This window comes from Zingiber officinale, chromosome 7A (genome assembly GCF_018446385.1).
Source record: "Zingiber officinale cultivar Zhangliang chromosome 7A, Zo_v1.1, whole genome shotgun sequence".
NCBI classification, from domain to species: domain Eukaryota; kingdom Viridiplantae; phylum Streptophyta; class Magnoliopsida; order Zingiberales; family Zingiberaceae; genus Zingiber; species Zingiber officinale.
Window position 1 is genome coordinate 127,344,717 of NC_055998.1, and position 72,089 is coordinate 127,416,805.

A 72,089-nucleotide genomic window follows, 5' to 3' on the forward strand; every position below is an offset into this window, starting at 1 on the left:
AGCATTCATTAGCCATACTGTTATAGTTCCAGAGGAAGAAAAGTCTTACATCTAATGACTACAGCAATGAAAGGTGGTTAACCCTAAGAGATCCTATATGCATGAATTTTAAAATGTCATGATAGAAATCACACTATGTAGCATTAACAAAGTTACAATTGAATTGACTATGTGATTTAATAGATTAACATCATTTGCCTATAACTAAGTGATATAATTATAAACTGATTTGAATCCTGGAACAAAAGCTTTCTTAGAATACAACTCTTTTCTGTATTTTCAATATTTAGTTCTGAGCTATTTAACAGGTTTACAGGTGCTGAGATGCATCAACAGTTCATCAAAGAAACCTACCACTTATGTGCTTACATTGGTCATTGCCTACTCTACAAAAAGAGACTACTGCTGAACACAATTCATTCAATTGTCACTATAGAATATAACTAGAAGTGTAAGACAAACAAACCTGACTCGGATTGGACATGAACTTTGAAAGCCCAAGAAGCTCATCAAAATCAATGTTTCGATTAATCTTCCCACCATGTATGCCTTCAAATCTCTACAGGAAATGCATCTTACCATTAAGATTTCCACAGAAATGCAATTAGTATATTTAAGGTAGAGAACAACAAGAAAATTTTCACCTTGAGTTGGATGACTAGAACATTTGGTGCTCGATGTATGAACATCTGCTTCTTTGCTACTGAGAGTTTCTTACAACTGAAATGAAGAAACAAAAATAAATAAATAAATATCTTTTACATAGTTTACAGTATTATGTTGGGAAATAAAACGTCAGAATGACTCTTTTACTTGCTGCAGCTGTATTTATTGTTGCCATCCAATTCTTCTGGCTGAAAAAATCGAGCAAGAGCATCCTTCAAGGAGCTGTTGTGGAAAACATCGAGACAGATATCCAAAATCTCGTCCACCTTGTTTGAATCACCATTGCAAGTGAGGCACTTCACCTGACTTAGCAACGCCCCTCCAAAGATCTCGTTCATCACGGTGGTGGGCCTCGAGCGCCCCTCCACTTTAGAATCTCCATTAGTCACCCCTCCACTGGCTCCACCACAACCATTTAGCTTGTGCAGCTTGAGGCAGGCATTATGGCATGCGTCAATCACATATCTAAGGAATTCGTGAGCGTCCTCCTGGCGCCCCCAACGGAAATGCTCCGCAAATAGAGACAAGCACTTTAGAATCTTGGACGGCGATTCAGTGATATTCGCTCCGTCAAGGGTGAGTGATCGAACGATTTGCCGCTCGAGGATGCAGAATGGGCACTCCTTCTCCCGATTCGCGAACACCGACTTGCCTGCAAAGCAAACAAAACTACAATTAATTCTCCAAGCACAAAAAAAAAAAGGATTTTGATGAAATTTTCGAAAGGAAAATAGGGATGGGGGCAGGGCTAGGGTTTACAGAGTGAGGAATGGCGGGAGGAGAGGCAGAACTGGGCGAGGGGAGGGGTGTAGGTGAGGCACTGGAGGACGCTATTAAGATAGCAAGAGTTGCCGAGGTTTTTAAGGCCGAGAGGAGAGGCGCCCCCCCTGCGGCAGCGCGCGTGCCATGTCATCTGCAGACCCATCAACGACCACTGCCGAGGGCCGCAATAGTGGTTCCGTCGGCGATTCCCCTTCTCCTCTTCGACGCGTCGGAAACCTCCTCCTCTCGCTCCTCATTCGCCCGCATCAAATCCGATGGCTCCGCCGCGCCACGTCTGCCGCACCGGTGCCGGCACTGCCGGTTCCTCGTGGTGGTCGACGACGCCACTCGTCCCCGGATGGGTAGAGGAGGAGGAGGAGGAGGAGGCTGGGTAGGGGGCGAAGGAGGAGGAGAGCGAGGCGGCGAAGCGAGGGAAAGAGACGCGAGAGCCGCGTTAAGCAATCGTTTGCGGTACGAAGTGTCGACGATCTTTCTTCAAGCAGGTGGACACTAATTCGTTACCGCTTGGTCGTTTGCATTACGGAACTCGAGTTAACTCACGATCTTACATACGTGTCACATATCGAAGAGGACATACATTTCCGTAGTCAGTTAGATTCAAGCCACGCAGAGTCGTACCTGTATTCGTGAGTCGTACCTGTATTCGACGAGACCTGAAGACCTGAAGCGCATAACTAAAATTTAATCCTTTTACTCCGCTAAATAATGATAAAATTTAATTTACAAATAATATATATATATATATATATATATATATATATATATATATATATATATATATATATATATATATATATATATATCAAAAATAATATATTATTATAAATATTACTTGTCTAGCTATTTTAGAAAAAAAAAATTTATAAAATAATAATCTAATTGTCAGACTATTTCTTTCTCAATCTATAATATTGTTAGCTCATTTAGTGTATCATGTAACATTGAGACCAATGCGGTGGCTGCAGATAGTAGTAAGACGATAAGCAGTAACCACCATGTAATTATATTGTCGTTCGCACAAACGACCGGGGTAGCGTGCAACGGTCACCGCGCCGTACAATTAGGTCACACAAGCAAAGGCCAACCACCTACCCATATTGCATGAGATCGATACTGTGAGAATCGACGTGATTATGTCGCACAAACAATCGTTGTTGCACGATTAGGATACAATTGGTGCCGCCTGTTGCAAGACGAAAAAGATGGTCAAAGAAGAAAATTAGGATTACCTCTTATTTAGTGAATCCATGCATTGATAGAAAAGAACGCTGGAGAAGAAATCACGTGCAAAGAAGAGCAACATTAGAGAAGAAATTGCATTCAAAGAAGGTCGCGCATCGGTGTGTGCCTCGAAGCCATTAGAATAGGTTTAGCGGCCATTTAGGCAGAGTCGTAACTTCCATGAGGCGAGAGAGGCAATCGCCTCAGGGCCCAACCCAATGAAGGACCCTTTTTTTTTATTATACAAAAAAAAAAGACATAGACCCTAAATGACCGACCTATTCTCACGGCTCTGAGGCACACACTAACACATGACTCTTCTTTGCATGTAATTTCTTATCTAGTGTTGCACTTCATTGCACATGATATCTTCTTGACGTTCTTTCTACCAAGGCACGAATTCATTGAACAAGAGGTAATCATAATCTTTTTCTTCGACCATCTTCTTCGTCTTGCAACACGCGACACCAATTGTATCCTAATCGTGCAACAACGGTTGTTTGTGTGACCTAATCGAGTCGATTCTCGCAGTGGCTATCTCATGCGACGTGGGCTGCCAGTTGGCTTTTGCTCGTGTGACCTAATTCCGTACGGGGTGGCTGTCGCACGCTACCCCGGTCACTTGTGCGAACTACGATCTAATTGCATGGTGGTTACTGCTTGTAGCCTTGCTACTGACTACAGTCACCGAATTTGTCTCAGTGTTACGAGATACACTAAATGGGCTATCAATGTTATCGATTGAAAAGGAAATAGTCTGGCAATTGGATTATACAAATTTGATTAAATATCTCTAAAACAGCTTGACGAGTAGTGTTTATATAATTATTTTAAATATTTATTAGCTTTTTATTGATATAATATATTTATTTTTAGTTTATTTATGTATTTATTATATATATTATTTGTAAATTAAATTTTATCATTATTTACCGCATCAAAAGGGTCACTTTTTAGTATATTTTTTAGTATGCGCTTCAGGCCCCGTTGAACAAAGGTACGGCTCTGCATTTTAGGGTCCATGCCTCTCATTTTGTTTTAGGTATAATTAAAAAAATGGGCCCTTCATTCGGCTGGGCCCTAAGGCGGTTGCCTCTCTGCCTTATGGAAGTTACGACTCTGAAGCCACGTTGATGTGAAACATATACGCAATATTTGTCTCTCCTTGGGATGGGTCTAGTGGTTAACACATGAGGTGTTATCATAATGAGGTCTGGGGTCCGAATCTCAGTAAAGCTGAGGTAAATACCTTCTTTATGTGTTAGTCACTATTCCAAAGACTAATAACTGCCCATGATTTACCTCTTCCGTATTAGCTTTGGGATGGACTGACGAGGATGCTGGGGACGAAAGTATTCATTTTTTTTACCACAATATACGCAATATTTACTTTAATCGGAATATCTGCTGCTCCCTAGAAAGTTATAATCATGTGATAAAAAATAAAAGATGATTAATTCACCCCACGCCTCCGTTAAATTTATTCTTAAGTAATATGAAAAAAAGAAATAAATCATGAGTGACATGTAATTTTAATTTTGTTAGTAAAATAAAAATGAAAAGGTAAAAATCAAGAAGGGAAGAGTCCGGGGCGGCTTTAGCATTGATATTTGTTCTAAATTCTCATCTAATTTCTGAATCAGTGAAATATATTATAGTAATTGATGGGATTGTTTGTAGAAAGTGCCACATGGTGTCGAGGGTTAACATAGCAGATGGGACGTCAATTAAAATTAGAGTTGGAGAAGGAAGATACATTGCTCGGGTGATGATCAAGTGGATCGAGAGCAGATAATTCATTTATCAAGATAAGCTCTTGTGATGTCCAAGTCTTCTCTAGCAGGTTTTAAAGTGGAGTTCCCGTTCCCGCTCAGACAAATATCTAAGCGACCGCTCGAGTACCATTACAAGTCTTGAGAGATCATGCCTTAACTTGGGCATCGCTCAGGTAAGCAAGTTACTGAGTTATCGATCAGGAAAATCATCTCGTTAATCTGATGCATTAAATACCAGTGCATAAAAGCAGGGGAAAAAAGGGAGCAGGTGGAAGAAACAAATTAATATTCGTATTCATTTATTATGGGTTATTAAGGTGGCATTTAGTTTAAGGGTTTAGGAATAAGGAAATGAAGGGGTGTTTGGTTTAGGGGAATAGGAGTGGGGAATGGGAATGAGAATCATTGATTGCCATTGTTAATGTTTGGATTATAGGAATATGAATACAAATAAGGGAATGAATCCTTGAAAATGGGTAATAACTCATTCCCATGTACCTCCCCTTCAATGAGTCATTACCTTATTTTCATCAATCAAAATATTCTCTTATTCCAAAAATACCCTTGACCTAAAACTAAAATTTTCTCCCTTAATATCAAATATCAAAATTTATTTATTTATTTTTTTCTTTCATATCACTTCTCTCTCCTTGTTCTCTCTCATCATATTTTCTCTCTCATCATTTTATCATACACTTTCTCTCTCCTTATCTCTTTTATCACACTCTCTTTCCTCTTTTTCTCATTATACTTTCTCTCTCATCATACTTTCTTTTCCTCAATCTCTTCCATCGCACTCTCTTCTTTTTTCATCATACTTTCTCTCTCATCATACTTTCTCTCTCTTCAATCTCTTCCATCATACTCTCTTTTCTCTTTTTTTTTTCTCATTACACTTTTGCTCTCATCACACTTTCTCTCTCCTCAATCTCTCTTGTCACACTCTCTCCTTTTTTTTCCTTAACACACTTTCTCTCTCATCATACTTTCTCCCTCATCATACTTTCTCTCTCCTCAATCTCTCTCATCACACTCACTGTTCTCTGTTTTTCTCATCACACTTTCTCTCTCACCATATTTTTTTCTCTCACAATACTTTCTCTCTCATCACTCTCTCTCTTCATTTTTTTCTCATTACATTTTCTCTCTCTTCATCCTCTCCCATCATACTTTCTCTCACATCATATTTTCTCTCTCATCATGATCTCTCCTATCACACTCTCTTTTCTCATTTTCTTTCGTCACACTTTCTCTCTCTTCATTCTCTCTCATCATACTTTTTCTCTCTTTATTCTCTCTCATCACACTTTCTCTCTCATCATTCTCTTTCATCATATTTTTCTCTCACATTCATTTTTCTCTCACATCTATTTTTTTCTCTTATTTTCCTTTAAGGGTAAAAAAGGAAATTTTAATTTATTCCAATAGAAAATATGCAACTAACCAAACATTACTTTTAAGAGTGATATCCATGCTCATACACATTCCCATTTCACAATACAATGATTCTCATTCTGATTCCTATTCCTAGAAAAAACCAAACACCCCCTGAATTCATTCCCAAATCTTATGTTTGGTTGATAGAAATGGAATTAAAATTTTAAAATAAAACCTAAAAACTTAGGTATTGATGAAACTCATCTTCCTCCTTGGGGTTTGATGGGAATGAGAATAAGATTAAGTTTTGGACGAAAATGCTCTTAATATATTTGTTCAAATTTTTTTTACATCACTTACTCTCTCCTTATTCTCTCTCATTATACTTTCTCTCTCTTTAATTTTTCCCATCGTACACTCTCTCTCCTTAATTTTCTCTCATCACACTTTCTCTATCTTCATTCTTTCTTTCTCATCACACTTTCTCTCTCCTATCCTCTCTCATTATGGTTTTTCTCCCATCACATTATCTTTTGTTATTTTTCCTCATCACACTTTCTCTCTCAGCACACTTTGTCTCTCCTAAATCTCTCTCATTACACACACTCTCCTTATTTTCTCTCATTACACTTTCTCTCTCTTCATTCTCTCTCGTCACACTTTCTCTCTCATCATATTTTCTCTCTTCTCATCCTCTCTCACCAATGTTCTCTCCCATCATACTCTCTTTCCTCATTTTCGCTTATCACATTTTCCCTCTTTTCATTTTTTTCTATGATATTTTTATTGGTACCCCAAGGTGGTTTTGAAGTGATCAACTAAGTTCAGTTAGGTTATGTTGGTATTTAACCCTGTGTCTAAGTGTGCAGGAGCTTAGGAGCACAGGAAGTTGAGCAAAAGACGTAGCTAGCGAGAAGGACGACATGGGAGAGAGTCGATGGGCTCAGTGCGTTCGAGGGGCGAGGTGATGCAGAAGAGTGCACGAGCAGACAAGAAGGAGACGCACGACATTTCCATGGGACGAGAAGCTAGAGCGAAAAGCTTGCTTAAATGCCGGAAGTTGGGTTCAGGTGAACCCTATTTCGGAAGGTCGAGATCACCCAAGTGGAGTCGGAGCTGGAGCGGAAGACACAGACCTAAGCGAACGGAGCCGGAGCAAGAACCCAAACTAAACAAGTTAACAAGTTGTTAACTTGGGTCCGAGCGTCCGAACCTTAAATCTTATCCGGATCGCGTCAAACGCGATCCGTTGTGGCGAGGATAAAGTTTTATCTCCCTCCAGGCGCCTGGAACCCTTCCAGACGTCCCGAGCAAGACTATAAATACAACCATCGTCCCAGAAGCTTAAATACAATTGAAAAGGAGAGAAACAACACTTGTAACGTTTACTTGTCTATTTAGTTTCGTGTGTTAGAGTGTATACTAAAAGCCTAGCTTTTGGTATAAACATTTATCTAGAAATAAGAATCACATTGGTCAAATGTCTATATTTATGATAAATGTAGTTGTTCAATTAATTTATATTGTAGATAACATGGTGTGTGGTGTCATACACAGAAGATCATGTTATCAGTACCTTATAAATTATAAACAGTAGCTCACGACCATAATGGAAAGGAACAAACCATTGGAAGGTCGTAGTGTAATTAGGTATTAGTTTATCTTAACTATATAATTACACTAGTACACTTAGAGTGTATTGAGTAGGACCATTAGAGGTCGTTTCTTTTATACTGACTTTATAAAGAAACAAAGACCTCAGTTATTATGGAAGTGTGTGCTCTTAATCCTAATATAATAACAAGCACATATATTTGATATTTATTTCTTTAATTTATCAATGGGTGAGATTTAGTTCGATGAATCAATAAGCCCGATAAGTTGGGAAATGATATCACTTATAGTGTGTGTTGTTGATTATAGAAGGAAATTGTGTCCTAGTGATCTAGGTTGAGAATGTCCCCAAGAGGAGCTCATAAGGATTGTCATGTTAAACCCTGCAGTGGACTTAGCGACATGGCGATGAAGTTGAGTGGTACTACTCTTGGAGCTAGATATTAATTAAGTGAGTTGTCAGTAACTTACTTAATTAGTGGACATTGTTATCTTAAACACAGGAGACTAACACACTCATAATAAGAAGGAGCCCAAAATGTAATTTGGGATTGGTGCGGTAGTTCAATAATAGTTCTTTAGTGGAATGAATTATTATTGATGAAATTAAGTTGTGTGTTGGGGCGAGATGCTTAATTTCATCGGAGACCAAAACCAATTCCTCCTCTCGGTCCCTATCGTAGCCTCTAGTATATAGAGATTTATACCCACCGCATACCACCTTCTTACCCATCCAATGGGGCGGCCAAGCTAGCTTGGAACCCAAGCTAGGGCCGGCCAAGTCCAAGTGGATGAGCCATGTAGGTGGGCCAAAGCTTGGGTCCCAAGCTTGGGTGGCTGACCACTAGAATATTAAAAGGATTTTTATTAAAAATATTTCTTATGTGGATATCATGATTTTAAAAGAGAGTTTAAAAAATTAAAAATTTTCTTTTATAACTTTCTACAAAAGATTAAGAGAAGAGATTAATCTCTTTCCTTATTTGTAGATTAAAAGGATGGTTTTAATTTTTGGTAAAAACTTTCCTTATTTGTAAATCATCTACATGTTTAAAAAAGAGTTTAAAATTTGAAATCTTTCCTTATTTGTTGATTAAAGGAGGATTTTAAATTTTAAGAAAACTTTTAATTTTAATCATGTTCATGATTTAAAAGAGAGTTTAAAATTAAATATTCTCTTTTATAAGTTTCTACAAAAGATTAAGAAAAGATTTGATATCTTTCCTTATTTGTAGATTAAAAGAGATTTTAATTTTTAGAGATAACTTTCTTTTTATCCACATGTTTAAAAGAAATATTTTAATTTATAAAATTTCCTTTTTATTAACCACCATGAAGGGAAAAATTATTTGAGAAATTTTTATAAATTTCCGAAAGCAAATTAGGAAGTTTTAATTCTTGTGAGAATTAAAATTTCCTTGATTTGTGGAATGGTGTGGCCGGCCATTGTATTTGTAAAAAGAAAATTATTTTTAATTAAATAAAATTTTCCTTTTTAATGGAAAAAGAATTAAGGAAGTTTTTATTAAATTTTCCTTATTTGCTAAGACCAAGGATTATAAAAGAGGGGGTAGAAGTGCCTTTATGGTTGAACAACTCTATTCTATTCTTCCTCTCTTTTCCTCCTTGGTGGCCGGCCCTAGCTTCTTCCTCTTCTCTTCTTCTTGTGGCCGGCGGCAATCCCTCTTGGAGCTCTTGATGGTGGCCGGTTCTAGCTAGGAGAAGAAAAAGAGAAAAGAGGTTTTATTTCTTACATCCCTTGGAGCTTGGTGGTGGTGGTCGGACATCTACTTCTCTTGGAGAATTTTGGTGGCCGAAACCTAGAAGGAAGAAGAAGGTGCTTGGTGGTTCTCATCTCGGAAGATCGTTGCCCACACAACGTCCGAGGTTAGAAGAGGAATACAATAGAAGATCAAGAGGTCTTTCTAAAAGGTATAATTAGTATTTTTCCTTTCCGCATCATACTAGTTATTTTTGGAAATAATACCAAATACAAGAGGCTTACGATTCTAGTATTTCGAATTTATTTTCGATGTAGTGTTCTTATGTTTTCTTCTTTTCCTTGTGATTTGATTGTTCCTTTTGGTTAACCTAAAGTTATTTTAGGAAATTAAATATTTCTTTCTATAAAAGGTTTTGTCTAGTCGGTGGAGGTTGCTCCCATATCCAAGAAGGTCATGTGCCTCGCCACGTCAGTACTGGGAACCAATTATGGAAATTAATATTTAATGAAATTAATAACTTAGGTGATTTGGATCGAACGTGTTAAGTTCCGCAGGAGATCTAAGTCAAAACCTAAAAGAACAAATAGATTAAGTTTTGGATCAAACGTGTTAAGTTCCGCAGGCGATCCAAAATTTAATTTAAAAGAACACATGGTAGCTAGGAAAAGGTTCAGACCTTTGTACAAAATTTTTGTACAGTGGAACCTCTAGGCTTTCCGAGTAGCAACCAACATCGTGGTGTGAGCTTTGATTGTTGTTAGATGCTTTGATTGTTGTAAGATGCTTCTTCGCCTGAAAGAGACAATATTGAGCTTTTCAACATCCTTAGATTAACAACCTCTCCGGTTGTAACCAAGTAAATAGTTATATCTCTTCTTTTCTCTATTTAGTTTTTATTTGTTTTATACAAGTGTTAATATTGGTAAAGTTATAAGTCGAGAAAGGATTTTTGTTTTTTTATTGTGAAAGTTATTCACCCCCATCTAGTCGGTCACCCAAGATCTAATAATTTTCTCTCTCATTATACTTTCTCTCTCATCATTCTTTCTCATCATATTTTTCTCTCACATTCTACTTTCTCTCACATCTATTTTTTTCTCTTATTTTCCTCTAAGGATAAAAAAAAATTGGTTTATTTCGATAGAAAATATTCAACTAACCAAACATTATTTTTAAGAATGATATCTATATTTATACTCATTCCTATTCCATAATACTATGATTCTCATTCTCATTCCGATTCCTAGGAAAGAACCAAACGTCATCGAATAATAGCTGCATTAAAAGCTAGAGGAAGACAAAACGAAGATTCCTTATGATTCATGAATCAATAATTGATTCATTACTCCCTCTTCTTATAATAAATGCAAGCTCAATCATGAGGAAGGCGAAAGATGTAGGGAAAGTGTATAAAAAGACTAGAGATGACAATGAGTCTGGATTAGGGCGGGTTTGGCCAAACCCTGGACCCGTCCCGCCCCCCGAATCCAATGGGGTGGATCCGAGTTAGACCCACCATATTTTATTTTTTTTTAAATACAAAACAAAAAATTTTAAAAATTAATTAAATATTAAATTTATTTTCAACATTTATATTAATAATATTTTGTAATAAAAAATATTATCACAAATTAAAATCTATCAATTTTGATTCAATTAAAAAAATTAATAATTAATAAAAATAAAAAATATTATACGAGATGGGTTCGGGATGGGTCCGGTTAAACCCGTGACCTGCCCTGGATCCGGCTTGAGACCCGTTTAGGCAGATCTAAACCCGCCCCGGCAAGGCGAGTTTGTTACGGGGTTGGGTTTCAACCCGTCCCATTACCATCCCTAAAAAAGACCGTAATAAGAAAAGAGAAGACAAGGTTTTTTTCCTTTTTCTCCAAGTTTCTTCTACCACTTCTACTTCTTCAAAAACAGTGCTCTTTGCACCATCTCCTGAGGGTATTCCCTTGCCTACATATCGGGGAGTCAACCTTGAAGCTTTCAGGATAGGATCAAATTGACACCGTCTGTGATAATCCATTTACCTGAACTGAGACTCATGGGAGACACCGATAATATTACTTTGACGCAAGCGGAGTTAGCAAATATTGTATCAGATGTTGTGAAAGATGCCTTGGAGCAATATCAAGTAAACCAAGTACAATAGCAGCAAGCGAGTCAAGAGCAACCATCACCAACGACAATATAGCAAGAGCATGTTCATCACCCTCCCCATGGAGCCTTGCCTGCTGCGCAAATGGAGCAACCCTATCTATCTCAACCCACAGTGAAGCACACTAGAGGCATGGGGCACCCTTCGATTGGGAATCTTGAACAGACCGAATCAGCTCAATATTCTTCTGGAAATGTTCCTCCTCGTGACCCCGTTCGGTAACAAGTGCTACCAAAAAACAACGGGAACTTTGGTAGTTTCTTCGTTTAGCACAGAGATTCTCAAAGATTCATTGCCTCATCATTATTGGCCACTGACTACGGGGGGATATAATGGCTCAACTGATTTCGAGGATCACATCTGCAAGTTCGATAATATAACATTGCTTCATCAATACTCGAAAGGGATAAAGTGTAGAGTATTCGTAGCTACACTATTAGGACCTGTGCAAAGATGGTTCTCCCGGCTCCCCTCAAACTCGATTCGTTCATTCGGGGAATTCATAACTATATTCCTACACCATTTCATCAACAGCAGGAGGTATCATAAAATCTCCATGAACTTATTTTCCTTGAAATAGAAACCAAAGAAAATGCTAAAGAATTATATTCAAAGATTTAAAAGAACAACACAAGATGTTTCCTCAGCCATATCTGAAATACTAGTGAGTGTCTTCTCACAAGGCCTTCTGGAGGGAGATTTTTTCACATCTCTCGTAAGAAAGTCTCTAGCCAATTTTGATAAGTTGCTTGGCCACTTGGTCAAGTATGTGAATGTGAAAGAAGTTCAATTAGCTCGAAGAAAAGATCCTCGGATGCCGAGCCAACAAGATATTCAGCCTGAACAGAAAGCACCTCCTCTCCCGTTGAAGGCAAAAGAGGCTTACTCGTACAAGCCAAGGGATATCAAGCAAAAGGAGCAATTAAAACGTAAAGACAGCTCCTCCAGCTCCACATTGGGGATCGTAATACCCCCAAGCAAGAATATTTCTGCACTTATCATTAGTCTCGGAGACATGCCACCAAAGACTGCTACACTCACAAGAATTAGCAAAAACGAAAGGATCAACCAGAGTGGGAGCCCCCGAACCGATCAAGAGAGCCTTCACCATCTTCGAGAAGACGAATGGAGGAGACAAGAAAAGGGAAAAGCAGTAGCTCAAGAGCTTGTAGAAGGTCTTATTGGAATCATCTCAGGTGGATCAATCGATGGTGATTCGAACCGAGCTAGGAAAACTCACGTTCTACGATTAGAAGTCTATGTGGTGGGAACTAGTCCCGAGCAAAGGGGCGACCCTTCTATTAGCTTTGGGCCAGAAGACCTAGAGGGAGTCGAGATGTTGCATGAAGACGCTCTGGTAATAGAAGCTTCAATTGCAAATTCTACTATCAAAAGGATATTTGTGGATACAAGAAGTTCCATGAATGTCATCTTCAAGAAAGCTATGGATCAGATGCATATCGATGAAGAGTTACTACCATTGACCACACCGCTGATCGAGTTCACAAGACATCAGGTACAACCGCTCAAGATGATTTATCTTTCTATATCACTAGGCAACGTCGCTCGAGATCTAGAAAGGACTAGAAAAACACCAATTATGTGGTGGACACGACTTCCTTGTACAATGTCATCCTACGGAGACCAACATTGAACATTTTCTAGACAGTTGTTTCTACTTATCATCAGAAAAGCAAGTTCCTGATTGACGACTTGGTAGGGAAAGTAAGAGGTGACCAACTAGCATCTTGGAAATGCTATGTGAATGTGGTTCGACTCAAGTTGCGGAAAGCTCAGGAAATCATGGAAACTCTACAAATTGCTCAGGATTTTCCTTTACCCCTACCGGATAGAGAGGAGAAGCTTCACTGACTAGAAGAAGATGAGCAAGAAGAGATTTGCATTCATCCTTAGCGGGAAGATGGTGTCACAAGAATCTCTGTCAATCTGGAGCTAAAATTGAAACAACAACTACAAGGTAGGTTGCTTGAGGGAGAATGTCTTCACCTGATCATCAAAAGAGGGCAAAGTTATTTCTCTCCTGATCTGATGGTGTACAAGTTGAATATCTTGTCAGATTCCCAACCAGTAAAACAAAAGAGAAGACACTTCAACACCAAGCAGAATCAAATTATCCGGCCATAAGTGGACCAGCTATTGAGGCGAGATACATAAAGGAGGTATAGTTCCCTGCATTGCTTGCCAGCGTAGTGTTAGTACCAAAACTGAGCGGAAAGTAGAGAGTGTGTATTGACTTTCGTGACCTCAATCAAGAGTGCCCGAAAGACTGTTATCCTCTTCCTTGTATAGATCAAATGGTGGATTTCACCTCGTGATGTGAATATATATGTATGTTGGATGTCTTTAAGGGATACCATCAAGTTCCATTAGCTCTTAATGATCAAGAGAATGTGAGTTTCGTCACTGCTGACAGAACATTCTGTCATACTGTGATGTTGTTTGGTCTTAAGAATGCAAGAGCTACTTACTAAAGAATGATGGATCAGATTCAGACACCATATTGGAAGAAATCTAGAAGTTTATGTGGATGACATACTGATAAAGATAGCCTAAGGTAAAAACTTAATTACAGACATCCAGGAAACCTACAATACATTGAGAAGGCACAGGCTCAAGTTAAATCCTAAGAAATGTATCTTCAAAGTAAAGAATGGGCACTTTTTGAGGTACATGGTGACCAAACGAGGGATCGAAGCTAATCTTGACAATGTGGAAGCTCTACAACATATGACTCCTTATTGGAACCTTCAGGAGACTCAAAGATTATTGGGCCAAATAATCGCTCTATCGAGGTTTATTTCCAGAATGATTGATCGAAGTCTGCCCTTTTTAATATCCTTCGTAGAGCTTCAAAGTTTGAGTGGGATACCAAATGTGATCAAACCTTCAATGAGCTCAAGGAATACCTTGCTGGATTACCTGTACTAAACCAGTGGCGGGCAAGACATTATTTCTATATTTATCTGCGATCGAACAGACAGTCAGCTCAGTCTTATTATGAGAAGAAGGTACCCTACTATACCTCATATATTTTCATAGTCATTTATTGAAAATATAGAAACAAGATATTCCCTATTGGAGAAGTTGGCGTTAGAGATGGTCTTAACCACTCAACGGTTAAGGCCATATTTCTGGCTCATCCTATTATTGTTCTCACAAATGGTCAGCTTGGTCAGATTCTTATTAACCTTGAAGCTTCTGGATGACTTGTAAAATAGACAACTGAGCTGAGAGAATATAACATTCAATATCAACCTCACATGGTAATTAAAGCTCAAGCTCTGGCAGACTTTATGGCAGAAGTATATAGTCCAGATTGTGAAAAGACATGGAAGGTATATGTGGATGATTCTTCCAACCAGGTAACTAACAAAGTAGGAGTCTTGTTAATTTCACCTTGAGTAGATGTTATACAGTTGGCTATTCATCTTAACTTTCGAGCATCTAATAATGAGGTTGAGTATAAAGCTTTGTTGTTTGGTCTATAAATAGAAAGAAGAGTAGGAGTCGCTCGGGTAATTATATATTCTGACTCACAGCTCGTGGCACAACAGTTGGATGGTACTTTGAAGTCTAGAAAGAGTGGTTGAGAAGATATGTGGAGGCATTTGAACAACTTAAGACTAACTTCCGAGAAGTGAGCCTTTAAAAGATATCCCGAGCGGAAAATATGAAAGTAGATGAGCTACCAACGATGGCAAGTGTCTTAGCCTCGTGGACGTTAGATAGCCCGAGACTTTATACATAGCTCAAATAGGCAATATCGAAGGGGAGGAAGATTGGCAAATTTCTATGATTTCTTTCCTCCATAGTGGAACATTACCACCCGACTTAGCAAAAGCCTGGCTATTTAAAAAAATAGTTGTCCAGTTTACCCTGATCGAGAAAAAATTATATTGCTGAGCTTTTCCTTGTCCTTTACTTAAATCCCTTGGACTTGATGATACTGATTATGTCATGAGGAAAATTTATTGGCCTACATTACTAGTGGGCACCGCTAAATTTGTAGCCTCTTGTGAGCACTACCAGAAGCCTTAGCTCCTGTCATACCGCCCTATCGAGTAGCTTAAAACCTCCACTATGTTATATCCATTTGACCAATAGAGAATGGATATAGTGGGTCTCTTCTTGACGGGTCCAAAGTAGAAGAAATTCCTATTGGTTATCATTGACTATTTTTCTAAGTGGGCAGAAATTGAAGCTTTTGCTCGAATCACAGAAGACGCAATTATAAAAGTTTTATGAAAAAACATTGTTTGCCAATATGGGATTCCTCACAAAACAGTATCTGATAACGGTTAGCAATTTCGAGGACGTAAGCTGCGAGAATGATGTGAAGGACTTAGTATTTAATAAGCTTTCACTTCTGTAACTTATCCTCAGAGTAATGGGCATGCAGAAGTTATCAACCAGGAAATTATTCGAGGCCTCAAGATCAAGCTAGAGCATGTGAAAATCAAGTATCTTGTGGGTTTATTGAACAACTTCAAGAGAAAGTGTTGGTGCGGGAAGCATCCGAAGATCGAACCTAGATTTTGATTATGTCAAAGGGTTCTAAGTTAAGGTTATTTGTGGTCTAACAAGATTGAATGAGCTTGCAGGAAAGTCCGTCTTAGGCAAAAGTTCTAGCTGCAATTAGGCAGTTGGAAACCCTAGGGGGTGGTAACCCTAGGTCCTAGGGAGCGGTAACCCTAGGTGATGGAAAGTCCTAAATGTGGTAAGGCAGGTGGAAATCCTAGAGGGTGGTAACCCTAGGTCCTAAGGGCTGGTAACCCTTGGTGGTGGAAAATCCTAAGGGGCGGTAACCTTAGGTCCTAGGTGGTGGTAACCCTAGGTGACGGAAAATCCTTAGGGGCGGTAACCTAAGGTCCTAGGGTGTGGTACCCTAGGCTGAAGAAAATCCTAGGGATGGTAACCCTAGGTCTTAGGGGATGGTAACCCTACGTTGAGGAAAACCCTAGGGAGTGATAACCCTAGCTCCTAGGCGGTGATAACCTTAGGCAGAAAGTCCAGTTGGTCTGGAAGACCGATCTAGCAATAGGTAAACTCTCCTGAGTGGAGTAGGTGATTGGGACACGTTTTCTGGTGAGGGAATAAGGGTGACAATTCGGTTCGGGTTCGGGTTGACGGGTTCGGGTTGGCAGGTTGGCGGGTTGGAAAATGACAACCTGAACCCGACTTGATTATGAATTCGGGTCAAACTATTCAACCTGAACCTGATCTGTTTATTTGCACTTGACCCGAACCCGACCCGTTTGACCCGTTTAACCTGTTTGACTCGTTTAACCCGTTGACCCGTTTAACCTGTTTGACCCGTTTAACCTGTTTGACCCATTTGACCCGTTTGACCCGAACATAACCTGAATTCAATAAAGAAATTTTGTATATTAAATTAAAAATTAAAAATAACATTTATATACATAAATTGAAAATCCATATCATAAATGATAAACCATAGCAACATTGCAATCAATAGCACATCTCTATGTTTAGGGTTTTTAACTTTTTTAAATTTGTAATTATAAACGGGTTCACGGGTTATAATTGGGTCATTTCAGGTTGACCTGAACCCGACCTGTTTATTAATTGGGTCAATTGGGTCGACCCGATTTTGACCCGAACCCGAAACTACCCAACCCTAATCTGATTTTTTCGTGTTCGGTTCGGGTCGTGTTTTCGTGTCGGGTCAAAAATTGTCACCCCTATGAGGGAACAGTAGGCGTTGGTTCGACCTAGGGTTTCCGGAGGTGAAATCCGAAGTCAGAACCGGACAGTTCGGAGACTGTCAAAATAACTTTCTATTTATCTTATGTTATTGTACTAATCTTGTTTTGTAGGATATACTTTGTTTGTAGACTAACAAGCCTTGCAGGATGAAAATTACACAAGAAAAGCTTCAGATGAATAATCATGAGGCGCCCTCCATGGAGCTTGGAGACACCTCGGGTGAGGACACCCTCTATGGAGATTGGAGGCGCCCTGGACACTGGACGGAGGGCGCCCTCCATGGAGCTTAGAGACCCCCTCAGATAAGCAGCGAGAGAGCTGAATCGATCGGGCGATCGATTCATGCCATTTTCCAGAGAGCACAGAAGAAGGCTGAATCGATCAGCCGATCGATTCAGCCTCCCCAATCGATCGATCGATCGATTAGGAGACGACCGTTGCGTAGGATAAAGTCGTTGTCGAGCGTCTTTTGCCGCATCTCTTCCTCTCCACTTCTTGCGACGATTTCTCACAGGTTCACGCCAAATCTTGAAGCTTCTTGGAGTAAAGTGTTTCTGCACTTCCAAGATCAAGAGGTGTTCCACACAAGGAGAAGCAAGCTAGGGTTTTATAAATCTTGTAAGATTTGTATTGTATAAGCTTGTTTTTCTTTCTTCTTGCATTGAAAGGTTGTAGCTTCTCCGCCTTCGGTAGTTACCGAGAATGAGTGTTTTATTAGTGGATGAGTGAGTGAGGGTCGAGTCCTTGAATTAGTCACCTCTTCTTGAGGTTGATACCAAGTAAATCCTAGCATTAGCGTTGTGAGTGTGCTTTGTGTGTATTTCCGTTGGATATCATCATCATCAAAGCAAGACAGCGAAGCGCGACGAGCTATTCATCTCCCCTAGCTACAAATCGACCCTAACACCTCTACAGGTCTCGAGGGATCATGCCTTAACCCTGGCATCGCTCAAGTAAGCAAGTTACCGAGTTACCGATTAGAAAAATCATCACATTAATATGATGCATTAAATACCCAACGCTGCCTATATTATATATGAGTTTATAAAAGCGTGGGAAAATGGAGCAAGTGGAAGAAACAAATTAATATTCTTATTCATTTATTATGGATTTATTAATAATAGATACATTAAAAGCTAGAGGAAGATAAAATGAAGATTTCTTACGATTCATGAATCAATAATTGGTTCATTACTTCCTCTTGTAATAAATGCAACCTCAATAATGAGGAAGGCAAAAGGTACGAAGAAAGTATATAAAAAGACCATAATAAGAAAAGAGAATGTAAGGGGGCGTTTGGTACGCGCGTTTTCCATTTTCATTTTCTGGAAAACGCGCGTTTTCTGAAAAACGGTGTTTGGTTTGCGTTTTCCGTGCGCGTTTTCTAAAAAATTGGTTATCGTTTTCTAGAAAAACAGAGAATGACAAAAAGTCATTTTTTGTTTTCTAGAAAACGCGCGTTTTCTAGAAAATGAAAATGAAAACGGTGCAAACCAAACGCACCCTAAAATTTTTTTTCCCTTTTTCTCTGAGTTTTTTCTACCACTTCTACTGCTTCTTCTAAAATCCTACTACTTGTGTCATCTCTTAAGGGTATTCTCTTTTCTACATATCGAGGAGTCAACCTTAAAGCTTACAGGATAGGATCAGTAATTATGAAACCATTAATGTTATATATATTATAACAATTATAAAATCATAATTACTATACATGTTATAATAGTTACAAAATCATAACTGCTACAATATAAATGTTAGATAAGCAGTGTTGGGACACTCCGAGAGCTAGGGGGGAGGGGTGATTAGCTCCTTTTCGTTTCGTTGATGATGATTTACAGCGGAAACTTAAAACAAAAACTTCACCAATGGTAACACAAGAATTACTTTGTATCCATCTCAAGATGAGATGACTAATCTAAGGATCCACGCTGAGCACACTTTCCACTATCAAAAACACTTTTTCTTAAAAACAATCCGGAGGTGAAAAAATCTCGTACAATCTCATATAAGAGTACAATACAAATAAGAAGTAGATACACAAAATAAATGAAAAATTTTTCTTGTATGATTTCTTGTAACTTGAAGATACCTTTGGACTAATTGTAAAGTGCAACAACAATTATCTTCCAAGCTCAAGATTCTGCGAACAACAATGAAGAAAGTTGGAGAAGAATTATGTGAGTGTTGTCGTGAGAACTGTGAAAATGCCCTTTATCCATGTGCTTTAAGGTTCTCAATCAATTGGGCTTGATCCCAGTGACAATGTTTGATCCCAGTCGATTGTCACGTCGAATTTCCATTCAAAACCTGCGTAATACATCTAAAGAGACCATTCTATGACCGGAAAAAGTTGTCCAGGATCCTGCCTCCTGCCTCCTGCCTCCTGCCTCCATCCTTCTGCAGCGGCAGCGTCCGCCGCGTCGGACGCGATGTTAGAGGTTTCTGCGCCAACTATGACTCCTCCTACTCCAAGTTTTAGCTCCTTCTCGCCACCTAGACCTCGCTATCTTCCACCTTGGTTCCTCCTCACCGCTTTGACGCTGGCGCGCGCGTCGCCTTCTTGCGGCCCGTACGTTGGGCCGCCGCCTCCGTTTCCCTCTCGGCCAACGCCGGCGACAGAGTGGTCCTCCTCAACTCGTCGAATCTCCAGGTGCAAAAGCTGGCAACGGCGGAGAAGTCCGACATGATTCTTTGGCAAAGCTTCGATTTTCCCTCCGACACGCTGGTCCAAAGTCAAAACTTTTACCTCTGCAAGCGATCTATTTTCTAGGGATGGAAGGTTCTCCGTGAAATTGGGGGAGAGAAACTTCACCCTTTACATGGCGTTGCCCGGGACCCGGAGGCGCTCCGCCGGTGATGTACTGGAAGCACAGCGTCTTGGAAGCCGAGGCCCAGATCATCCCCGGCAGAGGAGCTATCTACGCGAGAGTGGGAGAGGGGTTTTTAGGGATATACCAAACCGAGGCGGCCCCCGTTAACGTGCTTCCTTTCAACACCTTCAATCGGAGAATCCACGGGCTCCGGCTCCTGACTCTGGAATCCGACGGCAACCTCCGTGCTTACTACTGGAACGGATCCATCTGGATCGAGGATCTCCGGGCGATCGCCGACCGTTGCGAGATCCCCACATCCTGCGGCGCCTACGGTCTCTGCAACTTGGCCGACGGCGGATGCGGCTGTGTCAGGGAGAAGGGAGTATGCCAGCCGGCGATCGCCGGCAACTTCTGCGATGCTGGATCAAACGAGTTCCGCATCCTGATGAGGAAGGGCGTCGACCTGGCTAACGACGAACTGACTGACAGCGCACAGAAAGGTGGCGTCTCTGGAGGAATGCGAGGGCTCGTGCGAGCGGAACTGCAGTTGCTGGGGAGCGATCTACCACAACTCCTCGGCGTACTGCTATCGATTGGACTACCCGATTACTCCGGTGGTTGCCAACGGCGGCGACAGCGACAGCGGCGGCGGCGGAAGGAGGAGAGTGAAGAAGGTGATGATGGCAGTGAGCGCCGTTTTGTTCGCCGGAGCGGCGGCAGCGGCTGGTGGGTTCAGTGTGTGGAAGCGGCGGCGAGGGCTGACGCTGGTGCCGTATAAGGATCTCAAAACAGCGTCGTCTCCATTGATCGAGGTCTCCAGCTCGCTCGACAATGGAAGTTAGGAAACGGCTTAAATTGATTTCTTCTTTTCCTTTAGATTACTTTTATTTGTATTTAAAATTAAACAAAATGATAAATCTTCAATTATTAGGGTCAGCTTCCAAAGAAAAATAGGAAGAACATTTGCATGAACAATGAAGGAAAACAAAATTATTGTATCGCAATGGCTCCATAAACTACCTGTTTTTAACTGCAAAAAACTGAATATGAAGGGTCTTTTAATCAATAAAAAAATGGATTTACACTAGCACTAATTCCGTGAGCTGGGCTGTGCAACAAGTTAACTCCCCAGAAGGAAATAAGCTATCGAAGGAAGCAACCAAATTTCACAACTCAGATCAAAATGCCCTAGGTCAGCTATCTATCGATCGCCCGGTGACCCGTCATCTGAAGTTGCAACATTGAGCAAAGCCATGAGAGAGTTTCTCCCACAAGCACAGCATCTGCCGCGGCGACTGGTAGTGGGCTGTGTAATAGTTCTCGACGCATCCATATTGGCAGAAATTCCAGCTGTGCGAGTACTGAACGGATGTTGTGGCGTTGAATTCTTCGACCCACATGCCCATGCTCACGTCTTCCATCTTGAATAGCTGCAATCAGTAAGTGGTAGGAGAGCATGATCAAATGCATTCGATGTATCAGACGATATCAAATTTTAGAGCCTCAAGCCGTCAAGCTTACTCTTAAGCTTTGGTTAGCATGTTGGGATACAACAAATTTGGCAATGTCGCTTGAGATGATGTACCCGGGTCCATTGGCATATGGAGGGTATACCTCCTCTGGCCATTCCTGTAATGTATCGTCAGAATCACAGAAGTTGATTAGAAATCGATCTAAATGACATAAATTGACAACAACAAAGAAATCAAGAGATATGCAGATCACTTGCCTCGAATGTGACTGCCCACTTTCCACTTCGGAGTGGTCGATGCAAGATGTTTAGGTTGCCCAAGTAAAGAGAAGCATGAGAAGCAACCCCTTGAATTCTTCTCATGATAACATCCACCCTAATGAATGTATCGTCGTCGCCTTTCATGATATATTGCGCAGTCAAATTCTGAACCTATAGGAAAAGGATGATAGAAGAGTTATACATCATTATAGATAATGTCTTCTAGGCAAACTCGACACATGATGTTTTATAGAGTGAAAGGTTTTGACTCACTCCAAATTCACAAATTGCTATTGTTTTAAGTACCACTAAATCATAGTGGTCCATAAATGGCAAAATCACAATATCTCCAAAATACTCGGCCTCTTTCTTCAGTGCTGCATTTAACTCCTTCCTTGGACTCTGATGATGAAAATTTTCATAAACAATAGAAAAGAAAATAGATGCAAAACAATGTATAAAAGAGTTTAATAGTCGTAGTCAAAACAATGAATCATGTAAATGTGCTTTTGATTGGATGTGTCGACACTGAAGAAGAACACAATCATTTGACAGAATGACTTTACTTGGATAATTCATCAATTTCCCTACAGCAGCTTAAATGTATATAAAGCATCCAACATCTAGTTGTCGTATATCCTATGAAATGGTTTTAGACTCTTTAGCATTGCACATGATGAAGAAAGATTGTGAAAAACTTATTTCTAAAATGTAAGAATGAAGAGCAACGAACCATGTAATGACCGTTTAGAGATCAATGAGCAGCCAATATTACAATGAAAGATCTCATTCTTCTAAGAAAATGAAGGGGCATAAAGAATTTTGCTTGGAAGTACTAAGCAAAGAATGCATAAGGACCACCTAACAACGATAAATATAGGAAGATTCTCAATCAATAGGTTAACTTGAATTTAGTACAAGAAGAATCATTACCCAGAACAACAATTTTCATTTATTCAAGCGCACAGAGTAGGTAGAGGCTTCGAAAGAATCTTAAGAAATACAATCGAAGTAAAGGCATAAACAATGTTTCATATCTATTGTACACATTTTTGTTTGGATAGAATGTGTAGAGAGCACATTATAACAATTTTATCTGCATCTTATTGTAGGTGATACCTAAATTGCCAATATGAAGGTTAGTTCTAGGCTAGTTTGAGAGTTCATTTCGTGTCAGTTTTTAGTAACCAAAACATAATCAAGCACAGATTTTGAAAGATACAATAATATAATTTACCAGTGCAACAAAGAAGCGGGCTACAACAGTTGATGATCGGATTTCAGGATATTGCATCCATGTTTTCCTTATAGCCATACGTTCAGCAAAATGATTTGATGCTGATAGTATACCGATGAAAAGCTCTACTGAGCTTTGTAGCAGCAGAGGGGCCTTCCATCTCTCTGACATGTCTAATATTTGCTGAACAGAGAAGCTAGGATGAGTAGTAGGAAGAGAAGTAGCATAAACTGAGTGTATGTCAACATCTCCCTTCGTTGCTAAACCAGTTGCATCTTCGAGGGGAAATCCCTGTCCCAGTGCACACACAGTGAAGATCCCAAGTTAGTACTATGCAAGAAAGGATTTGCAAATCAAGTTCCTCTAAATCTTTCATGTTACTGCAAATGGAAAAATAACTTTAAAAAATAAAGAAGAAAGACAAAAACTACTTACCGTCCTATATGGGAAAGAAGAAATATGGCGGCCACCAACATAAATATGGTATCCTTCAACTCCAGCCTGAATTGTTAAAACGAAAAGCTTACCCTCTGTGAATGGAAAAGGCCATTTCATTTCTGGCTTCTTCGCACGACCAATGAATCTCTTCAACCATGAAATTGTTTTTGGCTCTTTCAGGTTAGTAGTATCCTCATGCTCCCAACTTTCACATTTGACAAATTCATCAACTATAAAACAAGTGAATGCCCCATATTTTAGCCGAAACATAATATCTATGCCCAACCATCACAATATTCAAAAAGTGCAATGGAAACATGAATCCTTGAATGAAAGTTACAGAAGCAATGACAAACAAAAGTTTTTTTCCCCAGAACCTAAAGCATCATAAGTAGTGAAAGTAACACCAAAGGAAATATGAGCCTTAATGGCTATTACAATTTTCAGCTTGGCAACGTGCAGGATGCTACATCCACATTGTTTAGACATTATGCTTGATTGCTATAAGAAATCATGAACATCAACCTCAACAGATAGGTCACACTTGTCGTATTAACCAAATGAACATCAGGCACCAAAAGAAGAAAATAACAATATATTTCGCATTCACTGCAAAATTAGCTAGTCATTGTCCTCTATAATGGAAATTTTAACCAGTTAATTGAGGAAAAATAAAAATTATAAGCACAGAACAAACAAAATGTTGTGAACAACAAGTTATACATGAGCATGCACCGAACAAACATAGTTTTGGGACAGCTATAACTATGTAAAGTGGGAAGGTATACCTAAGTAAGTCATTGAAAGAAAGAATGCTAGCAACAGAAAATTTCTTGTGTGCAGGCAAAAATGCATCTCACAAGATGAACCAATACCACTAAAATAAGAATATCATAGTAAAATTAGTGAGCAAGCTACAAGCTATAGGGCATTACCAGTTGCATCATCACCCTTATAAGCCTCCCCATTGCAGCGCAGTGCTTTTCCCCACTGCATACGGTAGCATGTATTGTGCTCAATGATCGGCTTTTCACTCCAGTCACCCTTAAGCCTTGGATTGAAATGAAGAATCTTGGGCGGGTCTTCATTTTGCACTGATTTGAGCCCCTGCAACTCTACCATGAACTGGGAAACCAGGACAGTTGCATCCTCTTGTCCTAGGCGATCAAGCTGAGGCACATACTCCTGATGAGCAATGTGCGGCGTGCCCACAAACGTGATCGACGACCCTACCACCAATCCGCAGGGTAGAAACATCACCTGCTCACTATTCGCCGCGTCCTCATTGCTGCTCATCGACATCGACGACGGGCAAGAAGACTGCGTGTTCCCTCCAATTATGGTAGAACTGTTCAAATCAGCCCGGGCATCAGATTTCTCCACCTCCTCCCAAGCCTTGAGGCCAACCGCCCACGCCTCCTGCGCCATTCTCTCCAACTCCGAGAAATTGCCTCTCCGCTGCCGGCCCTGGACGCGTAGGTACTGCCGCATCACTTCACCGGTGATGCGGCCGTAGCCTTCGCGAAACGTCTCGCTGCGGGCGACGGCGCCGTATCCTCGTGGCTTCCGTACGGCATCAAAGTTCCGTCCGTCCTCCAACTCCCGTTGTTCAGCGCCGACGATGTCGGACGATCCGGGCAGTCCACTCCCGACTTCATCCAGCGGCCGTTCCAGGCCGACGTCGAGGAAAAGGCGGAACTTAAGGGCGATGAGGAGGAGGTAGAGCAAGGCGGCACCGAGGACGAAGAATGATGACTTCCGGCGGCGAGAGAGGACGGAATCGCCGCTCTTGCTCCGCTTCATCGAAGGCGGCGGAAGAGCTAGGAACTGGGTAAGTGGTCGGATCTAGAGCACGGCCGCCATGGATTCCGGCGGAGGAAGGGTTTGGGAATTGGATTCGAACGGCAGAACAAGAAGTAAAAAAAAAAGCAAAATCGCAAAAGGACGGAGCAAGATTAATCAAAGGTAGGAAGACGGATTAAGCGGTTATCAGTCTTTAATAATGTAATTAAGATGGGGGTTTTACCCTTTGTTTTTTTTTTTCAAGGAACGATAACGTCTACTGGTTAGAGCAGCTACAAATAGGGTTGCAATGGGTATACAAAGTCAAAATATTAAATCAGTATTAAACGTTGGAGCTTATTTTCAGAGATCAACACCATCCACGGGGCATAACGTAGATAGTAGACCTATAATATTTTTGATGTAATGAACAGAGATTGATTTTTAAAAACTATATAATATTTTTGATGTAATGAACAGAGATTGATTTTTAAAAACTAATGACTTGAGACTTATTTCATCATGTGTCTAACGTCTGTATACCTGTATTTACCTCTTTCCATATCCATAGAGTCGGTATTAGGAGTCGTTAATGTAACGAATCTATATTTTTTTTAAAGATCAACACCGGTACGTTGGTGTTGATTTGTACGTTGATCTATACAAATCAGTACCAAAGTAGCACCACGTTGGTGTTGTTTTACGTAAATCAACACCAACGTGTGTAAATCAACACCACATTGGTGTTGCTTTGTACAAACCAAAGTAAAACCACGTTGATGTTGGTTTGCGTAAATCAACACCACCTTGGTGTTGCTTTGTACAAACCATGGTGCTGCTTTGGTGCTGGTTTGTGCTGGTGATAGTTTATGCTTTGTGTAGGAAATCAAAAATGATTTGTGCACATTGGTGTTGCTTTTGCGCAAACTAACACCACGTTGTTGCTACTTTGCGTAAACCAGTACCAACATGGGCAAATCAGTACCATGTTGATGCTGCTTTGCGCAACTAGTGTAGGTTTACAAACCAACACCAATTTGGTGTTGGTTTGTGTACGTTGATGCTAGTTTGCACAAATCAATAACAACGTAGTGTTGATTTGCGCAAAGTAACACCATGTTGGTGCTGATTTGCACACTGGTGTTGGTTTGTGTTGATGTTGGTTTGCCCAAACCAACACCAACATGGGTGCTACTTTGGTGTTGTTTTATATATACCAACACCAACACATTAATGTTGATATTTAAAGACCAGCACATTGGATCTAGCCTTTAGATATTAATTCCAATGTTGGTGCTGGTTTGTAAAAACCAGTACCACTTTGCATATAGGAGAGAGAAGAGAATTAGAAATCAGCATCACTTTGCATGCAAGAAAGAGAAGAGAATTACTACATGCAGATGAGGGAGATTAAAAAATTTAGATCAAAACCGCGTCAGGTGGTCACCTAGGTTGTCGCTCATCTAAGGGTGTATATGTATAAGAATGATACCCTACACAACTTATCTTGAACGACGGTGAACAACATCCAACATAGATGCATGATCTAATGCCGCCTTTACTTTTTTTTTTCTTTTTTCTTTCTCACATTTGCATGCAACTTTTTTCTTTCTTCTACATGCATGCAAGGTGGTGCTGGTTTGTAAATAAAAGAGGGAGATAAAAAAAAAATCAGTAACGGTCGCATCAGATCATCCATTTTTGATATCGTTCACTATCGCTCAAGGTAAGTTGTGCAGTTGTGCAGGGTATTATTCTTTTATATATATATATATATATATATATATATATATATATATATATATATATATATATATATATATATATATATATACATATATATATACAATTTTGATACCCTACACATCCTTATATGAGCAATTGTAGTCTACGTGGGCATCTAACGCGACCTAAACTTGAATTTTTTTTTTAATCTCTCTCTTCCTTTACGCGAGCTTATTTTTGCTTTTTCTCTTCCTTCTTTCGTCTCTCTTCCCTAAAATGAAAGTCCTAAACTCTATTAGTCGCTCATCCACTCCTCTCTTTCCTTGGTTCCAACCCTATACATAGATCGTTTTGTTCAACTCTCAGCCCGCGACAATTAAGTTAAGGTTTTCGTCAAAACTATACTAGTCATCCCCTTTTTCCCTTTTTTTTTACTCATGTTTCAGAATTCACATTCCATATCGACCTTATGTGCTTCAATTGCTAATTTTAGGCTTCCAACAAAAGTATTATCTGATTTTCTTTCAAAAGTAGCACTAACAAAATCAGCACCATATTGATGTTTTTTTTTCAAAATCAGCACCAACGTGGTACTGGTCTTTCAAAACCACCACCATGTTGGGAAGAGAGATGACCAATATAGTTTCGACAAAAATCCTAGCTCACTTTCTGCGAGCTGAGAGTTGAACAAGATGATCTGTGTTTATGGTTGAAACTCAGGAATGAGAGGAGCCGATGAGTGACGAAAAGAGTTTAGGGCTTTTGTTTTAGGGAAGAAAAGCGAGAGAAAGAAGAGAAAGAGCAAAAATAAACAAGTGAGGGATTAAAAAAACAAATTTAGACTGCGGTGCTCATGTAGGTTGTCGGTCACGTTTATCCATATAAAAATGTTAGTGTGTGCACTTATGTGCCAAGACACTCCTTATTATTTTGTGGATAATTATTTAATAAAGGCAAGAGTTTATCATTAATTATTTACTTTTCTGTACGTATATGATTAATGATAAAGTCCCACAGATTAATGGGTATATTAATCTGAAAACAGTCCTTGATCGGATAGATATCTAGAGGGGACATGGATATCTAGATCAACGCTGAGTATGACTAGATCGAGATAGACCGGAGGGATGGATATCCAAGTTGTAGTTAGGGGTGCCTTGAGTTTAGAGGTACATTGGACACGACCCGCTCAAGAGGAGACCACATATTAAGCATCATTGGTCATTCCTTTTATGAACGAGTGTAACTGATCTTTTGACTTGAGACTTTCATTTATTCTATGCGTGGAGTTATGTGCTTTGACGCCGTTAAAAGGAATCTTTAATCGGATTGTGATTAATACGGTAGTTGGGTGTATAACAAAGCGTAGAGAGAATAGTGTTGAGTCAATAGAGGATTCATCGCTCTCTTGGATTAGGAGTTAACATCCTGGCCGCTTGATAGAGATATTAGTGACTCAAAATCCATGGCCATGGGAGGAATGATTTATCATTCAAGAGGAGTCTATTATATCTTGGAAATCAAGTAAAACAATTAATTTGGTAATGATGCATAATGTATCAAATTAATTGGGATGTAGGCTTTAGATGAAGAGATTGAATTACACAGTAATCGGTTCATAGTGGTTTACAGTTTATGACTGATATTAATTTTATCGCGTTGGGTGGCTAAAAACTGTTGCTAGACGGTTACCTTAGTCTGTGTATGGATTTATACTGCATTATTAATGAAGATCATAAATGATGAATTAATTGAAAGTTTAACTCGTCCTATTCCTTGGAAGCTATAAATAGTCATCCTCGGAAAGAATCAAAGTAAGGATTTCATTCTCTCCGTTTCTCCTTCGTCAACTTCGTCTTCCACCGGAAGAGATCAGTAGTGCTTCCAAGACTTTGTCGATCCAAGTGGCTAGCACCTAACGGATTGTGTCAAGTTCGTGATCTAGTGCGCGTGGATACCGCTAGAGGAGTCACACGTGGGGCTCTTATCTGTCTTATTTGTCCGTGATATTATTCACACCTATCGAGGTCTCGAGGTATGTTTTATATAATTTTGTGCAAAACTATATGTACCACGAAAGATCCATGATTCATTATATGTCTTCCGCTACGCTCCGATCCCAACAGTAGTATCAGAGCCATTCATGGTTGGATCATATAGTACGAAATAGATTCTTCAAAATTTATTTGAGGAATCAGTGTTTCGAGAGATTTCAAAGAAATCTTAATTTCTTTATTTCAAGTTATATGTCGTAGCATTTCATGATAGAAATTAATTTTATCTAAAAACATGTGAAGTAATTCATGTTGTAATTTAGATATAAATTCCTTGTGGCATAAGTAGATTAACATGCTAAAAATCTCCAAGACCTATTTGCCTTAAAAGACTATAAGGATTAATGAAGATAAATCCCGTAATGAGATTGTGCAAATGCACAAGTAGTTAATTATGGTGAGACATTTTAATAATTACAAAAATCCCTTAAATATATTAAAGTCAATATTTGTTAAATGCCCTCCACTAATAACTATGATGATAGTTAGAGTTTTTACATAAGTCGGTACAGCTCAGCTGTGGGCTTGTGTTAAAACATCTATAATTTATCATAATTATTAGTGGGTCGACTTAACTCAAATTCGTTGACTTGTTTAGCTCAGCTAAGGTTAACTGATTTAAGGGGCGAGAGTTGAGAATATAAGGCTCTACAAGAATATACCGAAAGTCACATAGATTTGTGATTGGCAAGTTAAGGCCTACTTGATGAATGTAGCATGTAGGTACAACTCAGCTGTGTGCATTCTATATGATTTAGGGTTTCGGTCCTATTAGGAATTATTACCAACTAATTCCCGATTCTGACAGTGAGGGTTGTTGGACTTGAATAAAATAATAGGAGTTATAAAAGACCTTTATTAAATAATTCCACAAATACTAAAACTCTGCTTTAAATTTTAGATGGCAAACACAAGTACCTTATCGCTGCGAAGCATTTTCGAGAAAGAGAATATCCTCCTCGGTTCCAACTACCTAGATTGGTATAGGAAACTAAAAATCGTCTTAAGACATGAGAGAAAAATTTATGTGCTTGAAGACGAACCACTGAAAGAGCCTACACCCGATGCTTTAGAGGAAGATCAGTCATATTATTCACAGTATATGGAAGATGCATTGGATGTGCAATGCATTATGCTGTCTTCTATGTCTCCCGAGTTGCAGAGACAGCATGAGAACATGAGTGCAAGGGAGATTAATCAGCACTTGCATAAGCTCTTCCAAGAGAGTGCGAGAGTAGAGAGGTATGAAACCTCTCGAGCACTATTTCGTACCATGCTGGAGGAAGGAAACCAAGTTGGGTCTCATGTACTCAAGATGATCGGGTACATAGAGAGGCTCGAGAGCTTAGGTTCCAAGTTGGACCAAGACTTGGCTGTTGACCTAATCTTGTCGTCACTACCTCCATCATTTTCTCAGTTTGTGTTGAATTTCAACATGAACAGCATGGACAAGAGTTTGACTGATCTGATGGTAATGTTAAAAACCGCTGAGAAGGATATGAAAGTAAATCCTTCACTGCATGCAATGATGGTCAGAAAGACCAACAAGCGCTCTGGCACCGAGAAGTTTAATCCTACGGCTAATGCAATGAAGAATCCTAAATATCAAGCTCAAAAGAAGCTTAAGAAAGGGATGCAGGTACCCCAATCCGATGAGAAGGAGGTCATGTGCTTCCATTGTGGCAAGAAAGGTCACTGGAAGAAAAACTGCTATATTTTCATGAAGAAGAATGCCAGTGGAGCGGATGCTTCAGGTATCTTTATGATAGAGTGCAATCTTTCTGTTTCTTCATCATGGATCATAGATTCTGGAAGTAGTTCTCACATTTGTGCGAACATGCAGGGTCTAAGTGACTGCAGACGGTTGTCTAAGGGCGAAATGGACCTACAAGTAGCTAATGGAGCGAGAGTTGCTGCGTTAGCTGTAGGAACATATTCAATAAATTTGCCTAGCGGACTTGTTTTGAACTTAGAAAATTGTTATTTTGTTCATAGTTTCTCAAAGAATATCATTTCGGTGTCAAGTTTAGACACCAAGGGATTTGTATTTCAATTCAAGGACAAGTTATGTTCCTTTTATTTGAATAATATATTCTATGGGAATGATTTATTGAATAATGGTCTTTATGTTCTTAACTTAGATGAACTAATCTATTGTATTGAAAGTAAGAAACAGAAATTACATGACTCAAACTTAACATACCTCTGGCACTGTAGACTTGGTCATATAACCCAGAAACGCATCGCTAGACTACTCAATAATGGGTATTTGGACTCTTTTGAATTAGAGCCCATAGATACATGCGAAGCGTGTTTACAAGGAAAAATGACCAAGAAGTCATTTACCAAGATAGGTGAACGGGCAAAGGAACCACTAGAACTCATACATAGTGATGTTTGTGGACCATTGCAAGTTCAGGCTAGAGGAGCGTATACCTACTTCGTGACTTTTACTGACGATTTAAGTAGATATGGATATGTCTACTTAATGAGACATAAGTCTGAAACTCTAGACAAGTTTAAGGAGTTCAAGAATGAGGTAGAAAATCAACTTGGTAAGAAGATTAAGGCCCTTCGGAGTGATCGAGGTGGCGAGTATCTAAGCCAAGAGTTCATTGATTACCTAAAAGAGTGTGGGATAATTTCCCAACTTACACCTCCTAGGACGCCAGAGTGGAATGGTGTTTCGGAAAGGAGAAATCGCACACTCATGGATATGGTTAGATCAATGATGAGTCATGCAAGTATTCCAATGTCATTTTGTGGCTATGCCTTAGAAACAGCAGCATACACACTTAACCGAGTTCCTACCAAGACAGTAGATAAGACTCCTTATGAGTTATGGTTTGGAAAGAAACCAAATTTGTTTTATCTAAAGATATGAGGTTGTGATGTTTATGTGAAGAATGAAAATTCTAATAAGCTTGTAGCAAGATCCATAAAATGTATGTTTGTAGTTTATCCCAAAGCTACAATGAGATATTATTTTTATCTACCAAGTGAGCACAAAGTTATTGTTGCTCAGTATGCTACTTTCTTGGAAAAAGAATTTATTTCTAAAGAAAATAGTGGGAGTAAAGTAAGTCTTGAAGAAATTATAGACTCTACAAACAGGTTGGAAGATGAACAGTTGGACAATGAGACAGTGCCACAAGCACAAGTGTCTCCTTCATTCGGGACTGCTCAAGAAACGCGAGATCAACGTAAGTCTACAAGAATACATCGAGAGCCAAACAGATATGGTTGGCTGGTAACCCAAGATGAGGAAGTGCTACTCATCGAAGATGATGAACTGTCGACTTACGAGGAAGCAGTTGCTTCAAATGATTCTGAGAAATGGCTGGAAGCCATGAAATCTGAAATGGACTCCATGTACACCAACCAAGTTTGGGAGTTGGTTGATGTGCCAGTTGGGGTAAAACCCATAGGGTGCAAATGGATCTTCAAGAAAAAGATTGACATGGATGAGAACATAAGTACCTATAAAGCTAAGCTTGTGGCAAAGGGTTTCAATCAACGTCTTGGAATTGACTATGATGAAACATTTTCGCCTGTTGCAATGCTTAAGTCCATTAGAATTTTGCTAGCTATAGCAGCTTACAAGGACTACGAGATTTGGCAAATGGATGTTAAAACTGCTTTCCTAAATGGAAAGTTATAGGAGGAAGTATATATGGTACAACCTCCCGGTTTTATAAAATCCGAGAACGCCAATAAAGCATGTAAGCTCAAGAAGTCCATTTATGGACTAAAGCAAGCATCTCGGAGTTGGAATCTGTGATTTGACGAAGCCATTAAAATTTTTTTTTCGTCAAGAATCCATAAGAATCTTGCGTTTACAAGAAGGTTAGTGGGAGTAAGATTACATTCCTAGTGTTGTACGTTGATGATATACTTCTTATAGGAAATGACATCCCTAGCCTAGAATCAACCAAGGCTTAGTTGGGAGAGTGTTTCTCAATGAAAGATCTTGGAGATGCAACCTATGTCTTAGGTATTAGAATTGTTGGTTGCTACTCGGAAAACCTAGAGGTTCCACTGTACAAAAATTTTGTACAAAGGTCTGAACCTTTTCCTAGCTACCATGTGTTCTTTTAAATTAAATTTTGGATCGCCTGCGGAACTTAACACGTTTGATCCAAACCTTAATCTATTTGTTCTTTTAGGTTTTGACTTGGGTCTCCTGCGGAACTTAACACGTTCGACCCAAATCACCTTAAGTTATTAATTTCATTAAATATTAATTTCCATAATTCGTTCCCAGTACTGACGTGGCGAGGCACATGACCTTCTTGGATATGGGAGAAACCACCACCGACTAGACAAAACCTTTTATAGAAAGCTAATATTTAATTTCCTAAAATAACTTTAGGTTAACCGAAAAGAACAATCAAATCACAAGGAAAAATAAAACAAAAGAACACAACATCGAAAAACATATTCGAAATACTAGAATCGTAAGCCTCTTGTATTTGGTATTATTTCCATAAATAACTAGTATGATGCGGAAAAAAAAATTACTAGTTATACCTTGTAGAAAAACCTCTTGATCTTCTACCGTATTCCTCTTCTAACCTCGGACATTGTGTGGGCAACGATCTTCCGAGATGAGAAACCACCAACCACCTTCTTCTCCTCCTAGCTAGGTTCGGCCATAAAAAAGCTTAACCAAGAATGAAGAACAAAACACCAACCAAGCTCCAAGAGATGCTAGCTTTCTCTCCTCCTTCTTCTTCTTCTTCTCCAAGTAGTATCCGGCCGCCACAAGAGCTCCAAGCCTTTGAGAGATTCGGCCACCACAAAGAGGGAGAGAGGAAGAGGATGGTCGGCCACTCCAAGGAATAAAAGAGGGAGAGAAATAATAGAGGTGATCACCCATGAAGGCACCCTCACCCCTTCTTTTATATTCCTTGGCCTAGGCAAATTAGGAAATTTAATTATAATAAAATTTTCTTAATTCCCTTGACATGATTTAATTGGGAAAAATAAAATAAAATTTCCCCAATTAATCTCTAATGGCCGGCCACATTAAAAGAGATAAATTAGACAAGTTTTAATCAACAATTAAAACTTCCTAATTTGTTTCCGGAAATTTTTAAAATTAAAATTTCTCTTTAAAAATCTCTTCATGGTTGATAAAAAGAAATTTCTATAATTTTAATTTTATCAACATGTGGATAATTTTAAAGAGAAAATAAAATATCTCACCAATCTACAAATAAGGAAAGAGATCAAATCTCTTTCTTTAATCTTTTGTAAATCTTTTACAAGAGAGATATTTTAATTTCAATTCTCTTTAATAAATTATTTCTTCCACATAATAAAAATTAAAATTATATTTTTTTTTAATTTAATTTGGCCGGCCCCCACTAGCTTGGGTTCAAGCTAGGGTCGGCCACCCAAATTTATACCTAGGCCGACCCTAGCTTGGTTCCCAAGCTAGCTTGGTCGGCCCCTATTGGGTGGGTATAGAAAGTGGGTATAGGTGGGTATAGTACTCTATAAATAAGAGGCTACGATAGGGACCGAGAGGAGGAATTGGTTTTGGTCTCCCGATAAAATTAAGCATCCCGTGTTCGCCCCGAACACACAACTTAATTTTATCAATAATAATTCATTCCACTAGAGAACTATTATTGAACTACCGCACCAATCCCAAATTATATTTTTGGGCTCCTTCTTATTATGAGTGTGTTAGTCTCCCTGTGTTTAAGATATCGAATGTCCACTAATTAAGTGAGCTACTGACAACTCATTTAATTAATATCTAAGTCCAAGAGTAGTACCACTCAACCTTATCGTCATGTCGGACTAAGTCCACCTGCAGGGTTTAACATGACAATCCTTATGAGCTCCTCTTGGGGACATTATCAACCTAGTATCTCTAGGACACAGTTTCCTTCTATAATCAACAACACACACTATAAGTGATACCATTTCCCAACTTATCGGGCTTATTGATTCATCGAACTAAATCTCACCCATTGATAAATTAAAGAAATAAATATCAAATATATGTGCTTGTTATTATATTAGGATTAAGAGCACACACTTCCATAATAACCGAGGTCTTTGTTTCTTTATAAAATCAGTATAAAAGAAACGACCTCAAATGGTCCTACTCAATACACTCTGAGTGTACTAGTATAATTATATAGTCAAGATAAACTAATACCTAATTACACTACGACCTTCTAATGGTTTGTTCCTTTCCATTTTGATCGTGAGCTACTGTTTATAATTTATAAGGTACTGATAACATCATCTTCTGCATGTGACACCACATACTATGTTATCTACAATATAAATTAAATGAACAACTACAAACAAATGTAGATAATTTGACCAAATGTGATTCTTTATTCATAATGAATGTTTACAAAGCTTAGGCTTTCAGTATACACTCCAACAAGAATATACCGAGATAGACAAAGCAGGTTACTAGGGTTGAGTCAAGGTGTATACATTGATAAAATGCTGAATAGATTCGGTATGCAGGACTCCAAAAGAGGATATTTACCAGTGTCACATGGTGTGCATCTTTCCAAAGCTATGTGTCCAGGAACACAAGAGGAAAGAAGTAGAATATACAAGATACCTTATGCTTCGGCTATAGGGTCCATAATGTATGCTATGATATGCACTCGACCAGATGTCTCGTATGCATTAAACATGACGAGTAGATATCAGTCAGATCCTGGAGAGGGTCATTGGACTGCGGTAAAGACTATCATCAAATATCTTAGAAGAACAAAGAACATGTTCTTAGTTTTCGGAGGAGACGAGGAATTAGTCGTCAGAGGATATACTGACGCAAGTTTTCAGACAGATCAAGATGATATGAAATCGCAGCAAGGATATGTGTTTTGTCTGAATGGTGCAGCTGTTTTCTGGAGGAGTTCCAAGCAGGAGACAGCTGCAGATTCAACAGCTGAGTCCGAGTACATAGCAGCTTCAGATGCAGCAAAGGAAGCTGTGTGGATCAGGAACTTCATAGCGGAGCTTGAAGTGGTTCCTAGCATTGTTGATCCAGTTGTGTTATACTGTGACAATAATGTGGTTATAGCACAGGCAAAGGAGCCAAGGTCTCACCAACGATCCAAGCATGTACTAAGGAAGTATCACCTCCTTAGGGAGATTGTTCAGAGGGGTGATGTGTTGGTGAGCAGAGTAGATACCAGCGAGAATATCGCAGACCCACTCACAAAGGCCTTACCTCTACAGAAACATGAGACCCATGTGAGGAGCCTAGGACTAAGAGTCCGTAGTGTTTGGCAATAGTGCAAGTGGGAGATTGTTAGTGTGTGCACTTATGTGCCAAGACACTCCTTATGTATTTTATGGATAATTATTTAATAAAGGCAAGAATTTATCATTAATTATTTACTTTTCTGTATGTATATGATTAATGATAAGTCCCACAGATTAATGGGTATATTAATCTGAAAACAGTCCTTGATCGGATAGATATCTAGAGGGGACATGGATATCTAGATCAACGCTGAGTATGACTAGGTCGAGATAGACCGGAGGGATGGATATCCAAGTTGTAGTTAGGGGTGCCTTGAGTTTAGAGGTACAATGGACACGACCCACTCAAGAGGAGACCACATATTAAGCATCATTGGTTATTCCTTTTATGAACGAGTGTAACTGATCTTTTGACTTGAGACCTTCATTTATTCTATGCGTGGAGTTATGTGCTTTGACGCCGTTAAAAGGAGTCTTTAATCGGATTGTGATTAATACGGTAGTTGGGTGTATAACAAAGCGTAGAGAGAATAGTGTTGAGTCAATAGAGGATTCATCGCTCTCTTGGATTAGGAGTTAACATCCTGGCCGCTTGATAGAGATATTAGTGACTCAAAATCCATGGTCATGGGAGGAATGATTTATCATTCAAGAGGAGTCTATTATATCTTGGAAATCAAGTAAAACAATTAATTTGATAATGATGCATAATGTATCAAATTAATTGGGATGTAGGCTTTAGATGAAGAGATTGAATTACATAGTAATCGGTTCATAGTGGTTTACAGTTTATGACTGATATTAATTTTATCGCGTTGGGTGGCTAAAAACTGTTGCTAGACGGTTACCTTAGTCTGTGTATGGATTTACACTACCTTCGTGTATAAAACCTAGAGGGTTGCACACATAGCACGTAGACATGAACAATGATATCGGAAGCTAGTCGAAATCAAGATCAAATATGGATTTATTTGATACAAAGAAGAGAGAATTCGAATAGCCATAATCATGATGATTAATGGAGAATTCGAAAAGTCATCATAATGATAATTAATGAAGAATTTGAAGAGCTATCATAATGAAAGTTATAAATGAAGAATTTATGGAGCCTATAACTCTTCATCTTTCTTATTAATGAAGATCATAAATGATGAATTAATTGAAAGCTTAACTCTTCGTATTCCTTGGAAGCTATAAATAGCCATCCTCGGAAAGAATCAAAGTAAGGATTTCATTCTCTCCGTTTCTCCTTCGTCAACTTCGTCTTCCACCGGAAGAGATCGGTAGTGCTTCCAAGACTTTGTCGATCCAAGTGGCTAGCACCTAACGGATCGTGTCAAGTTCGTGATCTAGTGCGCGTGGATACCGCTAGAGGAGTCACACGTGGGGCTCTTATTTGTCTTATTTGTCCGTGATATTATTCACACCTATCGAGGTCTCGAGGTATGCTTTATATAATTTTGTGCAAAACTATATGTACCACGAAAGATCCATGATTCATTATATGTCTTCCGCTGCGCTCCGATCCCAACAAAAAATACATGGTATCAAAATAAAAAAAACCATCTTATCTCAGTCCATTTTTACTCTCAAAATTGTCCCCTCGGATAGGTCTAGTGACTAGCACATGCGGTGTTGCCACAAATTAAATCTGGGGTTCGAATCTCGGCAAAGTCGAGGTAAATGTCTCCCTTATGTGCTAATCACTATTCCAAAGACTAGTAGTCACTCATGATTTACCTCCTCCGTATTGGCCCTGAGACGAATTGACGGGGGTGCTGAGGATGAACGTATTCACTTTTTGTTACTAATTTTTACTCTCAAAATTATCTTTATTTTTAACATTATTTTAACCAGAATCATAATTGATATAACAGCTATAAGTTCTGATAATAGTTATAGAATTATAATGGTTAGAATATAATATTCATTATAATAATCACGGTAGCTATTGTAATCTACTGTTACTAGTATTAATTAGAATAAAATATCCATATTTATAGCCACCATGAATTATAATCGAGTCGTCTCTGAGATAGTATGGTGGTTGAGACATAAAGTATTATCACATAAGATTTTGAGGTTAAAATTTAACGTATCTGAGCATCCCTTCCCTCATATTTTGATCATTTGTATTAATGGTTAGCAGTCATATGTGATTTATCTCTTTTGTATTAATCTAGTAACGAATTAATAGAGTTGTTGAGACGAAGAAATCATCTTTTACCATATAAATTATAATCGAGTTAAATAAAGGTGTTTTAGAGAATACAAATAGTTTGAGGTGGATGAGATGATGACAAATAAAAAAAAATTATTTTACAATTTCAATAACAACTTAATTTTAATTTAAATTATTTTATAAATTATAATAATTATCATCATTATAATAAAAAATAATTATATTTATGTCAGACATTTGTTACCATTTGTCTCACATTTTTTTACTATTCATCTTTGAGTTATACGAAAGGAGATAAATCTTTGGTTTGTGCATTTTTATTTTCATTTTCTGAAAAAACACAGGCTTCTGAAAAATAGTGTTTGGTTTGTATTTTTTTTATCTGTTTTCTAAAAATATAGATAGTATTTTCTAGAAAAATAGAGAATAACAAAAAGTCATTTTCTATTTTTTAGAAAACGCTCATTTCCCATAAAATAAAAATGAAAAACGTGTAAACCAAACACAACCTAAGTTTTTCCGAAAACATACCCTCATTAAAAACGGATCATTATCTTATTATAATAAATTTATTACCCTTTAATTAATAGAGTTATGTTCCTAATTGAGATAACTATCATGGTAACAACTATAAATTATGTCATTTTAATAAGTTAGAGTATTTTAATATAATTGGATTAATTTTGATTAATTTGGAAAAAATATAACAATACTCTCTCTATTATAATTTTAATAAAATTATTTATAATTATTACAACTTATTTCACTGTGATAAACAAATCGATAAAGATTATTTTAATATATAAATATATTATTTTAATCAAATTAAATTTTAAAATTAATAACAATACTCTCTCTATTATAATTTTAATAAAATTATTTATAATTATTACAATTTATTTCACCGTGATAAACAAATCGATAAAGATTACTTTAATATATAAACATATTATTTTCATCAAATTAAATTTTAAAAAATAATAATTATTATAAATTATAATTATCATTATTATAATAGTAATTTTCTATGTGAAAAATTTAATAGAGTAGCGTGTTAATATTTTTTAAAAATATCTTTTTCAAGAAGTAAATCGACAAGGACACGTGGTAGCTTTTGATTGGACCCAATTGTGAACGGATCTATTGATGATTTGCCGTTGACTATGTAAACATTTATTTCGGAATTCTTATAGATTTGTCGTGGTTCATTTCTATTTAGATTCTCACTAAATTATGTATTTTTTTGTCCTCAGTTTTTGTTTTCTACGTGTACCTCTACAAAGATCGTCTAACTATTGTAACATTGCAACATATGAAATACAATTTACTCTTCTACTAATTATCCTTTCTTCCTTGACACCAGTTTTACAAATTTAATTATATACTCTTAAATGGTCAAATTATTCATTTAAAATTTCCACAAATATGATCTATTTAAAATCTTCATATTCACATAAATTTATCATTGGCATCATTAATGTAAAATATATAAAAATGATTAATGGCTTATCTTTGACCTTAATTATCATCCTAACCTTAAACAAACGCATGCCTAAGCACATGCCTAATTGATAATTACATTAGGTTATAAGTAGGTTAGTGCCTTTTCCTTGATCTGGTTCGGGTTCTGAGTGACCTACCCATGCGGTTGTTATAGCCGTTCACACCGTTACGTGATTGGTAATGTGGTGGGCCCGGTCAGTAACCATGCAGGTTGATCTGGTGGGTAATCTAAAATCGAGTAGGTGGTATATGTATCCGTTACATTAGAATGTAGAACTTTCAACTTAACCACTCAGGTTTAAAATATTACATTTTATACTCAATATTTCGCTGGGACGTTGGGGTAAATTTATATTTTATAAACATTAGAGCTTCATGTAATAAATGGAAAGATTTATGGGGCGAACTGAAGTTTTAATCATCTTCCTTCCTCTACACTTCTCGCTCTCTCTCTCACACACGCTCCCAGCTTTATAAACCCTCACCACGTTACCATCCTTGTTTCTCTCCAAGCTTCGATCTTTACCGTCGCTCTTCCCTCTTTTTGATTCGTCCATTTGGCCATCTTTATCTTTATCCCCTTCGCCATTGCTCTTCCTTCGCAACCCTCGGCTTTATCACGAGCTGCGCCTGACGCCGAAGGAAAAGCAGCGGAACCGGCAGGTAAAGCTAGGGCTGAGTTGATTCCCGTGTGTCATGCTGCGATTCTTCCTCTTTTTATAGCATTCGGGAGGAAGGACGTCGGATTTGTCTGTCAGTGGCCACCCAACGCCCATTGGTCGAGTTGGTTTGTTCGGATTTTGCTTCTTCCCTGGGAGGAAGCATCTCCAGGCGCGAGGAAGCTGATAAGGTTTACGCGGGATCAGCTGGTGGAACTGGAATGGGAAAATCGATTTTTTTTCCTCGCTTTGGCTGATTCCTGGATAGCAGCGGATGTTGAGCAGATATAGATTTAATGGAATCAATGAATATAAGATCTAGAGTAGATGTGATGGTTGCGGAAGGAGAATGTTGCTCATCGGAAGGTCAAGATTGTCGGGATCGTTAGCAACTAAGTGATTCAGATTGCAGAAGCCGCGCTGAGTTTTCTTTTTTTTGTGGGTTTTGTTATGTGATGCAGCTTTTGGCCTTTCCCCCCGAAGGGATGTGATCTGTGTCTTGTTATTATGGTCTCAATGGGAGGTATAGGCTTGTTCAAGCAAGGGTGGAGATGGGTTCAATCTCAGAAGCAGTTCTTTGGAGATGTCCGAGTTGCTGTGAACTGTACAAGAGAAAAATTTGTTCTCCTGATTGATTGCCATTGGCCATTGTTTTACATCTGGTGCACTACTGTCGGAAGATTTCTTTTGAGATTGCTATTGCAATGGAGTAATTGTGTCGTTGGAGGTTTGAGGTCCTTGTTTACCTTGGGTTCGACAGCTCTTTTTGTCATCATATGGAGTTGTTTCCTTTGCTCTACTTCCATGACTTCCCTCGTTTACGTGCTTCTAAGTCTGGTTTGTTCTCACAATCTGTATATATGTGCATATATTTTTCAGTTGCAAGACCTTTTTTTTTCTGTCATCTTCCTTTTCCAATTTATCTCTGAACTAAAAATCTAAAATGGTTGTATAACATGATTTATCTCTGTCTATTTGATTAGAATAAGTTTGATTACTTCTATTTCTCATCACAACTATTACTATTTTAGTGCATAGCTAAACTTTTCTACTCTGATGCTTTTTTTTTTTTTGGTGAGTCTTTATCCAGTTTACCTTAACAATGTCATTAGTAATTTCTTTGCATGCCAGATGCACACTGTCAAGTGGGTTTTTTTTTGACATGGCTCAGTGCCTTGGATCAATTTTATTAGTTTTATATTCTATTAGTTTGTCTTCCCTATTGGAAACTGTAGTATAGTTATAGTATGAATTGTAGTTTTTGATACGAGCAACTTTGTAATCTGGATTTGTACTTCGACTGTCTTTATGGTGGCCTGCTCATGTATATGACAGAAGAATAGACATGCATATTTATATACAGCAACCCTTGCTTGCTTGAGACTAAAATGTAGACAAAATAATATGCTTCTCATGAAGCCAGTTATTATGGGAAATATTTAATGAGCCATGCTTGGCTGAAGCTGCATTGATATGGTTGCTTGTCCTAATGTCCAACCCTCTTGCATGACTGTGATAAATGTAAGAACATGTAATTGCAAAAAGGTTTATTATGAATTTTGATGCCACCAGTATCAATGTTGGCTTACAGAGCATATGCAAACTTTGTATTGAATTTTTTGATCTTGTTCTTCTTGTTTTAAGATAGACATGTTAATGAACAAAAAGATACTTTGCTCCATATAAAGCCATCATGGTACTGATTCAAATGTCTGTCCTCTAAATCACTTAGGATTCATATCAATGGAAGATATATTATTCATGGATAAAAAATCTCATACAACTTCTTGATTATAGTTTATAAATAAAATATTGAGTGACTGAGTGAAAGATGTGGATCTTTTAGATCTGAGTCTCCTTAACAATATAGTATAACTTGACAGGTTCTTGTTTTCTTTGTTTTTTTCCCAATATATGCATGTAAACATTGCAAAATTAGAATGTACTTTGTTAAGGTTTTTTCATACCAACATTATTTCTTGTTTGCATACGTTGGATTCTTTGATCTCTGTCAGAACCAATTCTTATATCTAAATAAATTAATTGTGTTTGATTTACAATTCTGATTGTTTAGTGACTGGAAGATTAGGTATTTATGTGTAAAATTATGTTATGCATGAAACCACTCTTACAATCATTGCACTGCCACTTCTTATTGAGAATTCGAACTTTCTTTACTCGTCCCTTCTTATCAAATAGCTAGGCGCAAAGATGTTTGTTGAGCATTGATCTTCAAACTATTACCAGATGGAACCAGCATTTACCTATGGAAAATTTTGGCACAATTACTGGTTTTAGAGTTATACTGATCCTTCAAATTCTACTGAAAGTTACAATACCATAGTAAAAGCTTCAATCTGGTGCTTTTGTCCTTGTTCTTCATGCTGTAATAATGTTGACTTTGTTTCTGCTATTCTGTTGATTTCATTCTAGAGTTTCAATATTCTTGCATTTCGTTTTGAATTTCTTTAGGAGTTTCGGATGACTTGGAATTATTAAATCATAAAAGGAGAGATTGTGATATAATTTGGTCATAAAAAAATGGTCAGTTGAATTGTTTAGGGGGTTTTTTAGGTTTTGCACGATAACTTCCTGCTTATCTAGTACCAGACAAAGCTTAGAGTGTTCATTGTTAAAACATGATACACAAATTTATTGTACATTTATAAGAATTTCAAAGTTCAATATGTGAGGTAATTAGGTTAGCAGAAATAGAGGAAAAAAACAAAATATCAATCATAAAGAAATGTCATCACTTATATGTAAATTGTGAAAAAGGAGGCTAAGATGTCATGAAAACATCCAAAGAACTCAAACAAGTAGTAAGATTGGACAAGTTGGTTTACAGATATAGATTCTACCTACTTTCTTGATTAGAGCAAGGAAGCTTTGACTGAGAGAACTTGAAGGGATTTAAATCATCTAGCGATGAAAATGTTGCTTGACTGTGTTTACTGGTAGGAAAAACTGAGAAACATCATGCATTTGACTCTTGGAAGGTGTGACTTATTTATTGTCATGTTTATGGTGTTCATTCATAATTATTTTCACTCGAATTACAATATCTTGTCTCTAATAAGAGGAAAGCAATTAATCTGAATCGTAAATTTTATTGTGTATTTCTTGTACCAGGGATCTATAGCTACAGCTATTCATCGTTTGGGCTTCACACCTGGCCTTCTTATCGCTGGGTTTTATGGCATTGTACTTATTTGGTTATATGGATACTTTTGGATAACAGCATTTTTACTAATAGCTGGAGGTATGCAGATGCATTTTCCTATTTATAATTTTCAAATAACTCTTTTAATACTTCCAAGCTTACTGAGTTTGTTTGTTTGCAGGTTATATGTTCTCTCTTAACCATGCACGATTGTTGATTTTAATGGCAACTGTGTATGCTGTCCATTTTATCAATGCCCATGTTGGTTTGCACGGAGTTTTCCTGATACTTAACTTATCTTTTGTTTCTAATGGTATATTGACCAAGTTACTTCAAGGATACGAGAGTATCAATAGAGTCACACGTGTTCAAGAAGAAAAGGAACCTGAAAAGGTTTCAGAAGATGTTTCAGCTGACCAGGAATATGCTCCTCCAGCTAAAGAAGCTGAAGAAGTGCCATCTCTCAAATCATCTTGCACAATTCCTAAGGCATCAAATCTTTCGGATGCTCATAAGCATGCTTCTTCTAGCAAGTTTGCCATGAATGAATCAGCTTCATTAGTCGAAATGAAAAGGATAATGAATAGTTCCAATCATTATGAAGTTATGGGCCTACTTAAGTATGTGAATGCTGATCCAAAAATATTAAAGAAAGAATACCACAAAAAGGTGTGCAACTTGACCAGCAAAATGTTTCTTTAAGCCATCTGATTTGCAATAACTGTAAATTAACTTGTGTTCATGGTGTTCATGGTTGCTAGGGCTTGCTTGTCCATCCCGACAAGAATCCAAACCATACATTAGCTTGTGAATCATTTAAAAAGCTTCAGTGTGCATATGAGGTAAGTAATATCTAATAGCGTTTGTTTTGACTTGAAGCTCACATGCTGAAGAGAAACAATCACTCTTTTGGCCAGTATTAGCTGCTTTCTTTCTAAATGCTCAAGTATTATTTATGCAACTAATAAACATTATAGTTCAGGTTCTTTCAGATTTCATAAAAAGGAAAAACTATGATGAACAATTGAGGAAAGAAGAATCAGGGCGAGTGCTTCATAATTCTGGTACCTCTCATTCTCAGGAGGTATAGTTCAACATGATACATGTTTAAATAAAGATTCTATGTATGAATATGCTACTTTTCACCTCACATCCCATGGAATATCAAATTTTCTGTTTCTGCAAAAGTATTTATTATGTGACATATTTAATACATGATAGCCATTTTGTTTGTCAAGTTAGTTTCTCCCTGAGGTAGTCCACAATTTCTGCTGGTGCTATATTGTTTGTCAAGTAATATGCTTTAGTTGTAGATTAGGGTGGCGGTAAAGGAGTTGAGATGTCAACTAGATGGAGCCTGCAATGGGCTAGTTGTTTGGAGGAGCTACCAAAGTTTTTGGGGTCTGATCGAAGACCAATCTCTTAAGGACTTTCTTCTGAGGGAGTGCCAACGCACTTGAAGGGCAAACATCGTATTGCCATCCATGTCATACTCCTTCAAGACAAGAAGGCATCTTCATAACATAGCAGCTCCAGTCAATAAACACAGGTCATAAACTTGTAGCAAATATGAGAAGGTACATTTGTCAGAGAATAATTAAACTTGGCTTCTCTGATGCTGGACACCCACATGTTGTGCCCCAGTCTCACAGGGATATTGTCATAATCGATGATTTCCTGGTGTCACGGTAGTGATGGCTCACTGTAAAAGGAGTCAATCTCATGCTATAGAGAATGCTTCTTGGCATCACGGAATCCTTAAAGCTAAGGCATCTCTTTAACTCTCTAGTATCTAGTTCCCTCTTTACTCTCTGCCTTAGGATTGTAGAGTAACCTCTACTCTTTTTTTTTTTCCCTTTCACTGTGATAGAAGCGAGGACTGCAAGTCCCGATAGAGAAAATGACTAGGTAAATAGCTCTGGTCAAATGATTACAAATGCATTAAATAATGGAACAGTTGGTACACAGGGTGAGCACTTGAAATTTGTTAATCCGCCTAATGATTCTTTGTCAGCTGGTATGCAGCTCACCTACCAGGTGGTCTGGGTACGTTAAACCATACATTGAATTGGCCATGATGATGTTAAGTTGTCTGGTGTAGACAAAACGATAGTTTCTTATTGTGATGCATCTTTGTTGATGTGTCTTCAAACTGAATATAGGAAGAACATTTTGTTGAGTGAATATAATTTAATAATTCAAATATTTTGTGCCCATCAGGATTCTCTTAAATTTTGCATATAGCTCTATGAAGCATCCACTTGACTGAAAAGTGTAATCTACAGTACTGATTCTTAAAGTTTGTGTGCACATGAAGATTGAGTTTTATGGATGTTTTGATCTACTATATCATGCCTATCTCGTCCTTACTATTGATTAGTTTTCCACGTGCTTTCTGATTGTTCTACTACTTTTCGTTTTAGATTTGAAGAACTAAACTAAGATCCTGATTGCTTTCCATCACAGGATGGAGTTGAATACCACACTGAAGAATCTAGGCGTATCGAGTGCACCAAGTGTGGAAATTCTCACACATGGATATGCACTAGTAGAAGTAAAAGTAGGGCAAGGTGGTGTCAGGTGGAAGGCTAATCCCATAAGTATCGCATTGCTGTTGTTCTTGCTAATGCATGTCTTGATTTTGTAATGTGAGTTTTGTGATCTTTTCATCCTGTTTATGAAATATTCTCGTATCAGGGTTGTTCCCAGTATCATCAGGCCAAAGATGGTGATGGGTGGGTAGAAAGCGGCTGCTCTTCTGCAATCTTGACACCTAACAAGGTATTCTTCACGATCAATAACATCTACTGTCTTAGATTTCCCATATTTGTCTCTCTTTCTCAATCTCAATTTTCTTCTTGTTCCTGAGTCTTTATCCTGTTAATTTTTTTTTTCCCTCTGATGTCTAGAAGATAGTGGATCTATTGTTAAGCGAAAGTTTCTCAGTCTGTGTCTTGCTCTTTTAGGTGGAAATACCACGAGCTTTTGTATGTGCAGAAAGCAAAATCTTCGATGTTTCTGAATGGGCAATTTGCCAGGTCAGTAGTGTACAGTGTATGAATATATAATTACCTCGAGGCATCCCTTCTTTGATACATCTTATGAAGTTTAAAGATCTTATAGTATATTGTTTATGATGAGTTCATCCATTCCAAAATGGCTAGTCACTCAGAGGAGAGGACTCCCTTCGAGAATGAAGGACTACAATCTTTGTCCATTGGAGTCTTTCTTCAAGGATTCCTGATGTTATACATCAGTATCGGATAACTAGATTAGCGACGTTATGAATTAACTGCTTGCTGTTTATAATAAGTGAATCATACATCGGTATTCACTTAAACATGAATCATAAGTGAATTCCAAACTGCTGTTTATAATAATTTTTGTGTTCTTACTTTTGCAAATGTGTTGCATGAAGGGAATGGAATGCAAGGCGAACACTCATGGGCCAACCTTTCATGTGAACATGGTTGGCTTGGATAGGATGGAGCTGCGATCCAACCCGTCAAGATATCCGTGGGGACTGGACGCGGAGATGATTATTGAGGATGATGAGTTCGACTTGTGGCTTCAGCAGGCATTAGCATCTGGAATTTTCACTGAGAGTCCAAAGCGTCGAAAAAGCTGGCCATTCAAAATTAACCAGAAAGGCATCAGAGCATGGCGAAAATCGCCATAAACACTCATTCACTGACAAGACACTATACCGCATGCCCGGAAATAGAAGAAGCAAAAACTGATGGTATTCAACAGCTTACTGGCATCTGAACTTGGAGCAGAAATCCATGGTTGATCGATCCACACCTTTTGTTGAATTCACAAATAGTTTGTGTTGCTCGCGAGCATATGCTATGTAGAATATCATAATGGTGGGATGCTATGCAAGATTTATAAGAACAGATATTGCTAATCTGTAAATAGTTCTTAGGTTTGCATTTTTGAATCTGTAAGCCACTGATCATCTCTAACAGTTAAGCACCCGATCGAAAGCTACACCAACTTTGTAAAAAAAAAAACACTAGTAAAATTGATGTCAGTTTAGTTGTTGAATCAGGCTTGGCTTCTATGTTCTTTGGATGTAAAGGTTTAGAATATCATGAGTTATTCTTCTTAAATAAATCAATAATAAAAAGAATCTATATTAATTTTTTGTTGAATTAATATCATACTTCTTTTTCAGTTGCACATCATTCAAAATTACATTAAATTATATTTATTTAATTTCTTTTTATCAAGTTATACTCACATAATATTTTTTTTTTTTGATAGATATCTAAATATTACATTCAACCACCCCATTAAGTCCGTGAGGATATTTTGAATTATAAACATGAATTTTAATTTCTTGAATTCAAAAGTAATGAAAAATAGTGATAAAATACGTTCGTTTTCAGTATTTCCGTCAATCTATCTCAGGATTAATATGGATAAATCACGAACGATTATTAATTTTTAGAATAATGACTAACATATAATAAAAATATTTACTTTGATTTTATTAAAATTCGAATATCAGATATAGTAAAAAAAAGATGTTGGCTGTTCACCTAATTATATTAGGTATTTTTGTGATCTCCGCCGTCGTAGATCGGCTTCTCTATTCCCGGAGCGTACGGCGCGGTCGGCGACTGGACGCGACCATTGGCACGTGTCGGGTCGAGGGGCGGCTGTCGGCGGATGCCGGAAAATTGTCGGTCTTTCCTGGCATCCGCCGCCTGCGAGACCGTCCGTTGGATTCGATCGGGCGGCAGAAAGACAGCAAATTTGTGGCGGCGCGGGACTCGAGGAGGAAGGCTCATCAACGTCGTGCCTGCCAACGTACGGACAAAGCGAAAAAGCGAAAAAATAATTGAATTAAATAATTACATATATTTCAAATTATAAGGGTAAATTTAAGTCGCAGATAATTTATTGGGGCAAAATTAAAAAAGTATTTCTATATTTAATTATACGGATGGAACCACACGATCGAGGCTTCTCGTCTTCGTCTGCCGCCGCACCAGACAGCGCTTTAAATTCTTCGCAACGCCGCCGGAAACCCTCGCCGCCTTTGGATGCTCCACAATGGCCTCCACCTGCTTCAAGATCGCCGCTCCTGCCAAGAACTCTGCCTTCCAGGAATTCGCCCCTCCTCGCTCCGCCTTTGGGTGGCTCAGTCCCAGACTCTCCTTCAGCCGCAAAGACGCTGATCCATCTATCTCCGCCGATAATGTGGCGGTAAGCTCGGAATTAGCGCTTGATTTCGAGTTCCGTCTAGAGGATCCCGTCACGATGCTTCCCGCTGACGAGCTCTTCTCCGATGGGAAGCTAGTTCCCCTTCAGATCTCGGCGGTGCGGCCCCATGTCGAGTCGTTTGAGGCGATCCGATCTCCGGATGCGGAGCGGCCTCGTCGGGTGACTGATGTCCTTGGACCCGAGCTCTGTAGGCAGTCGCCTAAGGCGCCGAGGTGTTCGAGCCGGTGGAGGGAGCTATTTGGCCTCAAGAAGCCGAATAGCTCTATTGCGGACATTGAAAAAGCGGTGCCGGCGGACCCTTCTAGGAGTCTTAGCACCAGATCTCTCCTCCATCACCATCCGAAGCCTTCCGTGGTCGAATCCTCCATCTCCACACCGCTTCTCCGCGATTCGGACACGGAAACGGTCCCCATTTTCTCCCGCCGCTCACTCTCCTCGTCGTCCTCCTCCTCAGGAGCCGACCACGACGAGTTTCCTCGGCTCTCCCTCGACTTTGAAAAGCCAGTTCGCGGCCGGATTTCTCTAGCCAGGGCCACGCCCCGAGTGCGAGTCTGCCGGACAAGGAGCGCCAGCGTAGAAAAACACCATGCGGAAAGAACTCGCCGAAGTCCGATAAGGCGTCGGGCAGAGGAGGCACATCCGTCAATGGGAGTTTCGGTGGATAGCCCGCGGATGAATGCATCTGGGAAGGTAATCTTCCAGGGGCTGGAAAGGAGCTCGAGCAGCCCAGGTAACTTTCCCGCAGCCGGCGTCCGTGGTCATCACTTCCGGGCAAAGCCCTTCAGGGCGATGGAGAGGTCGTACTCGGTCAACGTCCAAGTCGCGCCTGTGCTCAACGTTATCCCGGTTGGCTCTCTCCGAGTCTGCTCGTCCAGGTCGGGTTCCTTCTTCGGCTTCGGGCAGCTCTTCACCCCCCACAGGAAAGCGAAGGACGTCTCCGCCTCGAGGTGGAATCCTCACAGCAGAAGCCATGCCATCGACAAAACCTGAACTGAACCGAACTCAAGATAACCAAAAGGAAACTTTTTTTTCTTTAAGCTAAAGAGTTGATTCTGCCTCAGTTGTTCAAATCTAGCCATGTATAACTTCAGATCTGCTGTTAATCCTTCAACTTAATCGTTCAAGTTTTGATCTTCGACCTAGTTCCGGTACGTTCTCCTCTTTGTGCAATTCTTTCAACATTTTTTTTACTAAGGCATACTTGTTGCTACTGTTTCCATGTGACGATGTTCATTGTCCAGATTGCCGTGCGGGCACACTACATTCCATGGTATATCTTTCCCCACATTGATCCCTAACTAGAAGATATTACTTTTTTTTTTTGTTGGAATAAATAGATGAGGTGCATGGATAGGCATTAAGAATTTGGAGCCAAAGTTATATTCATGCTGTAGTGGGTCTTGTTCTCAGTAGTTGGAGCACCTATAAGCAGGCTTTTCAGTGACAGACCTAACCTTGCTTCTAGGTGCAGAGATTCCCTTTTCCACTTATCTTATTTTTTCTTCACTTGGCCTCTTCCCCGGGAGAAATAGTAACAAGGAGGCAAAGTGATGCTACCATGAGCTAAGTAGTGTTCTAACGTCTTGTTATTTGAACTTGGACTGTCCCTTGGAATATTTAGAATTGCTCAGTTTTGGAGAACCGAGCTGTTGGAAACTTACACTTCCTATTCCCTATGATAGTTCTTATTCCATGTTCATCTTTTATGTCCCTTTATACCAAATACTAGGCACTTAATTCTTGTACTGTATTCGTATGCATTGAGAGGTCAAGACATTTTGAGCGGTATTTTTGGTTGAAGGTCTGAGCCACAACAGCTTTTCTAATACTTCGTGTTGAAGATGGGTGAAGTTCATTCAATTTTGAATTTCTAAGTCTTTTGATATAGAGAAACACTCTAAGTCTATCGGTATGATGAACGTCCTGGGCTTTTTCATGCTTCTCCATGTGGGACTGATGGTCATGAAGCTCCATCGTTTCAGAATATAGCTTCATGTTCATTTTGTCCCGAAGCTTAGTTTGGTTCATCTAGTTATGATGCCAAGTTGATGCTAAGTGGACGTCACTCACTACAAAAAAAATCATGCAAATAACAACGGAATCCTTGACTGAATATAAGTCAATCAGTAATTATCAACTGATTTTAATTCAGTTGGAACTTGGAAACATACCAATTGAATTTTATTCAGTTGGAGATTCCCGGCTGAATGATCATTTCAGTCGGTAATTATCGACTGAATTTAATTCAATCGACAATCTCCGACTGCAATTATTATTCAGTCGGCAAATCGGGTCCTTTGAGTTTACGGTTTTAGGGATTCACAGGTTTGTGGGTTTATAGTTTACCAACAGAATTTGAATTCCGTCGATAAATACCGACAGAATTTGACAGGTTTTGGGGATTATAATTTATCGACGGAATTCAAAGTTCGTCGGTAATTACCGATGGAATTTGAATTTCGTCGGTAAATGTGATTAGAAATTAGGGCACACGATCTCCCTCTCCTCTCTCCGCAAACTTTTTCGGCGATCTCCTCTCCTCTCGCGTCCTCGACAATCAGCAGCCTCGTGCCCTCTCCCGTTCTCGGCGATCGGCAACCAACGACTCAAGTATGCTCCTCTCCTCCTCCCTCGTCTCTTCCATTTCACACGCACGTCGGCTGTCGCAGGGCCTGTTCATGTTGGCCGCAGGGGGTTGCTCGCGGCCTGCTCACGGCTGGCCGTAGGGGCTTGCACGCGGCTGGCCGCAGGGGCTTGCTCGCGGTTGGCCGCAGGGGCCTGCTCGTGGCTGGCCGAAGGGGCCTGCTCGTGGCCTATGCCGGCTACCGCAGGAATCAACCCATGGCCACGACTGACCACCCACTCGATGGAGGCGCCTTGGACCCCTGTTGGAGGCGCTCTAGACCCTCGAAATCAGATTTTCAGAGGCTATTTAAAGGCCCATGGAATTAGGAATTCAATAACAACTCAAGCAATCAATTCTGTAGTACTTCCTAGCAACTAGTGAGCATTTTAAGTGTGTAAAAGGCTTCTTCGCCTTCAGCAAAGGAGTTTTCTTATTGCGCTTTTCTTACTGCCCTAGATTAACAACTCTCTTGGTTGTAACCAGGTTAAATTCTGTCTCCTTTTATTTCTGCTATTACTTTTATTATAGTTGCTTTACTTTTGAGTTGAAAGATCCGAGGAGGGTATCGTTTTAATTTTTTTTAGAAGCAATTCACCCCCTCTTGTCGGCCTCCGCTGCACCTACAATTAGTATCAGAGTTAGACCGCCTCAGAATGACTAACCGCCGACTGAAGCACAACGATCAAGACGATGGTCAGAGCAAATATTCATCCTCCAAAGTTCGACGGGGATTTCGCTACATGGAAGCGAAAAATGGAGGTATTTTTTAAAACTAAATTTGATATACTTTTAATAATGAAATATGTATATGCAACGCCGAAAGATAAAGAAGAAAACACGTGGAGCAAGAAGGAGCAAGCCGATTTTGTCACCAACAGAAAGGCTGAGTTCCACTTGCTCAACGTTCTGCCACCTCAGGAGGTAAATCGGATCGGAAGCTACGACTCTGCGAAAGATCTCTGGGAAAAATTCCTGGAGCTTCACGAAGGTACCACCGAAGTGAAGCGAGCGAGGCGCGACATTCTCCAGACCAGTTGATGAACCTCTAGATGAACCAAGGCGAGAAGGTACCGCAACTCCAAGCGAGGATTAAAGAACTGATCACGCAATTAAGCAACATTGGAGAAGAAGTAACGAACCGGGACTCGATCCGATACGCGCTCAACGCCTTCCCAAGAACTCAAGAATGGACATCCTTAGTAGATGCGTACTACATCTCTAAGGACTTCGAGGTAAGTACTCTAGAATAATTATTTTCAACTTTTGAACTTCACGAATCTCAAATTGCAGAGCCCATTAGAGTAGAAAAGACTAGTCAGAACATTGCTTTGAAGGCAAGAGCAAACGGTTCTGACTCCGAAGCCTCGATCAACGAAAACGAGGCTGCATTAATGGTAAGACAATTTATTAAGTTTTTTAAATCTAACAAATTTAGATCGCAGAAGCATGAGCGAAAAAGGAGAAAGATTCGTTGCTACAACTGCAACGAAGAAGGGCACATCAAGGATGATTGCCCGAAATTAAAGAGCAAGCAGAAAGAAAAGGTCAAGTACAAGACGCCAGAATCCTCCAGGCACAAGAACCTGAAGGTCACTTGGTCAGATTCGTCGTCTTCCGAATCAGACATCGAAGCCTTTTCGGGGTTAGCTCTACTAGCTAACCATTAGCTAGAAGAAGAGTCAAGCTCAGATATGAGCATCGATGAAGGGGGAGGAACATCAGAAGAGGAAAGCTGCAGTGAAGGGGGAGCCTCACCGAGTCAGGTAAGTCAGGTACGCAATCTAACCCCGACTCAGTCTTTTCGCTTTATGAAGTCTCTTTCTAAAGACTTATTCAAATTAGAAAAAGAAAATGCTGGATTAAAATTGAACCTAGCAAAAGCATGGTCGTTAGAAACGTATGATCATCTAAAATCAGAAAATGATAAATTAAAATTAGAAATTGAAAAATTGAAATCTGATGCATGTTTAAAAACAAATAAATTTCCAAACTCAAAATTAAAAATTTATGGAAAATTGAATTGGTACATTAGAAACCATCAGGGTCAACTTAAAAGAGTACCTAAGAACTATGTACCCCCGAAATTTTTGAATAACCCTGTAGGAAGGAACCTCTATTGGGTTCCAAAATCTGTGCTAAATTAATTTATTTAAAAGCTTACAGTAAGAAAATTAAACTTTGAATTTCTTTATGGAAGCTTTGTCAAAGGAAGTGGTTGTTGCTCCAATAACCAAGAAGGCCTAGTGCCTCGTCACAACCTGGAAGCTGAAATATCGAAATGAATATGTTTAATTAACTTTCTGATAAAAGCATTAAAATTAGAATTAAATAATGCTTTGAAAAGTTTTTAAACATTTCCTTAGAAATTCATTTTTATTATCTAGAAAAATGTCACTTGAAAATTTTGCTTAGAATTTTTTTTTTCAATTCTGAAAATCAATTTTTTGACTTAGAAATTATTTTGAAAAAAAAATCCAAACAAATCATTTTAGTTAGAATTCTTTTGTCACTTAGAAATTTTATTTAGAATTTTTTTTACTTAGAAATTCTTTTTTTTTATTTTCTATTTTTTTAAAAAAAATTCTATAAATTCAGTCTACTTAGACATTTTTCCATCTTAAATTAGAAATTTTTTCTAACTTAAATTTTTTTTTCTGCTACCCCGTTTTTGCTGTAATCAAAGGGGGAGAGGAAGGTACAAGTTTAAGAAGTACATGTTTAGGGGGAGAGAGTTCTTTTTAAAAACAAAAAATTTAATTAAAAATATTTTTTCTGATTAACTCTTACTTTAGTAGTTGCAATTTAATTTATTGCAAACTAATGCTTAATATGTTAGTTTGGTAATTTTCTTTTAAAATTACTTTTCTGTCTATTTTAACCCTAACTTAAACTTGGGTTGATGCACATCAAAAAGGGGGAGATTATTGGTCCCCGTAGGTGTTTTGATGTGATCAACCAAGTTGGTTAGGTCCTGCTTTGTTTGATCCCTATGTCTGAGTGTGCAGGAGCTTAGGAGCGCAGGAAGTCGAGCGGAAGACGCAGCTAGCGAGAAGGACGACACGGGAAGGGAGCCGATAGGCTCGGTGCGTCCGAAGGACGAGAGAGCTGCGGAAGAGTACTCCGGTGGACGAGAAGAATGTGCGCGGCGTTCGAGGGACGAGAAGCCGGACGAAAGCTTGCTCGAGGAGAAGGCCGGAAATTGGGTTCGGGTGAGCCCTATTTCTGTTGGCCGGAATCACCCAAAATAACGAGACTTCGGAAGACGAAGCAAAGAAGCAACCAAGTTGGAAAAGCTGCCAGCCAACTTGGAGGCACCTCCATCTGGCTTGGAGGCGCCTCCGGCTTGAGGGCGCCTTCAACCCCTGTTGAAGGCGCCTCGGACTTAACAGATTTGAACGTTAAGCTTTTGGATAAAGTTTTATCCACCCACTCGATGGAGGTGCCTTGGACTCCTGTTAGAGGCACCCTGGACCCTCGAGATCAGATTTCCAGAGGTTATTTAAAGGCCCCTGGAACTAGGAATTCAATAACAACTCAAGCAATCAATTTTGTAGTACTTCCTAGCAACTAGTGAGCATTTTAAGTGTGTAAAAGGCTTCTCCGCCTTCAGCAAAGGAGTTTTCTTACTGCCCTGGATTAACAATCCTCTTGGTTGTAACCAGGTTAAATTCTGTCTCCTTTTATTTCTGTTATTACTTTTATTATAGTTGCTTTACTTTTGAGTTGAAAGATCCGAGGAGGGTATCGTTTTAATTTTTTTCAGAAACAATTCATCCCCCTCTTGCCGGCCTCCACTACACCTACAATATCAACACTTGAATATCAGCAACTATATGAAATGTTAAAGGCTAGTAAAAGAGAAGTGTGGAAGACATTCCTTTTAGTCATTCTCAACTATTAACTACTGCAAAGTTATTGAATATGAAAGCAGAACATCATTTTTCTGAAAGATGTTACAATGACATATGTTAATTGATGTCAAAGTTGCTCCCTGCTGATAACATAATGACTGATAGCTTCTATGAAACAAAGAAATTGATCAGAAGTTTAGGTTTGCCTGTAGAAAAGATTGATTGTTGTATAGATAATTGAATGATATTTTGGAATGAAGATAGCGATTTAAACGAATGCAAAATCTGTACTCACCTTCGTTTTAAGCATCGTACTCGCATACCAAGGAGAAGAAGAAAAATATTACTTGGAAAGTAATATATTATTTTCTGTTAACTGCTAGACTTCAACGCTTATATGCATCTGCCACTACAGCTTGCCACATGATGTGACATCATGAGCATGAGCATGAGCACGAAGGAGGTATAATATGTCATCCCTATGATTCTCTTGCATGAAAACATCTTGATACTGTATTTCCCTCCTTTGCAATGGAATCATGTAATGTGAGATTGAGACTTTCTACAGATGGATTTCAACTATTTGGTCAGTCGGGATAGCAATATTCATCTTGGCCAGTCATATTAACACCGTACAATTTATCGTCATGAATGTGCATGAAAGATGAATTTATGTTCCTTACCATACTTATTCCTAGTCCAACCAATCCCAAAGATAAGATAGATATTTTCTTGTAACATCTGATTATCAAGCTGAATGAATTATGAAATGTAGGATCAGTGACTTATGATATTGCAAGTAAAATTAATTTTACATTGCATGTTGCCTTATTATGAACGATCAATGATTTTTCAGCATACTCATTGTTGTCGGGATGGAGCACAGCTGGTAAATTAGCATGCCCACATTGCATGACAGAGTCCGATGCATTTTCATTACCTTGCAATGGAAAGTATCTTGATTTGACAATCATCGTAAAATTTTATTAGTTGATCACCCATTTAGGCAAAATAAGAAAAATTTTCTAAAGAATGTTGTAGTCAGAAAACCTCCCCCAATAGTCCATGTTTCAAGTGAAGAAATCAATGAACAAATATATAGTTATGGATTTCTCTCAGTATTTCAGCCTAATTCTGATGAGATAAATAAATATCTTGTTAGGATGTGCAAGTGTGATTGGAAGGAGCATTTTCTGGGAGCTGCCTTATTAGAAGTATCTACTCATTCGACATAATATAGATGTGATGCATGTTGAGAAAAATTTCTTTAATAATATCTTCAACACTGTGATGAATATGCCTAGAAGAACTAAGGACACTGTAAAATCACATGAGAAATTAAAATAACTAGTAAATATACCAGAGTTGCATCAGAATGAAGCAACCAATAAGTTTCCAAAAGCTTGTTATACATTGGACAAAAATAGTAAACAAGATTTATGTAGTTGGTTAAAAGAAATCAAATTCCCAGATGGATATGCTTTGAATATGGCTCAATATGAACAAGTTAAAGATGTTTAGAATGAAGAATCATGACTGCCATGTGTTCATGCAAAGACTTATTCCAATAGTTTTTCATGATTTACTTCCCAATAATGTTTGGCAAGCACTTACGGAGTTGAGTCTATTTTTCAAAGATTTGACAGCGAGATGTAATTTGACGGTCGATATGCTTTGGCTAGGAGCAGACATTCCTCTTATACTTTGTAAGCTGGAGTGCATATTTCCACCTAGTTTTTTTGATTCAATGGAACATCTACGAAGAGAAGAAGATCTAGTGAATGAAGCCTCGTTCAACCATAGATATGCCAAACACCATCACTGCTCAAAACCATGATGCATTTCAGAATGACGAAGTATAGAGACATTCAGTTGATTCACAATTCGAATCTACATCATAATTACTTATAGATGTTACTGTCACTTACGAGGAGATAGATGATTGAGAGACATCCAGCAGTTAGGGATGGCAATGGGGCGGGTCTGGGGCGGGTTTGACCAATCCCAAGACCCGCCCCGCCAATCAAAATTTAGACCCGGACCCGGACCCGCCCCGCCTATTTTTTAGACCCGCCCCGCCCCGACCCACCCGCAAAACCCAACGGGTCTAACCCGTTGGACCCGCCAACCCACCATACATCACAAAAAAAAATAATAATACATATTTAAAGGAAGAACAATTAGAAACCAAAACAAACAAACAAAAATATTCATTACAATACTCAAGTTTGCAACCAAAAATAAAAAAAAATCTATTGGGCAATGTCTGAGTGGTCAGCAATATGCTCCTCATGGTCATCTTCTTCTTCCTCGTCAAGCATGGTTGGACAATTTGATAAATCACTGGCAGTTGAAGTACCTACAAGAATAAATAAAAAAACGGTATAAATTTTGTTATACATAATATTATAAAATATAATAAAAAATAGTACTTTTCATATCATTCCACAACCAACGACGAGCACACATCAATGCCTCCAAAGTATCTGGATGAAGCCTACTACGATGAGGACTGACCAATCTTCCACTATCACTAAAAGCAGACTCAGATGCAACTGTTGAAACAGGGATGGCTAAAATATCTCTTGCCATTTTTAGTAAGTTAGGATATTTAACTCCATTTGTCTTCCACCAACTTAGGATGTCAAAATTTTCAGCTCTTGGCAAAACACTTTCTCCTAAATATGTATCCAACTCCGAAGTTTTGGAAACCAAAGTAATAGGATCTGAACTAGCCACAAATTGGTCATACTTATGTGAAGTGGCACTCACACGACCAGAAGCACAAGATGATGACATATTTCCCACAGCCACTGAACTTCTTGCACTCAAGCTATTTTCCCTAGTTTCAGTCCTTGATTGGTAATCCAATAATAAATCATAACAATTTTGACGAATCTCATCTACCTTAAATTGTGATCTTTCACCATAGATCTGTGAAAAGTAAAATTCAACCAATTTCATTTTGTACCTAGGATCTAGAACAGCAGCAACCCGCATCATAATATGGCAAGAATCCCAATATTTTTCATACTTTCCTAACATCTTTTCTGTCATACATTGGATCATGATCTTTGGACTATTCATCCACTCATCTAATTGTAATTTGATATCACATATATTTGGAAAATAAAAATTAGACGTGGGGTAAAGTGTACCAGAGAACATCTCAGTCACCTCATAAAATATTTTCAACTTATCGCAAATTTCAATTGCATGCTCCCAATCTTCATCGGTTGGAACATTCTTATACTGTTTCTCTCGACATTTAAGTCGTGGAAACACATCTCGATAAATTATTGCAGTTTCTAACATCAAAAAAGTAGAATTCCATCGAGTTTTGCAATCGAGAGATAATTTTTTAGTACAATCAATTTGCAATTGACGCACAGTATCTTCAAACTTTTCTACTCTTGAAGGTGAAGCAGTCCAAAATATGATACTATCCCGTATTTTCTCAATTCCATCACTTATAATTTCCAATCCATCTTTGACAATCAAGTTCAAGATATGAGCACAACAACGCATATGAAGTACCTTTCCATTTAGTGTCAAATCTTTCCTTGGGAGCTTCTCTAAAAGAAGACGAAGCATGGCATCATTGGTCGTGCAATTATCAACTGTGATTGTTGACACTTTGCGATCAATATTCCAATCCAAAAAGCACTCAACAAGCTTATCAGCTAGAATCTCAGCTGTATGTGGCGCCGGAATATATATAAACCTGTAAAAAAATTAAATATCATAAATTATTTTCTTGTTTCATATATAAATTCTTAAATACAATTACCTAGAAATAAAATTGAACATACCTCAAGATAACACTTTGTAGTGTCCATGAATCATCAATAAAGTGCCCAGTAACTGCCATGAAACCTTTTTTAGTATTGTTTGATGTCCACATGTCAGTTGTGATTGCAATTCGACACTTAATCTTGCCCAACAATTTGTAGCACTTAGACTTCTCTTCATTGTAAATCTTTAAAATATCACTTTTCAAGGTATTTCTTGATATCATCTTAAAACAAGGTTGGAGGCTACTAATAAAATCTCGAAACCCCTCATGATCAACAATACCAAGTGCATAATCATGCAAAATGACCATCACAGCAAGCTTATATCTTGAATCCTCTTGGCTGAAAATATGGGTAGTCAAGTCCTGACTTCCACAAGTTTTCTTACTTGCCATGAGACTTTGTCGGATATCCATTTTTCTGGGGCGTTTTTTACAAGTCTTCTCATAATGTTTTAACAAATGTGTAGTTCCATGGCTTGCTGGAGCTTTGAGACGGGCTTTGCAATAGTTACACACTACGAATTGAATATTTTCGACCATCACTCTCTCAAAGTGGTTCCAAGCCTCTGAAGTGTACTTCCTCTTGCCACTACATTTAGAAATACCATCAACTCTCAAATCATTACCACCACCATCATTCTCAGAAGTGATTTCCAATACATTATTATTTTCTTGAAGATTTATAGATGCTTCTTCAGATTCCATCTACAAATAAATAAACAAAGAATTATAAAAAAAAACTTCCTAAACAGATGATTAAAGAATGAAAAAAAACAAATAAACAAAGAATTATAAAAAAACTCCCTAAACAGATGATTACAGAATGAAAAAAGTAAGTACACGAGAAACGTTTAAAAAACTCAACCCTTTAATTAATTTTGTCCCTTGTTCTTGAAAAATAATATATTAAAACACCATAAACAAGAAAGTGAAGTACTTACTTCTGCGGTTTACCCCAATAGTTTCCAAAACAAATCCCTAAAATTGCCCCTCAAAGTTCCAACTCCAGTTTCATCACAAGATCTTCCCCTACCAATTGCAAACACTCGACTTTAGCATGTCGATTCCCTCATTTCCTTGTCAAAGACTCAAAGATGTATATTTGTGGGTGAGAGGAGTAGGGAACGACCAAGAGACTCCAAGACAAAGAGGTGAGGCGGCTGTGGCATGTGGGAATGGCTGAATGGGAAAGGTTGGAACAAATAAAAAATTAGGGCATTTAAGGTATTATAGTTATTATATATTTTACATAATATGAAAAGGAAACTGATCCCCGTTATATGGGTTGACAACACATATAATTTATAGGATGGGAAATAGGAAAGTATCAATTTATAGGCTGAATCCGATTGTGGAAGGATGGGAAATAGGAAAGTATTTATAAATAATTCATTATTTTTAAATGTAATGATTAAATTTTTTGAAGCTCGAATCTTCACCACTCACCATCAATATTTGTATGCGTAATTTCTCCATGTAAATAATTCTATGTACTAAAAAATTATATTATAAATAATAAGTATTAATATACGGGGCGGGTTCGGGGCGGGATTGATCAATCCCAGGACCCGCCCCGGACCCGTCCCTAGACCCGTTGACCGGGTCCTAACCCGCCCCGTAACCCATTTGACCGGGTTTAGACCCGGCCCAAACGGGGTGGGTTTAACACGGGGCCGGGTTTGAACCCGACCCATTGCCATTCCTACCAGCAGTGAAGATCTTGTTGAACTAACAGAGTCTAGCGATAACGACTTAGAAACTGTAATGTTGAGTAGAAATGCTTCCAGAGTCTAACATTGATTAAATTTTAGCATTATTGTTCATCAAGTAAATTGTGCTTCAATCATATTTTATTGCTTAATTATCATTTAGTAAATTGTATTATGATGTACTGCAATGTTATTTTGTAGATATTATATATATCATGGCAGACCATCCAACACCACTCTGTGGATCTACAGTGCTTAGGGTTGTTGGAGAGTCATAAGTATTTTTTTATTATTCGTAATTCAAATTCTTTATTTATATAACATATATCTTATTTCTTAATATTTTTTATGTGCATGTTTACTCCTGATGGTCATCGAGTAGCGACATATATTAACAGAAAATTTAAAGAGTCTGTATTTCTGGTACTATATGGAGACATGTAGACCAGGAGACCAAAGGTTTTTATTATAATAAATTTATGGTAAGTAAATTGAATATGTATGATATATTTATCCTTTAATATACTAAATTTTTAATTTTTAATTGTAGAAAAAATATACGTAGGAGGATGGACACGAGGCAGAATTTGCAACAATATGGAATATTTATTGTGTCAAATTGTATAAAGATCTCTTATATTATATGAGAAAGGATGACACAAGACCAACTTATGTATCCGACGAGATATGGAGTGCATGGATGACCACTTGGTCTGCAGATATATGGCAGACAAAGGCTCTAAAAGCTTGAGAAAATAGGAATACAGAGCCAGGTGGCCTGAGTACCGGATCCGCTCAGCATATATCAAGATCTCGATCCATTATTGAGTACGCTATGGATCTGGTGAGTGTAATTTAAAGCTATATAAATCAATTTTTTATTTATTAACAAACTTGCATAATTTTGGCCCAACTTATTTGTGTATGCAGGAGCGTTCTTTAGAAAGACAACTCACTTGCTTGGAGATCTTTCTCAAGACTCACCAGAGAAAGGATAACATATATGTTGATGCTCGATCCAAGAATATTGGAATTTGAATTATTAATTTTATTATATTTAATCATGAATAATGATTAATTAGCTTTAGTAATTATGTATAAGCTATAAATCGTATATTTTTTTCTATACTGGAGGAAATGATAAGTAGGATAGCTTAAGCATCTCAACCACCAGTAGAGAGAGGGGAGTCATAGGATATATTCACCCAATAAATAAATAATATTTATTATGATGTTGTGGGTGGAAGGACAAAGAACTCCTTCCTTTACGACCTTGGCTCCTAGGCCAAAGTGATATTTGATCATTTGAGGAATCTTAGGGGCCGTGCTAGTTCCTCTTCTTCTTCTTCTTCTTCTTCTTCTTCTTCTAAGGTGGAGTCATTACAAAAAGAAAAGCAAGAATTGAAGACTCAAATGACTACGATGGATCAGAGGTGGGAGGAGAGGTGGGCTGCTTAGGAGCAGACATTGGTCCAGATGCGAGCAATCATTGCTAGATTAGATCCGTCACCGCAACTCCCGTCACAACATGATATTGAGTCACAGGAGACTCGACATTCATTAGACCCTGCTAATGATTAGATTTTTTTATGTATGTTCAACTACAACTTGATTTTTTTTTATTTATCATACATAAATTAAGCAAAATCTATTTATTCTATTTGGATATTATTAGATATTTTTCTACAATTGTATTACATTTTTCAGGAGTTCATATTGATACATTCACCATCATCATCATCATCATCATTGAATATCCAAAATATAATCCAGGTACTTTTTTACATGTAAAATTGGTTATATATTACAATTTTTGAGTTATATATTGCATTTGCATTGATTCATTCTGATCATAATCTCTTGTATTTGACTTTTACAGGATTATATTTGGATATATGTAGGAGATGTATCATGGTAAGTATTTTGGATATTTTGTATTTGCCTTTTACTTGCCATTCACTCTTGGATAGTTATGATTATGAGTATTTTGTATTTGGATAGTTATGCTTTGTTTTGTACTGAATTTTGGAGATTTGGACCGTTATGATTATATTTTGTATATGAATTTTGGATAGTTTGTATATTTTGAGCATTGTATTTGTGAGTATATTGTATGGATTGTGATTTATGTGTGGATTGTATTAGTCTTGTCATCGTTTGTGATGATTTTTATTGATATGAAAATTGTATATAGGATACATTGTAAATAAAAGGGGGGGGTTTAAAATTTTTTATTAAATTTTACCGATGGAAATATGATTCCGTCGGTGATTTCCGACGGAAAACACCATTCTGTCGGTAAAATATCGAGTTGACATAGTAAACTTTCGATATAATACCGACGGAATCGTTAATTCCGTCGGTAATTACCGATGGAATTAACGATTCCGTCGGTGATTAACGATTCCGTCAGTGAATCGTCGGTAAATGACCGACGGAATCACTAATTTCATTGGTAAATTTCGTTATCCTACGTTTGCTCTATAACGACGGGGTAGTTGTTCTGTCATTAAATTGTTACCGGCAGAATATAATATTCCGTCGGTAAATACTAACAGAATATCATTTCCGTCGATAAATTGCACTGTCGATGTAATTACTTTCGATATTGCAAATTTTGTCGTTATTCCGTCAGTAATCCCAATTACCGACGGAAGATTCAGTCGTTATTCGTTATTATTTTTGTAGTGATTTCATGCCAAGATAATTAGTCATTTTGGGAAGGGACACTAGAGAGATCTCATGGATTACCATTCTTGTTTATTCAACTCTGAGCATCTTAACTTGGAGGACTCCAGTCATTATCACCCCTAGTTTAGACTATAAGGGTGTGTTTGGTTCAAGTTATCATACATAACCTTGGTTATGTAATTATTAGATATAACCAAAGTTATGAGGAATAAATTATAACTTAATGTTGTTTGGTTTAACCTTTGGAATACACTAACTTCACTATAATCTGTAGGACAATTGCGGTCGGCTGGAAGGGGGTTATTGGATAGTCCTGTAGAATAAAAACAAAAACAACCTTCCTCGAACTCTTTAAGCTAACACTTGCATAAATAGATTAAGCAGTAAATTAAAAAGCATAAAATAAGAGGCACGAGTGTTTACTTGGTTACAACCGATGTGGTTGTTAATCCAACGAAGATTAAGTCCAATATCAATCTCCTTCAGGCGGAGAAGCCTCTTACAGCGTTGATGTATAAAAAGAAAGAAGCTCAACTAAAACTCTAAAGTGCACAAGCGTTGGATTTACAGTTCTGAGTTCGTTAAAAAGCTTTTGGACCAAGACTATATTTATAGTCTTGGTCGGGGCGCCCCGAAGGGGTTCCGGGCGCCCTGGGGAGGATAAACTTTATCCCCCAACGATCAGATCGAGTCAAATCTCGATCCTGGTCAAAAGTCTGGTCCGGGCGCCCGGAAGGGTTCCGGGCGCCCCGGACTGCTCCGGGTGCCTCGGAGCCCAAAGTCAGCAGATGATGACTTTTTCGTCCGGGACCTCTTCTCTGGTTCAGTCCCACCTCGGTCCGATTCTTCTCCTCTAGATCCGCTCGCTTGGGTGATCTCTGCCATTCGGAAAAGGGCTCACCCGAACCCAAGTTCCGGTCTTCTCGAGCAGGCTTCCCTCGTGCTTCTCGTCCCTCGGAATCGCCGCGTGTTTCCTTCTCGTCCACCAGCGTACTCATCCGCAGTCTTCGTCCCTCGGTCGTACCCCGTGCCGACCTTCATGCTAGCTGCGTCTCTTGCTCCCCGAGCAATCTTCCGCTCCGACTTTTGTCCCTCGGAACCACCGCACGCTTCCTTCTCGTCCGCCGATGTATTCTTCCGCAGCACCTCGTCCCTCGGACGCACCGCGTGCCGTCCTTCTCGCTAGCTGTGTCTTCCGCTCGAGTACCTGTGCTCCTAAGCTCCTGCACACTTAGACAAAAGGTTAAAACAACACAGGACCTAACTTAACTTGTTGATCACACCAAAACAACCTTGGGGTTCCAACAATCTCCCCCTTTTTGGTGTGATCAACCCAAGTTAAGCTAGAGTTAAAATAGATATTAAATAAAATTAAGTAAATTACTTAATTTACAATTTAAGTGCAAAAAGATATAAAAGATAAAAAAATTAAATCTATCTACCCCCCTAGACTTATACTTTCCCTTCTTCCCCTTTGATCACAAAAAAAATGGGGTTTCAAGAAAAACAATCTAAGGGTTAAAGACTTAGAAAAAAAATATTTCAAAAAAAATATTTCTAATTCAAGGAAAATTTCTAGGTAAAACAAATTTCCAAGTCATTAAGACCTTTTTTAGTAAATTTTGAGAACTTTGAAAATTTTACAATAATTTTCTTAACAGCAATCTCAAAATATCAGAGAAAATTTCTAAGTTAAGAATAACTTTTGGAAAATTTTTAAGTTTTCACCATAAAATTTTTTTCTAAGCCCAAAACTTTATGCAAGAAAATTTAAGAAAATTGATAATATTAAAAAAAAATTCTATGCATTTATTTATTTATTTATTTATTTTATTCTAATACTTTTATCAGAAAGTTTTAAATTTCCATTTCAATATATCATAACTTCTTAAATCACACTTTTTTAGATTTAAAGTAAATAATATTAAACATGCAGAAAATTCTTTTGACGAAATATTTGGTAAAAGATCTTTCAAACATGTTTCAAGTATTTTGTAACTTGCAAGACTCTTTTGACAATACTTTTATTTGGCAACATTCTTTCAGCAAAATAATAGGTAAAAAATCTTTCGACAATTTTTTTGTTTTACAAGATTCGTTTGACAAAAGATTTTTTAATCTGAAAATTTTTTCCGACGATATAAAAAATTCTTTCGGCAATGTGCAAGATTCGTTCGAAAAAATATTTTGTAGTTTGCAGGAATTTTTTAACAAAAATTCTAATTTGTAGGAGTCTATTTATAATAGATTTCTTAATCTAAAAAACTTTTTCGAAGATTCAATTTCTTATTCGAAAAAATCTTCAGGCAATTTTTCGATTGATTGAACCAATTGATCAGAAGTTCGAGTCTATACCTGACTTACCTTTTCAATAGTTGATTCTCCCCCTGTCGAGTTGCTTTCTTTTGAAGTCTCTCCCCCTTCATCGTTGCTCATCCGAGATGGACTTTCTGTGGCTTCGGGATGGAATTCGACCATTGAGTTTGTTGGGGTTGTCTCGGTAATTTCTTCCGTCTCGGATTCTTCTGATGACGGCTCGATGTCTATTGAGGAGACGGCTTCAACCGGTTCTTCGTAGAGCTTTAAGAACTTTTCCCAAAGTTCTTTCGCGCTTTTGTACTCTCCGACTCTGTCGAAATCTTTAGTTGGTATTGCGCTTAGAATGTGAAACTCTGCCCGAGCATTTGCCATGGACTCGTCACGTTGCTTCTCGTTCCTGAGGCGTATGTCGATTTTTTCTCCATTCGTGTTCTTCGGTGCTTCATAACCTATTTTCATTATTAGAAAAATACCAATATCTGAGTTTAGGTATACCTCCATTCTTTGCCTCCAAGAATCAAACTCCCCCTCGAACGCTGGTGGGTAGACGCTAGCTTCGACCATCGTTGCTTCGTTTGGCGGTTAGTCCTTCTGAAGCGTCTTGGCTCTGATACCACTTGTAGGACCGTTGCGGCCTGCTGGAAGGGGGTTGTTGGATAGTCCTGTAGAATAAAAACAAAAACAACCTTCCTCGAACTCTTTAAGCTAACACTTGCATAAATAGATTAAGCAGTAAATTAAAAAGCATAAAATAAGAGGCACGAGTGTTTACTTGGTTACAACCGATGTGGTTGTTAATCCAAGGAAGATTAAGCCCAATATCAATCTCCTTCAGGCGGAGAAGCCTCTTACAGCGTTGATTTACAAAAAGAAAGAAGCTCAACTAAAACTCTAAAGCGCACAAGCGTTGGATTTACAGTTCTGAGTTCGTTAAAAATCTTCTGGACCAAGGCTATATTTATAGCCTTGGTCGGGGCGCCTTGGGGGGATAAACTTTATCCCCCAACGATCAGATCGAGTCAAATCTCGATCCTGGTCAAAAGTCTGGTCCGGGCACCCGGAAGGGTTCCGAGCGCCCCGAATTGCTCCGGGCGCCCCGGAGCCCAAAGTTAACAGATGTTGACTTTTTCGTCCGGGACCTCTTCTCTGGTTCAGTCCTGCCTCGGTCCGGTTCTTCTCCTCCGGATCCGCTCACTTGGGTGATCTCTGTCATCCGAAAAAGGGCTCACCCGAACCCAAGTTCCGGTCTTCTCGAGCAGGCTTCCCTCCTGCTTCTCGTCCCTCGGAATCACCGCGTGTTTCCTTCTCATCCACCAGTGTACTCATCCGCAGTCTTCGTCCCTCGGTCCCGTGCCGACCTTCTCGCTAGCTGCGTCTCTTGCTCCCCGAGCAATCTTTCGCTCCGGCTTTCGTCCCTCGGAACCACCGCACGCTTCCTTCTCGTCCGCCGGTGTACTCTTCTGCAGCACCTCGTCCCTCGGACGCACCACGTGCCGTCCTTCTCGCTAGTTGCATCTTCCGCTCGAGTACTTGTGCTTCTAAGCTCCTGCACACTTAGACACAAGGTTAAAACAACACAGGACCTAACTTAACTTGTTAATCACACCAAAACAACCTTGGGGTTCCAACATAATCGTCCTTAACAAAAACTCTTCCACCACCATTATAGCCACCTACAAGGCGTCTAGGTCCCCCCAAGGAAGGGCTAAGCTTGCACTAAATTGAAAGGGTCTAAACCCATTGAGCAAATTGTTCCTTGTCCACCACAATATGATGCGGTGGTGGTGGCGGCGGTGGAAGAGGAGAGAGAGATTGGGGACGAAGTCGAGCCTCCGCTATAACAAATCTAAGTAGCCACAGTCGATGAAGGGCGAATGTAGATTAGGAATCGACATCTGGGTGTGCAACTCATCGATGTCAATGGTGACGATGTCCAAGGTGGTGCCAGGGTGATCGAAGGGTTTCCAAACTTCCTTCTATTGGGAATTGTGAGTTGTGAGGCGGGGGGAAGAGGGAGAAGCTTAAGATTGAGGTGGGAGACCCAAGAGGATGCACTTAGGATTCAAACTTGCTCGTCTAGGAGCAAGAAGGAGCCTCAGCGACCTTCACCGGAGGCGGGCGACAGAGCTCTTACTGCCCACGTAGCTCTTCGAATAAGAGTGGATTGGGCGAGTGGTCATAACATAAACGTATTTTTATCCAAAAGGACAAAAACCGAAGAATAGTTTTGGGATTTTTTTTGTTGACCATGAAATCATGTAAAACCTCACACTTCCAAGGTGATTACATTCAGGTTATATCCCTCATTTGCTGACATGGGCATGCTCCATTACCTGAGAATCACTCGTTATTTGAACCAAACAAGATTAAAGAATACAACCTTAGATAGATAATCGAAGTTAACAACAATAACTTTCAACCAAGCATGCCCTAAGTGTGTGTCTACTTTAGTGGAGAAAGAGGGACAATAAAGCACCATTGGTTGGGAAGAGAGGAAAACATGGATAGAAAAGTATCTATTTGAAGCTTCACAAACAAGGATCTACTAGAACATTAATCATTGGCAGCATGAGATTCATGTGGCCAACATAGATTTAAGTTGCATGGCATTATTGTTTATCTCATATTTCTATTCAAAATAGGGCAGGATTTGGTTGATCATGTTGGGTGCTACTTGGAATTCCGTTCTGTTTCCCCTGTATAAAAATTTGTACAAGTACAGAACTTTTACTAGCAACCCATGTGTTCTTTCAAAAGTTAAACTTGGATTGCAAATGAAACTTAACATTATTAATCCAAGTTTAACTCATGTGTTCTTCAGAAGTTAAACTATATTACAGAAGTTGATTAAATATCTATTTCAAGGATTGACTTCCAGGTCATTGGCGAGGCACTCGACATTCTTGGTTATGAGATCATCCACCACTTCCTAGACAAAATCTTTCAAAGAAATTGAATATTTAAACTTCTTACAGTAAACCTTAGTTTTAACTACAGAGAACTCAATTGAAGCACAAAATCGATAGCCTCTTGTGCTGGTATTTCAGGATCCATACAAAGAAAAACTAAACTAGTTTCGCTGCGGAATAAAGAACTAGTTGTACCTTTCTTCGTAGACAAATACCTCTTGATCTTCTGCTGTATTACTCTCCTCCTCTTAGACGTCGTGTGGATGATGATCTACCAAGACAAAGCACCCGAACCTTTTCTTCTTCTCCTCCAAGCGCCGCCGGCCATAAAGATTGAAGCAAGGTGCCACCGGCCTCAAGAGAAAGAAAACAATAGAAGAGGGTCGGGCACACAAGAAAATAAAAGAGAGAGAGCTTAGGTTATGTTTTTAGGGAGCAGCTCCTCCTCTTTTATAATCTTTGCGAGTGGCTAAAAAGGAAAGTTTTAAATAAATTTTTCCTTTTATTTGCTATTGTGGATAGTTACAAAAAAGGAAAGATTAAAATATCTCTTTTAAACCATTATAAATAGCTATAAAAGGAAAGATTATAACAAAACTTTGTTTTAAACAAAATCTTCCTTTTATTTCTATAATGGTTGGTTACAAAAAAGGAAAGATTTTAAAATTAAAATCTTTCTTTTAAACCATTGTAGATATCTACAAAAAAGGAAAGTTTTTAACAAAATTAAAATCTCTCTTTTAATCCTTTGTAGAAAGCTATAAAAGGAAAGATTTTAACAAAATTTTATTTTAAATAAAAACTTCCTTTTCTCTTCTATTATGGTTGGCCCCATGCTTGGGCACCAAGCATGGCTTGGCCGACCCACATCTTGGGCACCAAGCAAGGCTTGGCCGACCCCTTGCTTGGGCAAGCCGACCCCTCACTTGGGTATGAAGGAAAATTAAAACGGGTGAATGCGAGACTTTATAGAGGCTACAATAGGGATCTAGAGGAGGAATTGACTTTGGCCTCCTGATGAGCTTGAGCTTCCTATGTTCGACCCAAACACTCAACTTAAGTTCATCAATAATAAATCATACCACTAAAGAATTATTATTGAACTACCGCACCAATCCTATATTACATTATGAGCTCCTTCTTATCATGAGTGCATTAATCTTCCTGTATTTAAGATATCGAATGCCCATTAATTAAATGAGTTATTGACAACTCACTTAATTAATATCTAGCTCCAAGAGTAGTACCACTCAACTTCATTGTCATGTCGTAACTAAGTCCACCTACAGGGTTTACATGACAATCCTTATGAGCTCCTCAAGGGGACATCATCATCCTAATAAATAGGACACAGTTTCCTTCTATAATCAACAACACACCATATAAATAATATTATTTCTCAACTTATCGGGCCTATTGATTTAACTAATAAATCTCACCCATGTTAGAGTGTATACTAAAAGCCTAGCTTTTGGTATAAACATTTATCTAGAAATAAGAATCACATTGGTCAAATGTCTACATTTATGATAAATGTAGTTGTTCAATTAATTTATATTGTAAATAACATGGTGTGTGGTGTCACACACAGAGGATCATGTTATCAGTACCTTATAAATTATAAACAGTAGCTCACGACCATAATGGAAAGGAACAAACCATTGGAAGGTCGTAGTATAATTAGGTATTAGTTTATCTTAACTATATAATTACACTAGTACACTTAGAGTGTATTGAGTAGGACCATTAGAGGTCGTTTCTTTTATACTGACTTTATAAAGAAACAAATACCTCAGTTATTATGGAAGTGTGTGCTCTTAATCCTAATATAATAACAAGCACATATATTTGATATTTATTTCTTTAATTTATCAATGGGTGAGATTTAGTTCGTTGAATCAATAAACCCGATAAGTTGGGAAATGATATCACTTATAGTGTGTGTTGTTGATTATAGAAGGAAACTGTGTCCTAGTGATCTAGGTTGAAAATGTCCCCAAGAGGAGCTCATAAGGATTGTCATGTTTGTTGGTGCAACATCCCTTAGGTCAAGGTTGACCTGGTTGACCAAGCTTGAGTCTTGGTTTGGGTTTCGATGTTTGACAATGCAAGGTTGATTGAAGAAGAGTCAAGTAGGTCAAGGATGACCGGATACTTGACTGGGAAGTCCTAGTGAGTGAAGCTAGGCAGGAGGAAAATCCTGGTGAGTGAAGCCAGGTGAAAGACCTAGTGAGTGAAGCTAGGCAATTGGGAAGTCCTAGTGAGTGAAGCTAGGCAGGAGGAAAATCCTGGTGAGTGAAGCCAGGTGAAAGACCTAGTGAGTGAAGCTAGGCAATTGGGAAAGTCCTGGTGAGTGAAGCCAGGCAAGAGAAATCCAAATGGGTCAAGCTTGACCAGACATCTGGTGAGAGTCCAAGTAGGTCAAAGGGATTGACCGGATACTTGGCACGAGAAAGAAAAGTCCAAGTAGGTCAGAGGGACTGACCGGATACTTGGCAAGAAGAGAAAAGTCCAAGTGGGTCAAAGGGATTGACCAGACACTTGGTGAGAGAGTCCTAGCTGGTCAAGGGTGACCGGATGCTAGGTCTTATGTACCAATAAGTCATGGTTGACTAGATGTTGGTTTAGGGGGCTTTAGACTTGGTTTTGGGCAAAAACCAAGATCTGGATTGATCAGCCGATTGATCCAGCAGGTTTGGATTGATCCGTGGATTGATCCAGCAGGTTTGGATTGATCCGTGGATTGATCCAGAAGGTTTGGAATGATCCGTGGATCAATCCAGCAGATCTGGATCGATCAGTGGATCGATCCAGAAGATCTGGATCGATCCGCCGATCGATCCGGTGAGTCCCCGCGAACAGAACCCCTCTGGATCGATCCGTGGATCGATCAGTGGATCGATTGGGACGCTGCTGCTTCGCGCGATAAGCGCTGGATCGATCCGTGGATCGATCCAGGCATTTTTCCAGAGCACAGAGGCGCTCTGGATCGATCCGTGGATCGATCCGTGGATCGATCCAAAGCCTCCCCGATCGATTGGGAGCAATCCAATCGATTGGGATTCAACCGTTGGCGTCGTTTATAGCTGTTGGCGTGCGATTCCTTCAGCATCTCTTCACCGATTCATTTCAGATCTTCACCAGCTCCTCCACAACTCTTCTCAAGCTCGAGATCGCCAGTTCTTGAAGGTTCTTGGAGGCTCTTCCAAGTCAAGAGGCGGATCAAAGCAAGAAGAAGAAACTAGGGTTAGGGTTTGTGCACTCATTGTAAGCTTGTAAGCTTGTATTTCTTTACTACCCTTTCTTCTTCTTGTATTGAGTCTTGTAGGGCTTCTCCGCCCT

General features: G+C 38.7%; 4 protein-coding genes across 5 annotated transcripts in view; 2 read left to right on the forward strand and 2 right to left on the reverse strand.

Moving 5' to 3' along the window:
- Positions 1-1,908, reverse strand: part of LOC122002458 (ubiquitin carboxyl-terminal hydrolase 25-like) — a 6,914-nt gene extending 5,006 nt beyond the window's left edge. For both annotated transcript variants that reach the window (XM_042557637.1, XM_042557636.1), the window contains exons 1-4: positions 1,426-1,908; positions 814-1,318; positions 645-720; positions 467-559 (exon numbers count right to left, since the gene is read on the reverse strand). In XM_042557637.1, coding sequence (XP_042413571.1) covers positions 467-559; positions 645-720; positions 814-1,318; positions 1,426-1,591 — 840 coding nt within the window. In that variant the 5' untranslated portion in view covers positions 1,592-1,908. The remainder of the gene's footprint in view (positions 1-466; positions 560-644; positions 721-813; positions 1,319-1,425) is intronic.
- A 19,000-nt stretch (positions 1,909-20,908) lies between these two features.
- Positions 20,909-25,261, reverse strand: LOC122002460 (hydroxyproline O-galactosyltransferase GALT2-like). Its single transcript, XM_042557638.1, has 7 exons — positions 24,228-25,261; positions 23,290-23,522; positions 22,855-23,145; positions 21,891-22,019; positions 21,615-21,788; positions 21,407-21,514; positions 20,909-21,315 (listed from the first exon to the last, which is right to left on the reverse strand). The coding sequence occupies exons 1-7, from the start codon at positions 25,093-25,095 to the stop codon at positions 21,109-21,111; spliced, it is 2,010 nt and encodes a 669-aa protein (XP_042413572.1). The 5' UTR covers positions 25,096-25,261; the 3' UTR covers positions 20,909-21,108.
- Positions 25,262-40,253: 14,992 nt separating this feature from the next.
- Positions 40,254-47,642, forward strand: LOC122002461. Its single transcript, XM_042557639.1, has 9 exons — positions 40,254-41,285; positions 43,581-43,710; positions 43,793-44,280; positions 44,373-44,453; positions 44,594-44,695; positions 46,078-46,191; positions 46,309-46,392; positions 46,578-46,649; positions 47,030-47,642. The coding sequence occupies exons 1-9, from the start codon at positions 40,956-40,958 to the stop codon at positions 47,288-47,290; spliced, it is 1,662 nt and encodes a 553-aa protein (XP_042413573.1). The 5' UTR covers positions 40,254-40,955; the 3' UTR covers positions 47,291-47,642.
- Positions 47,643-48,476: 834 nt separating this feature from the next.
- On the forward strand, positions 48,477-50,403 carry LOC122002462. Its single transcript, XM_042557640.1, has one exon. The coding sequence runs from the start codon at positions 48,676-48,678 to the stop codon at positions 49,834-49,836; it is 1,161 nt and encodes a 386-aa protein (XP_042413574.1). The 5' UTR covers positions 48,477-48,675; the 3' UTR covers positions 49,837-50,403.
- Positions 50,404-72,089: the final 21,686 nt, after the last annotated feature.

Coding starts and splice junctions, on each gene's coding strand:
- LOC122002461 (XM_042557639.1), top strand. CDS start 40,956: ATGGTCTCAATGGGAGGTATAGGCTTGTTCAAGCAAGGGTGGAGATGG. Junction 44,281..44,372: donor AGAAAGAATACCACAAAAAG/GTGTGCAACTTG, acceptor CATGGTTGCTAG/GGCTTGCTTGTCCATCCCGA. Junction 44,696..46,077: donor GTACCTCTCATTCTCAGGAG/GTATAGTTCAAC, acceptor TTTCCATCACAG/GATGGAGTTGAATACCACAC.
- LOC122002462 (XM_042557640.1), top strand. CDS start 48,676: ATGGCCTCCACCTGCTTCAAGATCGCCGCTCCTGCCAAGAACTCTGCC.
- LOC122002460 (XM_042557638.1), bottom strand. CDS start 25,095: ATGAAGCGGAGCAAGAGCGGCGATTCCGTCCTCTCTCGCCGCCGGAAG. Junction 23,146..23,289: donor CTTCTTTCCCATATAGGACG/GTAAGTAGTTTT, acceptor GCACTGGGACAG/GGATTTCCCCTCGAAGATGC. Junction 21,789..21,890: donor TAGCAATTTGTGAATTTGGA/GTGAGTCAAAAC, acceptor CTTTTCCTATAG/GTTCAGAATTTGACTGCGCA.